The 71,242-nt window shown below is 46.1% G+C and overlaps 3 protein-coding genes and 2 long non-coding RNA genes across 9 annotated transcripts; 2 read left to right on the top strand and 3 right to left on the bottom strand.

Moving 5' to 3' along the window:
• Positions 1–6,500: 6,500 nt before the first annotated feature.
• LOC117837119 (uncharacterized) lies at positions 6,501–8,194 on the bottom strand. The gene is made up of 2 exons (XR_004636237.2): positions 6,769–8,194; positions 6,501–6,689 (listed from the first exon to the last, which is right to left on the bottom strand). It is a non-coding gene; the product is annotated as an uncharacterized lncRNA (long non-coding RNA).
• A 2,202-nt stretch (positions 8,195–10,396) lies between these two features.
• Positions 10,397–13,296, top strand: LOC117840264 (uncharacterized). Its single transcript, XR_011897154.1, has 3 exons — positions 10,397–11,322; positions 11,502–11,673; positions 12,426–13,296. It is a non-coding gene; the product is annotated as an uncharacterized lncRNA (long non-coding RNA).
• Positions 13,297–26,512: 13,216 nt separating this feature from the next.
• LOC117839547 (pentatricopeptide repeat-containing protein At2g22410, mitochondrial) lies at positions 26,513–36,623 on the top strand. 5 transcript variants are annotated; one of them, XM_034719902.2, is made up of 6 exons: positions 26,513–28,685; positions 29,657–29,755; positions 30,588–31,050; positions 32,668–34,809; positions 35,071–35,205; positions 35,958–36,623. In XM_034719902.2, the coding sequence occupies exon 1, from the start codon at positions 26,519–26,521 to the stop codon at positions 28,454–28,456; it is 1,938 nt and encodes a 645-aa protein (XP_034575793.1). In that variant the 5' UTR covers positions 26,513–26,518; the 3' UTR covers positions 28,457–28,685; positions 29,657–29,755; positions 30,588–31,050; positions 32,668–34,809; positions 35,071–35,205; positions 35,958–36,623. The 5 variants fall into 5 exon arrangements, with proteins under 5 accessions (XP_034575793.1, XP_034575792.1, XP_034575795.1 ...); XM_034719901.2 differs by having other exon boundaries at positions 35,071–36,623; XM_034719904.2 differs by having other exon boundaries at positions 34,082–34,809; positions 35,071–36,623.
• Positions 33,878–36,343, bottom strand: LOC117839549 (probable methionine--tRNA ligase). The gene is made up of 9 exons (XM_034719913.2): positions 35,972–36,343; positions 35,640–35,730; positions 35,439–35,545; positions 35,230–35,344; positions 34,979–35,097; positions 34,804–34,869; positions 34,587–34,715; positions 34,349–34,492; positions 33,878–34,269 (listed from the first exon to the last, which is right to left on the bottom strand). Exons 1-9 carry the CDS (start codon positions 36,341–36,343, stop codon positions 34,183–34,185), a joined length of 1,230 nt encoding a protein of 409 aa, XP_034575804.1. The 3' UTR covers positions 33,878–34,182.
• A 9,579-nt stretch (positions 36,624–46,202) lies between the features above and the next one.
• On the bottom strand, positions 46,203–48,094 carry LOC117837167 (cystathionine gamma-synthase 1, chloroplastic). Its single transcript, XM_034716752.2, has 2 exons — positions 47,049–48,094; positions 46,203–46,953 (listed from the first exon to the last, which is right to left on the bottom strand). Exons 1-2 carry the CDS (start codon positions 47,946–47,948, stop codon positions 46,507–46,509), a joined length of 1,347 nt encoding a protein of 448 aa, XP_034572643.1. The 5' UTR covers positions 47,949–48,094; the 3' UTR covers positions 46,203–46,506.
• Positions 48,095–71,242: the final 23,148 nt, after the last annotated feature.

Genomic DNA, 71,242 nt, shown 5'->3' on the forward strand with positions numbered 1-71,242 from the left:
AGGGGCTCGCCGCTGGGAGGGCAAGGGAGGGGAGGGGCGGCTCGGTGGGGAGGGTGGGGGAGGGGCGGTGGCAGGAGGTAGGGGAGGGAGGTGAGGGACGCGCGTGGTGGGAGGTAGGAGATGGGCGGCATGCGGTGGGGAGGGGAGGGACAGGGCTGGGAGTGGATAAGGTGGGGGAAGAGAGTGGACGTGAGCTTGGTAAAAATCATAGATCATAAAATTTTCAGGTCTGGAGGGTTGGTTTCACCACCAGGCTTATTTATAGGCTGGCAGTGAAAGCCACCGGTTCCAATAGGTGTTGCCCCATCAGCTACAGAACCGACAGTAAAAAGACATCACCACCGATTCTTGTAAAACTGGCAGTGAAAGGCTGTTTGGGATAGCTTGATCTGTAGTAGTGAAGGAGGGTGGCACTACGCAACAGACATCCAGGGATAAGGCAGGTGGAGAAGCATGAAGGTGGCAACAGCACGTGGTATTATGGAAAGGGACCATGCTTGTGAAAGGAAAAGAAACGATGCTAACATGACATCAGCTGGATATAAAAGGAGTGAGTAACTGGAAACGTAGGCGCGGCTTTGCCGTGCCGTCCACATATATCAGCTTTCCAAATCAAGGGATTAGTGATGAAGTATGTGAGCTTAACTTTTCAGGGATAAATAAGTGATCTTAACTGATGATGGTACTTCGATATGAGATATGTAGAACATCTATTGTGCAGCAAATTTTTAGCGGCACTAACCAATTTATTGTAGAAGTGTGCTATTGTAACGGGCTAAAGGCTGAGTAATAATAGTTATGCACTACTAGGGATTCTGCTTTCAGTACAGGTTGTACAACCGGTATTACTATGACGGTACTAAAGGAGGGGGGTCTTTAGTACCGGGTCAAATAACCGGTACTAAAGGGATCCCTTTAGTGCCGGTTGGTAACACCAACCAGTACTAACTTGTTTTGCGCCAAAAAACAAAATCAAGGCAATACAACTGACTCGTGTGGTCGGCGTCCTAGCTCGCGAAACCTAGACAACCTTGCGTTCACCCCTCCTACAAGCTCGAGATTCTCCTCCTCCCCCGCTCAAGGCAATACAACTGACTCGTGTGGTCGGCGTCCTAGCTCCCGAAACCTAGACAACCTTGCGTTCACCCTCCTACAAGCTCAAGATTCTATCTCAGCAGGATGCTGGTCAGGCAAGGCTAGGCGCTTAGTGGCTACAGGCCTCAGCTACACGCTTTCCTATCGTATACACTAAGGGAGAGATGGAGCCCTCTCTTTCCACATACATTGAAGTCAATTACATCACATGTCTTATCATACACTTTGATACACCACAAGTTTCATGTTACAGGTCCAGCTCATTAAAATGTTTTCCGCTACATCATTAAACTGGTCGGCCAATTCTGGAAGCTTCTCTGCATTGAAGTCGACGGCAACCCCTGCACCAGCGCGCTCCAAGGGAATCCGTGGGAAGTGTGTCTTCAACATGGCCAAGACGTTCTTGATGCACTCTACTGTGATGTCCTACAGCAGCTCCTTCAGCCGACCAGGCGCGGCCTTGAGGCAATCGAGAATTGGCGTTGGCGCGGATGGGTCGGACTTTGATTGGACCATGTCTATCACATAGCCAGTTGCCTTGCACAGATCTTCCAGCTCCACCTCCAACCCTGCAATCACTGATTGGTCACGCTGAAGACTTTGCAGTGCAGCTTCTAAGCAGCAGGTAGTTTCTTTGCGCAAGCCAGCCTTATAAGCCAACTTGTGCGATGCAGCACACTCATGGTGAACCGCCAAGTCATGCTCTTGCTGGAGATGAGCATTCGAATCCTCGCACTCTTTGAGGTGCCGCTTGAGCCTTTGCTCTCTCACCTCGGCATCTGCTCATTCGAACAAGTATACATCAACACCAAGACTTCAAGGACAGAACCGAGTCAACAGGTCCGCACAACGTACCTTTTAGGTGTGCAGCAACAATATGTTCCTTCAAGGCATGATCCAGGTCTTTCTGCACGGCGTCCTCTTCGGCCTTCTTGAGGCCAGCCTCAAGTCGCTCTGCCTTTAGATGATATTGCTCGGCTTGCTGGATCGCATCTGCCCTCTTATGAGCACGCGCGGCTAGACCCTGCTTACATTCTAACCATCAGAGCTATGCAAAAAAACTGGATTTCAGATATAAGTTCTCCGGGTTGGTTGGCACACTTACAAATAACAACTCGGAAATCTCGGAGGATGACTGCCGCAGCTTGGCAAGATCTTTCTTGTCCTGCGCCGCGTCCCCAGCAAGGTCGGACCCAGAGAGGTTCAAGGTATCAAGATCATCTCCTTCTTGCATGTCCACGCCAGCGTCCCTGGTAGACCTCTCCGGCAGCGGATCCTCCCTAGGTAACTCTTCCAGGTGAGGCTCGGCTCTGGCTCCCTCACCAGACACCTGCTCGGCCATGGAGCCGACCACAGCAGCGTCCGCAGCAACTGCAATATCTTTCACTATGCCTTGCTGCGGTGCTGGGTTTGGTACAGCTTTTTCCCCAGCACGACTACCTTGATCACCCCCGACCTCCGGAGCCAAGACTGTTCAGCGACGTGGCCGCTCGCCCCTTCGGAGTGGAACGTGCAACCAGTTAGCTGCGTAGCAGACTCATCATCTAGCACGGCATTCCTACATTGTCAGTGCAAGCAGTAATTTAAGCAAGATAGGCAGCAAGACAACCACAAGACAGACAGTATCACCAGATCACACTTACATGGTGCTCTTCTTCACCCGAAACTTGGGATGCAAGAGCGGTGGAAGCTCCGACACAACTCCGCTAGACCTGCCGCGGATCTTTGCCTCCATCATCTCCTTGATCCACTTCGCGTCGTCCACGGTCATCTCAAGGAGCTCGGACTTTTTCTTCTTGGCGGCCAGGCTCAGCGTGTCTGACTCCTCGTCCGCTTCGCTGACTGACTTGGCTGTGGAAGCCGCACTCGGGGCAGCCTTCTCTTTCTTACTGGCCATCTTCTTCTTCTTGCTGCTCGGCTTGAGAGATTTGGAGGTTGGAAGCTTCTTCACTACCTACTGTGTCCAGCGTCCCACCGGTTCGGAGTCCTCGGCTTGGCCGATCTCTTCTAGCATGTCCTCGTCCGGCCCGATGGAGGAGTCCGACTCCCAATCAAGGCCGGGAGGCGGCTCGTCGGACTCAGTGGTCGGGTGGACCTTGGGTCACTGCTGCTCGGCCCCTTCAGGAAGTGGCACTGAGCAAAAGAACTCAAATTCACCGTTCTGGTCAATCAACAAGAATAGTCAGAGACAACACAAAAGCATAGTGGGAACGCAAAATCAATGCAGTTAAGATCATACCGGGTCAGCTGGCCTTTTGAGAGAAAATGCTTTGGGGCAGCTCTTGTTCTTGATGATACCACCAAAAAACTCGTTTACCCGATTGGCAACTTCTTCCTTGGTCACCTTTCGCTGGACCTCCCTGGTTGGGTCCAGTGACCCTGCATACTCATACGTCGGATGGACTCTGTTCTTGATCAGCTGTATCAATCTCCGACAAAAATTGATACTTACAGCCCCAGCTGTGAGTCCACACGCCTTCAGGTCGGCAATCTTCTCCAGCAGCTGCTTCACCTGCACCTGCTCCTCCGAGGTCAGCTGGTTCGACCACTCAGGCATGGTAACTGGCATGTATCCAGTACGCAGCGAGCGCTCAAGCTTTTGATTGGTGACCGTAAACCATTCCTTGTGCCACCCCTTGTGGGATTCCTTCAACTGGAGGTCAAAGTACTCCTGCACTCTCTTTAGCTGCAGCAAAAACCCACATGCCCCAATTATTCGTTGCTTCCCGACACGCATTTCAACTGATACAGATACTTCCACAGATCAAAGTGGGGGGATTCCGAGGTACGCCTCGCACAGATGAATAAAAACTGCAACATCAAGAGTGGAGTTGGGATTCAAGTGTACTAGCTCGATCTTGTAGTAGTGCAGCAATCCGTGGAAGAAGTCCTCGCAAGGGATCCCAAATCCGCACTCAAAGAACGATGCGAAGACCACTGTCTCTGTCTTGTCCTCACTAGGGAACTCTTGCTCGGTGGTCGCCTTCCACTCCAGCAGTGCCTTGGGCCCGAGGAGGCCCCGATCGATGAGCGTCTGGATGCGCTCCTCCGTCATCATAGATTTCATCCAGTATGTGGATGGGTCTGGTGCCTACGCTTGGGCCATCTTCTTAGTTTCTACTCCTTGCGATTTGGATCTAATAGCTGCAAGGGTCTTGATTTGCATATGGTGGCACAGTAGCTGCCTTGGGTGGTGGCGAAGGAATGCGCGTGAGCATATTGGAAAATGCGGCAGCGTGGCCTAGGGTTCACGGATGCGGCAGCGATGTGCTTTGTGGACTGTGGCAGCGGCATCGCGAGTGTGGCTAGTGGAAATGAAAATGGATCTGTGCCCCTTGGGCTTTTGAAGGATGTGACGATGCAACCCTAGCGATGGAATCTGCGAGTTTTTCGTTATTGAGGTGCATGCACTGGACGGAATTCGCGGGTTTCCCATTATGTTTTTTCACAACGCGCCTCCATGGCTCCACCAGTCCTCGTACTCGGGACCTGGGCGCCTACTTCTGGTCGGTGTGCCTCCGCGGCTCTGCCAGTCCTCGTCCTCGGGGGCTAGACGCCTATTTCAGGTTGGCGTGCCTCCGCGACTCTGCCGGTCCTCATCCTAGGGGGCTGGGCGCCTATTTTAGGTTAGCGTGCCTCCGTAGCTCCACCAATCCTCACACTCGAGGGCTGGCGCCTACTTTAGGTCAGCGTGCCTCTGTGGCTCCACCAGTCCTCTAGGGCTGGGTGCCTATTTTAGATCGGAGTGCCTCCGTGGCTCCGCCGGTCCTCATACTCGGGGGCTGGGTGCCGACTTCAGGATGGCATGCCTCTGTGGCTCTGCTAGTCCTCTGGGGCTGGGCGCCTATTTCAGGTCCGCGTGCCTCCGTGGCTCCACCAGTCCTCGTACTCGGGGGCTGGGCGCCCACTTCATGTCGGCGTGCCTGCGTGGCTCCGCTAGTCCTTTGGGGATGGGCGCCTATTTCAAGTCGGCGTGCCTTCGTGGCTCCACCAGTCCTCGTACTCTGGGGCTGGACACCTACTTCAAGTCAGCGTGCTTCCATGGCTCCGCGAGTCCTCATACTCAGGGGCTGGGCGCCTACTTCAAGTCGGCGTGCCTCCGTAGCTCCGCCAGTTCTCGAGGGCTAGGCGCTTACTTCTGGTCGGCGTGCCTCCGTGGCTATGCCTATCCTTATGCTCGGGCACTAGGACCTGCTTCCGAGATCAATTTTTTCTTATTATTTGACCATTGGACCGATTATACTAATCGCTTCAATGCTCGGGGGCTACTCCATATGGAGTGAGTCTTGCGACGCCCTCCATGTCCTTCGTTTCATTACTAGATGCCCAACACCCATCAGCTCGGCGCTCGACTTCGCTCTGCGCATATGGCTCTGTGTTCGCTCGGATTTTCTTCTTTTTTGAGCACTACGCAGCCTCTCCATCACTATGACGCCATCGCAGCTTCAACCGACCACTACGATGTCCTCAGGTTCCTGTTCACCTACACATCGCTCGAGGACTTGAGGGTAAGGGTACCCCATGGGTCCCCATCGACCAGGATACTAGCCGGTTCTGACAAGTAGGCCCGCCTGATCAAAACGTGCGAGCCAAGGATATGAAGATACTTGGAGCAAAAATCAAGGAGGCCGGACGATTCAAATCAACCCGGATATTGTGGGATATGTGTTGTAATCCAATTTAGATTGATTTCCATGTAACAACCAAGTAGATTAGATTCAAACCAACATGTAACCCTAGGTCGTCAGCCTATATAAGGCGGCCAAGGATGCCTCCCGAGGGCAACCCAATCTGTAGCACGCACCAGCGCAAAGCAATACAAACCACCAAAATACAGGATATAGGGTATTACTCTTCGGAGGCCCGAACTTATCTAAACCCTCGTGTTCTCGTGATCACCTTCAAGTTCTTGGTTTCATAATCCTCCCTATCTACAAATCAACCACTTGGGTAACCCCTGGTGGAGTGCTGAGCTACTAAATCTGACAGACCCGGTACTAAAAGGTTTCGGAGGTCCCAAATTTAGACCCGGTACTAATATTAGCATTAGTACCGAGTCAAAATGTGACCGGTACTAAGGGAGTAGATGAAATGTCGTCTTTCTAGTAGTGATGAAAGCATAACAAATCAAATACATACAAATACCTTACTATTGTTCTACTGTGCTACTGGATAAAAAAGACCGTAGCGCTTTGTTGGGGAGAACTGGATGCATGCTTCTGCTCAGCACATGGACAACAAAGGATAAAGGAGTTTCAAGAGCAAAGTTCAGTGGTTGTAAATTTGTCATCTGAGAATGGAAATCTGACCACATAGGCATGTTGCCTTCAGCTGAACTGTCATTGGAAATCCAATTGAACGCCAGTTTGTAACATGAATTTGTTTCATAAAAAAGGGAAAACAAGTAACCTTCAGAAACATACAGAGGAAATTAATTGCGTATAGCCACTGCTAGAAGAAACATACAATATAACAAAGTTGTGTACAGCCACCGCTGGAAAAGGTTGTGTACAAGGCCACTGCTAGCAGAAATCGCTACTATTGATTTCTCGATGGTCATCGATAGTGAGTGCTACTTTGGTCATTTACAGCCACTGCTTCCAAAGGAGGACACTGAATAAATCTGATGATAGAATAATAAGATAAAATTGAAATTCAGACTGCTCTAAATACCTATCAATGTATATGTGACGGCTATATATGTGACAGCCATAGCCAATCTCTCTGCGCTCTGAAACTGCGTTCAGGTTTGAAAAGGAACTATCGCTCTGACCATCGAGTGCCTCTTGCTCATTGCAGAACTGTCTGCTATAACTGAGATGAGCTTGTTCTTTCCAGATATCTGGATAAGATACCAAAATATCATTATTCAAACCATGGATACTTCGTCAAACAATAGAAAAGAAGCACTACTCCAGATAGTAATGTTTCAATACAAGTAAATAGCTAGTAAAATGGATATACAGTAAAAGTGAGTTGCAAATAATTTCAGCAAACCTATCTTCAATGGATGAAGAAATATGTTTGTTTAGGATAACACAACTTTAAGCATGAGGTGTTTACAGTTGATTTGAGAGAAATACTAAAAATGACAAACTGGAACTAATATAACTGAAACCTATGCTATGTGGAAAATCTAGTTGTGTGAAACCATAATATGTTTATGTATCATATACACTGTAGGAAATATCATTGTAAACTCATTTTTTTACATATTCCAAGTTACTTCAGAATACTTCCAAATCCACAGATAATATTTTTGTACTTACCATCACAATAGACAGTGCCATAGTCTGTTACCTGTGGAACTTTTATGGTTCTTTCATACGCCACAGGCACAGCTGTGAGCATCTTGCTGCAAGATCCAGCGAGCATTTCATCGAACACCTATAGGGCACCTTAGCTTGCAAAAGCTGTGGCAGGCGATGAGCCGCGGCAGCCACCTCTGAACCTCCCGTGCGCAGCTGCGCTCGTCTTCTGCAGCGGATGGGCCACACCTCGAGCGGCAGTGGATGGGCCGGGAGCATCGCCTTGGGAAGTGGCTCGCGGAAGATGCCGTTGACCTCGCCGGCGCCGACGAATTCCGACGGTGCCACGCGGCTCGCGCCTCCACCGTACTCAGCAAGACGCCACCAGCTGGGCGAGAGGCGTTGCGGAGAGCCAGAGGGCGGTGCGGCAAGTGGAGGAAGAAGGCGCGGGCGGCGATGCAGGTGAAGAGCAGAGGCCACACCGCTCAGACTGCAACGGGAGAGAGGCGGCGGCGAGCTGGCGACCTCGGCGCTAGCGGGGCGAAGGGACAGGCCGCGAAACTTCAGGCGAGTTCGGGAAGATGGTCCAGGAACGGCTCGCGCCAGAGCTATGATTTGCACCGTACATTTAACATCCGACGCCCGAGAAAATGCAAGCTACGTGCCTCAATGAGAGCCTGAGGAGGGCCAGATTCCTGACCAGGATTCGTATTGTAAAGATTGGGCCATAATATTGCCTGGACCAAATTTGATTACTTCTCCACCACCCCACCATTCGCCCGTGGGCTTGGGTTTACTGAAAAACGCCCAAGCGGGCCACTAGACCACTACCAAGAAAAACACTAGTCACTGCCAACTAAAAAATGGCGAGATCTAAAAAAACTAAAATTTTGGAGTATAATTTTGGAGTGGCCCATGCAGCTAGACTGCGCAGCAAATTAGATCCTCAGCACAGTTTTGGAGGCAAAATCATGAATTTGACAAAAAAAACGACAAGTCAAAAGAAATACTAGGAACATGAACTTATAGTGGAATTTTAGAATGATAGATAACCAACATCTCCATGTTTATTTCAGTATACTAGATATTGAACACATTGATGGAGACATGCATGTGGACGAAGCTTATACAACTTACATACTCCATGAACTCTTCAGCAAAAGAAGTATGCATCCATGATGGGACAAAAGAAGAATAAAAAACACAACACATGCATGCTTGCTTGAAAAAAAGGTGATATATTACTACTTGCGACTTATATTACTGGCTGTAGCTAGCACGTAAAAGCGTCCATGCACAACGGAACCGTTCCATCTCTGTCGTTAACCATCTCTGTTCCGTCACGCTCCGACCACCGACTCCAAGTACTTGAGCTTCCAGTTCTTCGACCCCTCCCCCGGCACGCCCCACACGAGCGCCCTGCACGTGCCGAGCGGCGGGGCCACGCGCAGCACGAGCAGGTAGTCCACCCCGCCGCCCGCCGCCGGCCGCGTCGACGCCGACACGACGCGCTCCAGCCTCGGCACCGGCTTGATCCCGTGCCACATGCTGTGCACCATCACCGCGAACCTGCCCACCTTCAGGTAGAACGCGTCGCCCTCCGCCCCCGGCGCGGCGTGGTGCCCGCCGCCGCCGTGGTGCTCCCGCCGATCCTCGACGGCGGCCACAGCCGCCGCGGCGCCGTCCCGCCGCAAGGAGGGCCCGCCGGAGCCGGAGGCGAGCGCCGCGAGGAGGAGCGGGACGAAGAGCAGCGTCCACGACGGCCTCATTGCGCCTTATGCTAGATCACTCGATGGCTAGGTCTAGGCACCAGAGCTATACTCAGCTACACGATGAGTTGAGGCCTCCTGCATGCAAGGGGCCACGTATTTATAGCGAGGCTGCGTGCATGGCGAGCCACGCACGATGCATAGATGGCCGTGCGAGCATGATTTGTGGCGCGTGCGTCCGACGGCGACCTCGTGTCCAAGCGGCAAGTGGGCGCTGAGTCTTCGGGCGTCACGAATCCCGAGGCAAGAGAGGAGGCGGGAAAGGGGGGTCTTCGGCTTGAGGTGCCAGCAACGTGAACCCATCCAAGCTTCTATTGGCAGTTGTCTTGACCGCGCGCGGATGCCGTTGAACCCTACTCCAATATATGTTAACGTGACTATATATACATGTAGCTAGAGGTACGTGTATAGCTAGCATGTAGCGGTTTGTATAATCGTCCGGTGAGCAATTCCGGGCGTCGTAAAAAAGTAAAAAAGGACGTCGGTAGTACTCCCACCGTTTCGTTTTAGCTTTTGTATATACATAAATATGTATCTAGACATAATCCTATATTTAGGTGCATAGTAAAATCTACATATCTAGAAAAGTCAAAACGACCTACATTTTGGAATGGAGGGAGTACTAGACTGATAAGGGGTATTAGGGGTCCTCTGCGTCCAAAGCTAGCAAGGCCATCTCTAATAGTTACGGATAGTCCTAGCTAGTTCTAATCACTACGTAAGAAACCAACAAAAGTGATGCTTTATTCAGTGATGCAAAATAAAACTGCGTCACTAATTTAGTACTAGTGACACGGGTTGTAGAAACGCGTCACTAATGTTATTATTTGGGCGGGTATAATGACATATGAGTGACGGCTCTTGTTGAGACGGGTCACCAATGTTAGATGACAAGTCATCAGTGATGCGTATCGTAACATGGTTTCTCTTTGGTGATGCGAATTTTTTACACGCGTCATTAATACATCCAGTCATGAGTGTGTTCAAATGGTAGAGCTCATTGGTGACGCGATTACATGATCCGTGTCACTATACGTCACTATACGTAGGAAACACATCCCGTTAATGAATTAGAATATGAAAAAAAATTTGTAAAATTTGTTCAAAAAGGTGAGTTGAAAAGGAATTGAACCCACGACCAACTATCGTGAGGCAAATAATTCAGACCACTGCGACAATAAGGTGTTTTGGCCATTGCTAGTCTAAGTTTTATATTGAATTGTTTTTTCTCTTCTGTATACCCAATCCAATTGTTTTTTCTCTTTCAATTTTCAAAAAAAAAAATACCCAATCCAACTGCAGCTTAACCTGCTCGTGCAGGATATCGCCGCAACTCCTTGCGAGAGCTCGATGAAGCCGAATTCACCTCGCCACCGCCGCTGCTCTCCGCGGGCGGCCGGGACGTCAGTTCCCACCACGCCGCCTCCTCCTGCGGTCGGGACGCCGGATCCACCACCCCGCCGCCGCCCTTCACGAGTGATACGCGTATCTTCACTGTCCCCGTCCTTCCCACCGTGGCTACCATGCTCCTCGTCGTGGATCCCTAGCACCTCCTCATGGTGAGCTTCTCCCTCTTCCCCTCTCCTCTTCTATCTTACCTAGGCTTTGGAATTCAGTGTTACGTATCGCAGGTTTAAATCAATGATCTTCTCAGGGGGGAGGGGAGGCTGAAGCTTGAGCTAGGGGTTCTATTCTTTTTTGGATCTGAATTTTACCAGATAGGCAGACTATGGGAAGGCAACCCATGGATTGTGTAATGTAGGAGTGGATAATTATTCTGTAGAAGTAGGTAATTTACCTGCAAGTTATTTTGTTGGTGAACTGGCAATAGACCCCCTAGTTATTTAGGAGTAGCTAGGTTAGCATTCCTATGTAAAACTGTGTTGGTGTCTCAGTGATAACTGATAATTTTTAGTTTTTGCTCTTATGGTCATGATATGAACTTATGAATGCTTATTTAGTTAGGACACTTGCAGTTCTCGTTTTATGCTCTAAAGGAAGTTCTTATTCAGAGCGATCAATACTTCGATCAATTTTGACTTCTGCTTGAGATTTATTTTGATGGGTAAACTACCCCCAATTTCTCCATAGATCAATGATTGATTTATTTCTTTTGTTTGCATGCACAAGCATTGCCTCACCTCCTGGTGGAAAAAGAAGTAAGACAGGCAAGGTGGTAGTATTCAGTCAAGCTCGGTCACATCAAAATTGTAAGCTATCACCAAGATAACACCAATGGATAATGTTATTTCCTTGGCATTCTGTACAGACTCAAGACTTTAGCATTGATTTTGATTATTTTTGTTTCTGTCTGTTGAATGCTGAATCTTCTAATTAAATTTACATGATAGTTTAGATGGTTTGCCTCTGACAATTGGTCTTGCTGCAGCTACTGATTTGGGAGTACTTGCCTACACAGAGGCAGTAACACTTGGAGTGTTTCTTTTCTTCAGGAGTAGCTTTCGTTTTCTTACACATCATGTGTTATCCATCCTGAGACTTAGTTTTTGGGTTCAGCTGGTATTGTGCAGCTAGTGGTAACCAAGCTCTTGTATGCCGAGGTGAGTAATTCTTCCCTTCTCTTCTCTTAAATCTTAATGGGCTTCAGGGTCAACACTGAACATTTTAAGTGCTTATCTTGGTTAGAGACCTTTCTTGTGTGTTGGTAGATCTGAAATTCATGGCCTCTTGGTGTTAGTGTTCTTATCCCCTACACACCAAATGTTTGATGAATTGTGTTAGTGCTTTGCTGGTATATGCAACCCAGTCTATTATCAGTTTGTCTCATTCATGTATATGAACACTTTCGTGGTCCTTGAAATATTATTCTGTGGTGTACATTGACAATAATACTTTATTATTATGAGTTCCTGCATCCAGAGCATTTTAGTTGTGCTCCTGCCTACGCTTTACTCTTGCAAGTACTACCCTTCTAATTAATATTTGTGTACTGCCTGCATGCTAATTTCGGCAAAGGCCTGTTCCTTTATTGTGAAATGTCTGTTTATTTATGTGACATGAAAATTCTTTGCAATTGGTCACTTTTACTCCCCTTGTTTGTGGTCTTCCTTCGGTTTCTTTCACTTCATTGCTTTTACATGTTAGAAGCTGTTGTCCCCTAAAAAATCATTGCTAAAAAGCTGGTCTTCCACGCTTCATGATCTGGTGCTTGGCACTTTGGATTTCTAGTTCATGTTCAATATTGAATCAAACCTGCAGTTTGTTCCGCAGTGTAAAAATAATAATAAGTTTAGTACTGAATCAACCTGCAGAGTAAATAATAATAATAAGACTTATGCTTGTGATTTCTTAGGTATACCTGCTGGTGCTTGGCACTTAGGCACATTGGATTGCTGGTCCCAATCTCGCAGATAAGTGTTCCAAACTCAATCGCCCACACTCATCTGCTTCTACTGCACTATGAAATTGTTGCTGCCCTGTTCTTGGGGTTTTCAGTTAGGGGTGGTTTACCGAAAATAGTAATTGCATATAAAATTGATGTGTACTTTGCCGTGCATCTTTGTGTTGAAAATATGATCATAGAGGTGTTCTCAGTACTGGTTGCTATGGCTCATGACTAGGATTACAAACCTGCCTGTGCTTTACTCTTGCATGTACTACCCTTCTAGTTAATATTTCTGTACTATGTGCTGTCTGGATAGTATATTTTCTAGAGAAAACAAGATAGTTGATTTAGGGGCATTCTTCTGTTGGCTTTTAGTTTACTTGACAAAAACATTACTGAGTTTTCCAGAAGTGCAGATGTTACTATGTTCCAGCTTTTTTCAGTTTGGAAAAGGCAAGCAGCTTTTCCACAAACCTGTGTGGAGTGTAATGAAGGATTTGGCTATAGAAGCTAAAGCTGTTATCAAGATACTATCGTTTCAGATCATTGTGGCTCAGGGCATCACGGGGTCGTTTCCATGGTCTGCACTATCATTTGCTCCAATGTGGCTAGAGTTGATGGGCTTTTACACACACAGGAACTGGAATTCTATTGATCACATTTGCATCTACAAGTTCTTTGGTCGTTCAAGCTTACGAGTCCTCGCCGAAAATAGGAAAATGTATTAGCTAATAGTAGAGGCTTTAGAGAGATGATAGTTTATTTGCACGACTTCAATTGATTAAGCATGTGTATGACATGAGTCTGTGGTGTAATGGACAAATTTTGTGTATTTGTAATATGTATAAAGAATAAAAAATGTGTATTTGGGATGCATCATTGGTGACGTATTTTGGTTTAAATCCCGTCACCAATGGCACTCAATAATGATATGTTTTGGTTTAAATCCTGTCACCAATAACCCTCAATAGTGATGTGTTTTGGTTTAAATCCCATCACTAATGATCCTCAATAGTGGCGTGTTTTAGCAAAACGCGTCATCAATAACAGGTCATTGGTGACGTGTTTACTAAGATCGTGTCACTTGTGAGAGTTATTGGTGACGGGTTTTAATTAAAACGCATCACTAATGATGTGTTATTAGTGACGGGGATTTCTGTGTCACTAATATGGTAGTCATTCGTGAAGATAATTTAGTGACGTGAAAATCTACCATAACTAATGAGGTTTAGAGCCATCACTAATGTATATTATGTTCTTACGTAGTGAATAGTATAGATGTCATCTAAGAGATACTATTAAAGCTAAAAAAAATTCAAGGATAAATCTCCAAGATCTTAAATCTATGTCATCACTAATGTATCTAGATACATAGCTAAATCTATATATATACAAAAGTTAAAACGATCTACATTACGCATGTGTGTAGATGATAGTAAAGGGTCCGTGTGAAGAGTCAGCAACCAGCCAACAATTAGGTTGGCTCTTGCATCCTCATTTTCTAAAAGCGAGATTAGCATGTGAATAAGAGATAAGTTGGTTGTTTTTCTCTTTTCTCTCCTGCACATAATATAGGACACACGAATACATGTAGTCTATGCTAAGAGACACTGAGTTCAAACTGTTGGAGGAGACCTAAGTCTAATCCTCTACGGAAGCTTCCGCCTTTCCCCCTATGATACTGTTTCAATGCTTGCCATAAGCCTATAACTAACAGGCCGGGCCTGCGTATTCCTATTACGATTATGGGCCATTCGTCACCATGTGGCATGTGTGTGTGATTCAGACCAGCTAGGCAGAGTCGACACTATCGTGGCCCGTGGGTGTTCTTCCGCATTGTTGGACGAATTGGCTGACTGGCTGGGCCGGCCACTCATGCACATCAACATGCGTATCTCATATTCTCACGCACCAGTACTACTGTGTACCGCGCGCCGATATCGTCGGACGCGCTACAGAGGACTGCTTCCTTCATGATGGAACGGATTGCGTCAATCATGGCAATTGTTTTTGAAATAATGAAAAGAGTATTCCGGCTTCAACCTTATTGCATATACTAGTAGCTAAACACTACTCACTACACAACCTTAATAGAAAGGTTCATGGCAAACGACCAATTTAAAGACTGTCATTCATTGGAGGTAAAGAAGTGAGTAAACCCGAGAACAGAATAAGATTACCGAACACAAATATGTAAAGCACGTCAACCACCCGTCAATCGGTGATGCGTTTTGATTGTGCACCACTTCCTCAACAATATAATAATTAATCCATTACTTCGATCACCACCATTCCGTAATAAGCATCCTAGACTCTTGACATAATTGCTGATGCCTCGTATATGTTCTCTCGCATGACATGGATCAATAATATGGATATTGATGGGACCCATGCTAGCTCCCACGTTGGACACATATAACAATGCTCAAGGCTTTTCTTCTCACCAGTCTCAAAGTTAAATGATCAATTAAGTTAGACCTTGCGACTAGCCTTGATGCCATACCTCCCTTCCACCCTTTGAGTACCATGCATTTGGGATGCCCTACCGGCTACAAACGAAGTAGCAATGCAACACTCGATGGTTAGGACATTACATGACCGGAGCAGATCGATGTCATCGACAATTTGTTAGGAGGAACTATACTCAAGGCTTCTCTCTTCTTACTAGTCTCAAAGATCAAATTTAAATGGTCGATTAAGTTGGTCCTTGGGAACAGCTTGATGCATTTCCTGTTGGAAAAATGGCCGATGGAGAGGCCCATTTAATAGAATTCCAAAGCAAGAGTGCATGACATTCAATAGTTTTGAGTTGGTGGAAGCCAACTTAAATAGGAGTGCTCTCTCACTTCTTTGAATACGTAACTGAAGGAGAGAATGGGGCTTGTCTTATATACAACGCACGCGCGCATGTGTATTCACGTTCCTTTTTGCGTAACCAACCGCGTGACTTGTGACTTGCGAGCAGTCAAGCCAAGTTGGTATAATCTTTTTGCGGCTTGCATGTTATCTTTTGGCAACGATCATTAGAAGTGATAAACATGTAGTCAATGCCTTAATCCTGAGTTATCAGGGCGATTACTACTGCCATTTAGTAGAAACGATCAGCAGAGGGCTGCAGTCTCCTCTTGGAGATGTCCAGGAAAGCACATGTGTGAGACACCCACGAACTCCTTCCTCTCTTTTGATCTGGTGATTTGTGCTGTGCTACTGAACTGCTGAATCTCACTGGCTCTTCTCCTTGGCGTGCACCAAGGAGGAGGGTGAGCGGTATTTCCAAGCCATTGTCGTTGGGAAGCCTATACGAGGGGCGGCAATAAGGTTTCTAGGCAGCACAACTGCGTGGCCACTCGAATCGATCGACTACGTTTTACGCTGCCACATCTTCGATCTACACTGCATCATGTAACCTTATGGCAAGTCTACACGAGGATGAAGCGCTAGTCTATAAGTCCATAGATTGATCTTTTACAATTGCAGGTTACGTAAGATCCGGAGTGGTTACGTTCCTGTCATAGGTTACATGATATTTTATATGATTACGTCTGCTTTGCATATGCTTTTTTTACACACCGTTTACATGAGTATGTTAATAGTTATACCTATCTGTTTAAAACCAAAATTGGGTTACATAACAATAGCATTGGGTTACGTAATATGCCTCATATTTAAATCTAGTAGAATTAAACGCATATTTTCAACATTTCCACCCTTCAACCCTTTGAGTAGCATGCATTTGGGATGGCCCCACCAGCCGGGCACGAATGAATTTGTTTTAACAAAGGAATAGTTCAATATTCCAGCCTCTAAATCACAGTGCAAAATATCCAACAATTATTACAAAACAACCATGTATGATCTAAAAAGGATTGGATAAAGTAAATAGCTTATACGCATAGCCTATTACTAAACGGCCATCCATTTCTTGCAAAGATCCCCGTAGCTGTGATCTCCAAAGCTCGACAAGACTTTGGCATAATGTCTCTGTCTTCCTCCTCCTAGAGCAATACCCAAAATCTTATCCAATGTGTTACCCTGGAAAGGACCTACAAACAAGATTGTGTGTTTACTTTATGAAAGATAATGTCATTCATGCTAAGCCATATGGCCCGACAAACAACACTTACACCTGTCAATATTAATTTTTTTCCTTCCATCTAATACCTTGTAGCCATGATCCAAACATATGAATGACATTGTTAGGTATTTGTAAGCTAAACGTGGTTTGAATTATTCTCCAAATCAGTCTAGCCATGTGACATTCGAAAAAGAGGTGATGTATAGTTTCATTATTCCTACAGTATCAACATTTCTCATTTCCATGCCAATTTCATCTAACCAAGTTATCTTTGGTTAGAATAGCACCACGATGAAGGAATCAAAGGAAGACTTTTACTTTTAGAGGAAGTTTTAATTTCCAAAGGGGTTGGTTAATTGGTATGATCCTCACATTTAGAATCGCTCTATACATTGACTGAACAGAGAAGATTCCATTTTTTTGCAAGGACCAAATGAACATGTCTAGTTGATCTACAAGCTGGATACCTGCAATCTTTGTTACCAGCTCATTCCAATTCAACAGATTATTTCCCCTTAGAACTCTTCTAAAAGAAATATTAAGAGGAACCGAAGACATGACCTGTTTCATGTGTTATGCTTCCGAATTACTAGATTGTAGGGAGCTAGGTATTGGTTCATGAAATTAGTGTTTCCGAGCCGTTTGTCTTCCCAAAGTCTGATTTATTCCCCATTTTGAATTTTAAAGGTTCCACAACCAAGGAAATCCTCTTTGACTTTCATTAACCTAGATCAGAAATGTGAATCACCTTGTTTTTTCACCACTTGTGTAAGAGTTTTTGAGCCTAGGTATTTCCTTTTTAGAATTTTTTGCCAGATTCCATCTTCATTAATGAGCTTGAAAAGCCATTTACTTAAGAGGCATTTATTTTGGACTTCTAAATCCAAGATTCCTAGATCTCCGTGATCTCCTGGTCTACACAAAATGTTCCATTTTGTCAATATGTACTTTCTTTTGTGCCCATCCCCTTGCAAAAAGAATCTAAGTATGAAGTAATCTATTTTCTTAAGAACTTTGGGTATTTCATAAAATGCGATCATGTACATAGAAAGGTTGCTTAGGACCAAGTTATTGAGAGTTAACCCTCCATGCATAGGATAGCATCTTGCTCTTCCATGTACTCAGTTTCCTTTCTAATCTTTCCCCTATGACTTTCCAATCTTCATTACAAAGTAGAGTACGGTGTAATGGGATACCTAAGTATCGAAAAGGAGTCTCCCTAACATGACATCCAAAAATATCCATTTACTCTCGTTGTGCCTCACTCCATGGTTAGGACTTAGGACATACTTACATGAGACGCCGCCAATAGTAGTTTAATAGGAGAAACATAATTATTATTTTATAATAATACAGATACATCATGGGGTCAATCTGATACGCCAAATTAATTGGAATCCACTCTGTAATAAACGCCACAAAACCCAAACGAGCAATCATCACGACACGATGAACTGACCCAGCTATATATACTAGCTGGCTAGCTAGTCCAGCGCGCACGTGCACCTGATCTCATCGATGATCACTTGGTGGAGTTGAAGCTGAGTAGCTTCCACGTCTTGGACTCGGACCCCGGGATGCCCCACACCGTGGAGACGTACTGCCCGGCGGCGCCGCTGCCGTTGGTGGCCGTGAGCACCATCCAGTAGTTGTTGGCACCGCCTCCCGCCGGCGAGGACCAGCACTGCGACGTGCTCACGTAGCTCATCGGGATCATGTGGGCGATCTTGTACACGTTCACCGCGAACTTGCCCACCTGCTGGATGAAGTAGCTGTTGATGTCCTCCTGGGTCGTGTACCCCGGCGGCGGCGACAGGGCCGCCACCACGGCCACCGTGGCTGCGGCGGCGAGGAGAGCTGCGACTAGCACAGGAGCGGCCGCCGATTGCTTCATGGCTACCTGATCGGTAGATCGGTGGACGGCGAGCTTGCTGTATGTGCGTATAAGCGGCTAGGGCTCGTACGCACGTACAGCTAGCGCTGTGCTAGCGAGCTAGGAGGGAGCTCTGGTGTGTTGTTGCTGGTGAGCTCGTTGTGGTGGTGTGGAATGGCAGAGGATGCCTTGGCTATATAGCCGTGAAGGCGGCAACCAGGTGGGTCTAGGGTCTGCGTCCCTAGCTAGCCGTCTAGGGTTGCCAAAACCAGGAAGCTTCCATTGCATTCTCGTACGTCTTTGGAGCAACACAAGCTGGAGTGGCGTAGACACCAGTGTGAACTGTGAACTGATACCTCCATCCGTTCTACGAGGTGCCCAGCTGGACATGTTCTTCATTAGAGCCCAGGCACGCAAGCACGTCGGTGCACCGTACGTGCATGGGTGGTTGTGATCGAGGACGTGGAGATCGGCGCGGCGAGCTAGTTTACTCTCCAGGTTTACGCGGTTCGCTGGTCCTGCTGCGGGGTAGGGTGTCGCGCGGAATAACGAAGCCCGCCGGGCACGAGCCTTCAAGCGCCGGTCGATCGAGCACTCTTTCGAACCCCAGAGGTCAACCGCTCTAAGTGCTGGACGGCGCATCGGCCGCGACGCCGCGCGCGTAGGAGGAGCGGCGACCGATGCGCGCAGCGCGCGGTGGGGGTGAGCTAGAGCTAGCTAGCTGGCCATGTCGACGCGCGGGACCGATCGATCGAGAGCATCGACTGGTTCAGGTGTGGAAGCGTGAATTTTGTTATGCTCCATCTAATGGACTTGGCAGTTGGCACGTGGTTCACAGAGTACATGGAGAGTGCCCGAGTGGTTTACTCATTTCTTTAGCTTACCCTAAAAATCAAACTTGCACGTACTCGGCCTAGGACGATGTAAAAATAGGCTCGAATTGACCGGCTAGATCCCACGATCTGTTGCGGGTTTTTACTGCTTGGCGGTCAAATTGATATAGGACGCAATGCAATTTGCAGGGTGTCATTTCTGGTAATTTGTGGTACTGTGGCGGCAGCTACTGTGCTTGCTGTATGTGAAGGAGCGACGATGGGTCCACCAAGTGTCAACGATTATTTGATTTACACTCGAGGTAAGGTGCTATAACTTTTGTACGCATGTTGCTGTCTCCAAGGCGTAATAAGAAAAGGCAAAAACACTGTTGATGACCAAAAGTAAACCAGTCGGCAGGTTTGGGTAAAGATCTTAACACTACCAGAGAACATGCCATCATTGTCGGCTCTCAAACCCCATCACCGCCGGTTTCGAATCCGTCGTATAGAAGGCGGCGGTGATGGGAGTGGGCATCACCGCCGGACCTAGAACCGACGGTGATGCCTATTAAAAAAACCGGCCCCGCATCCCGCCGGCCACGCTCGGCCATCCCGACGCCACGCCTCGTCCGCGCTAGCTGCCCTCCCCTGCGACCCACCAGCCGCCCCTTCTTCCCGGCCAGCTGCCACACCTCCTTGCCGAATCTTTGAGGTGCCTCAGGGATCCGACGAGGAGGAGCGATGGCCGGCCGGGAAGAGGAGTGGCCGGCGGGTCGCGAGAAAGGCGCGGTTGGCGTGGATGAGGCATGGTGGTCGGGCACCGCCGGGGAATGTGGCCGGGAGAGGGGCAGTAGAGGGAAGGGGAGAGGAGGAGGAGGAGGAGTAGAGGTGCACCTGGGAGGCCGTGCACCACTGTAGCCCCAGTCTTCGCCGCCGGATCTTGTCGCCCCGCTGCCGGATCTCGTCGCCCCGCCCCATCCCGCTGGCTGCGCTGCCGCTCCTCACCTCAGGCACGAGGTGAGGGGCGAGCGGAGGGGGGAGGAGAGGGGAGGCTAGGGAGGGAGAGGGGCTAGCAGCGGCGGAGGGAGGGAGGGGAGAAAGAGGGGCTAGCGTAGGGGAGAGAGAGGGGCTGGCGAAACGGAAGGAGGGGCTGGGAGTTGGTGCGGGAGAGAGGGAAGGAGAGGGGAGGGAGTTGGTGCGGGAGAGAGGGAAGGAAAGGGGCCGGCGGAAGGGAGGTGCGGGCGGAGGGGGGAGGAGTGCGGATGCGAAGTTCACTGAAAGTTGAAGACAATAAAAATTTCGGGTCCAGGAACCACCCATCACTGAGGTGTGCTTTCTCTCTTAATGGACTTGTATACAAATATTCACCAACACTTATGGAATTCGTTAGTAACAACTCCTACCACTACTGCTGATACTCATCTTTTATGTGTTTATGCAGGAGTTGACGGTCTAGATTTGGTACTTAAGAGCCATCAATAGATGTTAAATTCACTTCGATACAGCCAAGTCCGATAGGATGTTTGATGAGTTGCTAAACAATGGAAAAATCATTGCCTCATGCCATACCACCGCTTGATGAGTTGAAGCGGCGTGCTTATTACAAATGGCAAAACTCTTATTTTCTCATGCAACAAATTATTGTAATCTTTTTCGTGACAAATACAGTCGGCCATCAATGAAGGATGACTAGTGCTTCATGCAATGCAAATTGATGAGAATCTTTTTCGTGCAAATACTTTTATAAACACAATTGAAGTGCAAAATCCTAAAGTGCTATTCGGCTGCATCAAGCCGAAAAGGCTAAACAAACAAAATGTAATTATTGGTGAGTAAAAGCTAAAGGATAAAGTACCACTACAAAAGACCCCTTGAAATACATTGAAAACTTCAACGTTCGGGGGGCAAGATGTAAGCAAGAATGCCGGTTCTGTGAAAACCGGCTTGACCGATTTCAAAACTGGTCCGACCAGTTCATCCAGGAGCCCTGAAGCTAAATCCACTTTGGGGAGAAAAGTGAGGCCGAGCCTTGAAGAACTTTTGGCCAAGTTCAAGGAGAAAGGAGCTGACCAGAAACAACGGAGTTGGGGTCAAATAAAGGTTAGGGACTGAAATCTTCGCCTAAACATCAAAAACAACCATACCCTTTTGAACCTCAAGTTAATTATGTTGCTGCACTATATGCATATTTTGCACCGAATACACCATGGTCTTGCAGGATCATATCCTTACTATTATTCACCTCCAGATTAGTAGTTTACATATGCAGCCTTATGTCATTCAGTATCCTATTACGTATTCAAATTGTGGTTAATTGCAAAAATCGATTGTTGCTAACAGTGATCTAGTCAGTCAGAAGTGCATCGATCGATGATAAAGCAGGTGAGAAGGACAACAAGCAAGATTCAAAATAACTACAATTGAGGTGGTGCCCCTCAGACTTATCTCGCACTCAAAAGAGAAGATTACAATGACTACGAAAGGATTGATGGAAAACATGCAGAGGTGACGCCGACAAGGTTAGCAACTGCTAAGTAGGTATGGAGGCTAAAGCAAGCTATTCCTTGAATTGAAAGCAAGTTTCATGGTCGATAATATTTTATCACCCTTAGAAGCAACATATAGTCGATGCAGTGTTTATTATCGTTCATAGGTAATTTTGGTCAATAAGATTATTTTTTTTTTCATGCACACTTAGCCAAAAGTAGAGGGAATATGTTGACGACCAAAATTGACAAGTCTAGGATAACCGGTCTAACTGATTGCATAAACCGGTTTGGGTCAAGTCTTTCAAATGCAAGTTGAACTTCACTAGCTCTTATTGAGATAATCAAAATGCATATGTAGAATGTCCTACCCGGAGTTCTGATGAGGGAGTTATAACTTTGGGAAGATCTGTTCCTAGAAAAACTGTTTAGACCGGTTTCATAGGATGGTTAGACCGCTTTGATCTGTGTAGTATGAGTTTGGAGTTGTATTTTGACACGAGATTTGCAAGGGAAGTTCGACTTCTAATGGGACAAGACCTCCCTATAAATGTAAAGGGCCACAACCAATTGAGGGTATCGGGTATCCAATGAATAAAAACATGGTCATTGACAGGTTAGGTTGAAGGATGTTACCACCAAGCCGCCGTCATCCCTGCCCCCTGGTCAACGACCTCAGGAGGTGAGGTGCTCTTGCTTTCTCTTATTTGTTTTAGTCAAGTTCTTTTGTATTATGTGCATGGCAGAGAACATGGTGTCTACAATTGTTTGTGAGGTTTCCTTAGTATCATTCCAAATTGCACTTGCTGCAATTTATTTCGAAGTTCTGTCAGTTAGCAATTGCCTTTCCTGCATTCAGGTTTGACCCTCTCGATTGAGTGGAGTTGGACTAATCCAATTTCTTCTTGGGTTAAGCAGATGCCTGGACAATCCCTCGGAATGGATAGGTGGTGCTGCCACTGCCATGTCTTTCATGGTCATCTTAACAGCCATGGACCCAGTGTGGAAGTGTGGCAGGCAGGGGCTAGGAAAAGTTGTTACAGCTGGTTGTCTTGTACTTGTAGCAGAACAAAAAAAAAGGTTTCATTCTTTAATTAATCTTGAACTCCATAATCATTTAAGTTGTTTGTGCTTTTCATTTGCTAATTGCAATGCATAAGCTATAGTACTAATTGAAATCACAGTGTAATTGGTTTGATGCTAATTGCCATGTCTGATGCTTTCTTCTGCACCTGCGAGGATCATGAAGAAACAAGATAAGTAGTTTCATTTACTATGTTAAATAACGAACAAACTGTTTTATTTTACATCGTACTCTTTCAGTCTTTGTCACCAGGTATAAAATCTCGAGGTAGTCAATGCTTATGTCAGTCCTGAGGTCTGAATGCTCTACTAAATTCCTGTTTCCTAACTTTGGTATAAACAGTGCTAGGCTGTGGGGTGATAGGTGATAATCTCATCATGGGCACATGTAATCTTAAATATATGTCATGCTGCTTGCAATTAGAAAGATGATATTCGGCTCCGCAATGTTACTTTGTAGTTATCAGATATTCATATCATATGAAGCTCTACTCTAATGTTCTTTGTGAGCAGACTATGGCTTCTCGCATTGAACTTGTTTGTATGGGTTGGTAGCTCTGTTTGTTTTCCGCATTGACTTTACCATCGGTTCCTCAGCTCAATGCAAAATGTAAACCTTGGACTTGGAGATCCCTGTATATGCTCTTGATGCTCATTCCCTTATAGTTTTCTTAGTGTTTACTCCTTTGCAGTATGGTTGATAGTTCTCAAATGGCGATTGTTATAATGGATGTATGCAGGTTTACAAGTGCCAATTTGGAGTAGATTGTGGGCAGCTATTCAGATCCTGGACAAGGTTAGTTTACTAATATAAAATTGATGCAGTACAGCTTTGCTACTTAGATTCTAACCCAGTATCTATGAGGTTGTCAGAGAAGCAATGAATGAAAGTACAAAACCACGTAATAGCTATAGTTTGCACTAAGCTAATATCACAAGAAAGGCCAGAGCCTCTACCATGCTTATTATTTTAGTATTGTTTACCTTCCAAGAACACTCCCTTAGCCTATTTCTGTTGTAGTTGCCGCTACAATTTTTTTCTTGTCCGTTCTTGTAGTTTTCTCTGAAATTGGCCCCTGCATTTGATTCCCCTCTTTCTTTGATTTGTAGGGTCCATATTTGTGCTGGTTCACATGAGTGTTAATGTGCAATTTCAGGTCAGAGATTTAGAACCGTGATGTGAAAGATGATTCACGGCCATCAGAACTTTGTATACACCCTGACTATCTATGGTCCTTTTCTGTCTTGGTTAGTTTATTTGTTGGAGTGACCAATTTTTGGACAGGTGCAAGAGGAGGCAGCAATGTGTTGAAATCTGGAATGCAATGGACACTGAGCTGGATTCAGATGTTACTTTGCTGTTTCAGTTTTTTTCATTAATTTCTCTTCAATGGTTCTTGGGGTAACTGAAGAATACTGCTAAAATAGCATAGGTGCTTCTTTAGTTTTTTGTTGCTTTAAGTGATTTTTGAACTTGTGAAATATTTTTTTTCTAGAATACGTAGGAGAGCTGCATATCGTTATATTAGGAAGACGAAGGTTACAACGCAGGTCAGCCGAGCATACGCACGCGGTTATAAGCGCACTTGACACTTATACGGCTACCTATTACAACCAAGAATGGAGCCTAGACAACTAGACCGGACCTTCCGGACCACGATCACGGCAGCCCATCCGGGGCGACGTTGCCGCCGCACCTCCACCTCCGCACGCTCACCGACAGACATCCTCGTTGCCCTATGCCCCGCGTGCAGCACTTCTTCCGCATCGGCGCCACCTCCGCGCTGGTGTCACTTCCGCGCCACCGTCCTCCACTGGCGCCGCGGCTGGGCCGCCGCGCCTCCTCCGCCGCCGGGCCGGCGCGTCCGCATCCTAGCTCCTCCACCCCGCATCGCGTGGCCTCTTTGCTAGGCTGCCTCGTTTCCGCCGCGCCGGCCTCATCGCACGGCCTCCTCGCTTGACGCCCCGGCCACCGCTCGCCCCACGCTGGGCCACCAATGGTCGTTGGGCTAGCGAGGATCTCCTCAACGCGCTCCCCGGCGACGTGCTCCCCCTTGTTCTCTATTGCCTCCCCGTCCGCTGGAGCCGCCACTGGGCGTGCCTCCCGGGGCGCTGGTTCCCACACCCGGCGACCCCCTCGCCCTCGGCCGCTCCCATGCCGCGCTCGCAACCCACGCGGCTCATGCTGCTGGTTGTCGCTTGCGACACCGACCCGTGGGACGTGGCGGCGATGCTTCGCCTCGCCGCGCCTTGCCTCACAGGAGCGGCGGGCTGCTGGCGGTGGTGCTCACGCTCGCTCCCGCCGTTGCCTGCACCCTCCACATCTCCAGCAGCCACGTCAACCCAGCCATCACCTTCGGCGCTATCCTCGGCGGCTGCATCTGTCTCATCGTAGCCGTCATCGCCGGATCTAGCCGTCATAGCACCGGATCCACTTCCGGAGCCGCCGCCGTCGCCCATGGCTGGCGGATCCACCATGGCCGCCTGTTTCACCGCCCGGGACAGGCGTCCGCAGCCGAATCCGGGCTGGAAGACCCCGCCGCCGGTGTCCTAGGGGCCGGTGGGGCTTCCGACGGACCCCTCCGGCAACGGCGAGAGAAGGGAAGGGGAGGAAGGGGGTGGCGGCAGCGGCAGCGGCAGTCAGGTCGCCTAAGTCGCTCGGGCGGGGGCGGGCGGTCGCTGCCCGAGTCGCCCGGGCGGGACGACGCAGGGGAACGGAAATTGAACTTGTGAAATGTATACAACTACTATCTCCTTGCTTCATGTTTTATTATACTGTTTCAGTTTTCAAAGTGTAAGATGTATTCACTGAATAAGAAAGATTTTTCTTTATATCTAGGAGTCGAGGACTGACATTCAATTTGCCTAGGGGGATGTAATGGGCGACCTCCACCGCACGCTGGAGCTGATGCTCCCTGGATGAAGGGAGTGGAGAGCTGGAGGACGCGTACAGGACGCTGAAGCCGCACGCTGGAGCTGGAGGATGCATACAGGACTTTGACAAGACATGGCTGTTGTTTTGAAGGCATTGAGATTGCAGAGGGGTTGTAAGGTTGTTGCCAGTGCCATCCAAGCGCAAGGGACCAACAGCTTACATCAAAAAGTTTTACAACGCGAGGCCGAGGCCTGCGCCAAAACCATCACCCACACATTAGCTAGCTATATGCAGTCTAAAACAACGTAGCCTAGACCGTCATCTTCAAGCTAATGGTCGCTAAACAAACCACCCATCATTTTTTTTGCGCCTGCTAGAACCAAGAGCTCATCTTCTGGTTTGATCTTCAGTAAGAGCTGTTGTAGTGTCGTTGCGTCTGCTCGGAATAACCTTGCGTTCATCTCCTAGAATTTTTGTGTCAACGTGTACCTCGTAGTAGGGTGATACGAATTTGTTTATGTACCAACATGATGAATTTCTATATTTATTTTGTCCGTCTATATTTATTTTGCCCGTAACAGGACGGACCTAGTAATAAAAAAGAAAGCTTTTCACAGAATCACAGAAAAAGGGCTAAGTTGGGCCAGCGTGATGAATTGGCCCGAACCACCCACGTACCACTCACACACGAATGCAACACAATTTGATGTACTTTGGCCTTCTTACCGAGATCTTTTTGGTCCCTTCTACCTAACAAAATTTTGGGCTGAAAAAGGCTGAAAATTCGTTTCGATTGGCCCAAATTGACCAATTTTGATAGGCCGAGCGTCTGCTTGGTCCCCTTCATCGAACGATGCCTCCGCCTCCGCCTTCCCGCCTGCTGGCCCTTCTCACCGCCGGCAACCCGCCGCCGTTCCGCCTTCTCCTGCAGCTCCACGGGCACCTCCTCGTCTCTGGCCTCCTCTCCTCCTCATCCCCCTTCGCTCCCCGCCTCGTCTCCGCCTTCGCACTCACGGAACTCGCCTCCCCTCGCCCGCTCCTCCACGCGCTCGCCCTCCTCGCATCCCTCCCCTCCCCGCCTGACTCCGCGTCCCCCTACAACGCCGCCCTTCGCGCGCTCTCCCTGTGCCAGCACCCGCATCTCCTCGACCTCCACTGCCTCCCGCTCTACCGCGCCCTCCTCAACTCCGGCTCCGCGCGGCCCGATCACCTCACCTTCCCCTTCCTCCTCAAGGCCTGCGCGCGCGTGCGGGAGCGCTTTTACAGCGGCAGCGCGGTGCTCGCGCACGTTATCAGGCTCGGCTTCAACTCGGACGTCTTCGTGCTGAACGCCGCTATGCATTACTGGTCTGTTTGTGGGTCCATGGCGGACGCCCGCAGATTGTTCGATGAAAGTCCCGTGAGGGACGTGGTCTCGTGGAACACGCTTATTGGCGGGTATGTGCGAAGGGGTCTCCCTGGAGAGGCGCTGGAGGTGTTTTGGAGGATGGTGGAGGAAGGAACAGTGAGGCCGGATGAGGTTACGATGATTGGGGCTGTATCAGGGTCTGCGCAGCTAGGTGATTTGGAACTTGGGAAGAGGCTGCATGAGTTTGTGGAGTGTAATGGGGTGAGGTGCACTGTGAGGCTGATGAATGCGGTGATGTATATGTATGTCAATTGTGGCAGTTTAGAGCTGGCGAAGTTGGTGTTTGAAAGGATCGATACCAAAACTGCAGTTTCTTGGACAACAATGATTGTTGGGCATGCAAGGCTTGGGACAATGGAGGATGCACGGAAGCTGTTTGATGAGATGCCCGAAAGGGATGCATTCCCGTGGAATGCTCTGATGGCTGGATATGTACAGAGTAAGCAGGGCAAGGAGGCTATCGCATTGTTTCATGAGATGCAGGAAGAAAAGGTGACCCCAAATGAGATCACAATGGTCAATCTCCTATCTGCTTGCTCTCAGCTTGGAGCATTAGAAATGGGGATGTGGGTTCACCATTACATTGAAAGACATCGGCTTTCTCTTAGTGTTGCTCTTGGCACTTCTCTAGTTGACATGTATGCTAAGTGTGGCAACATAAAGAAAGCTATATGTATATTCAAAGAGGTTCCGGAGAAAAATGCTCTCACTTGGACAGCAATGATATGTGGCCTGGCAAATCATGGGCATGCAGATGAGGCTATAGAGCACTTCCGGAGAATGATAGAGCTTGGATTACAGCCAGATGATATTACATTCATTGGGGTTCTCTCTGCGTGTTGTCATGCCGGTTTGGTTGAAGAAGGTCGGGAATTTTTCTCCCTAATGGACTCAAAATATCACCTCAAGAGAAAAATGAAACATTATTCATGCATGATAGATTTGTTAGGCAGAGCAGGGCATTTAGATGAAGCAGAAAAGCTAGTAAACACCATGCCTATGGATCCTGATGCTGTAGTTTGGGGTGCTCTCTTCTTTGCTTGTAGGATGCATGGTAATATCACTCTTGGCGAAAAGGCAGCAATGAAATTGGTAGAACTTGATCCAAGTGATAGTGGAATCTATGTGCTACTAGCTAATATGTATGCGGAGGCAAACATGAGGAAGAAGGCTGACAAAGTGAGGGCTATGATGAGACATTTGGGAGTGGAGAAGGTTCCTGGATGTAGTTGCATTGAGCTGAATGGTGTAGTTCATGAATTTGTCGTGAAGGATAAGTCACATGTGGACACTAATGCAATTTATGACTGCTTACATGAGATCACGCTACAAATAAGGCATACTGTAAACATGATTGACATTTCAGCTACTGGCATCATGTAGCATTTTTTAGCCTAGAAACTGCTGGCCTTGTTCTGAGAGATGGTATGCCAGCTGTTTTGCACAACTCAATCATCTGATGAATTGTACCAGCTGGCTAGGCAATGTGCCCAGAGACGTGGATTTTCTTATGCTGATCGATATTTGAGTCACCTCAAGAGCATTTTTCATATTAATGAAGATAGTGATGTCCATGACAGATGCTTTAAAAGGGAGTACAATTTATTCGAAGGTATTCTTTTTCAACTTATAACCTTTGAAAATTGTCAAACCCTGAACTGTTACTTATCTTTCTGCTTTTTTACTTACATACCGTTCCTGTAAATTCTCATCATGAACTAACTGGCCAGGGTGATTGCCGGGGGAATAGTCCGGCAGTCCACTACGAGGTAGACCAAGGTGGTAGATTGTGTGGAGGGGATCGCCGCACCTAGAGCTAGATGTAGAACACAAGGACACAAGGGACTTTACCAGGTTCGGGCCACCAGATTGGTGTAATACCCTACGTCCTGTGCTCAGGATTGTATTCTCAGCGTGTAGCATATCGAATATGGCTTGACTTTTTGAGGGGGGTCCCTGCCGTCCTTATATAGTCCGGGGGGTAGGGTTACAGATCTGATTCGATCTAATCCTAGTCAGTTACAAGGAAATCTACTGCCTTTCGGTACAAGTTATCTCTTTACATATTTAAACATGCCTATCTATAACTATATCTCTTGATGCCGATCCTCCATCTTGATCCGTACGCCTATCCCGAGTCTTCCCTGTATGGGCCGTAGTACCCCCCTTGGAGGGCGGCTAGGCCCATCCGAGTGGTATCCAGGGGTTACATCCCCCACAGTGATATCTTCTACAATCCCATTCATTATCATCTTTGCAGAACTGTGATAAAAGAGAGTAGCAAATTGCAAGATTTGTGCCTGACTGCCTGTATATTCATAAGGTCTTGAACTCTGCCAGCTTTCCTGAAATTTTTTCCTGCTCTTCCTCAGCTTATATTTCGGCTAATTTGCTTATTATAGGTGCTAGATGTTGGCGGAATCGTTCAACATACACCACATATTCTGCAAAGTGACAAAGTGCTTATTTGCTAGCTAAAAAAATCAGACATGCACATATTATTTCATATTTTTCACATTGTCAAGTGATACTTTAGGGAACTCTGTTTTCTGAAAACAACTCAAGATCCTTCATTCCTTGCAGATTAAGGATGTTAGTATGTAATTGCCACACATGGATACACAGGCCATAGTCTCAAAAGCAGTTCCATTGTTATCTCTTAACTAAAGCAGTTGCCTGCTGGTAAATATCTTAACTTAATGTATATATTACATGCAAAGATGTTTCGATAATCTGCAACATGTAAAGCTGAATTTTGTAATCCTTACCTTATAACTGCGATTCGTGATTCTTTTCTTATTATTGAATCCCATGTTAATGTGATGCCAGGTTGGTTCTGTCTATTGTCTTGATGGGAAACTTGCACGAAATGCTTCTCAAAAATTTAAGCTTTTGACTGTTTAAATCTTCAGCCAGCATCCATTTCTTTTCCTAAAAACTCATGTTTCCTCAAGTTTTGATAATAGCCTAGCCTTTCTACCAATAGGCGAACTAGCAAGTACAGACCTTTGTGCAATGCAAATGCTGAAGTTTTATAATTTTCTTTTAGAAACACATGCAAAGCGCCCCTAGCACTGGGAAGTTTTGAAATTAAGATGCTTCTACTAAACCCAACATTTTGCAAGAATCAAGGATAACTTATAGCATATTATAATTAGTTTGGTGAAGGTTGATCAACTATTAGTAAAATGATTGATCCGAAGTACAGTAGCGAGGGGATAACTGATGTTAGATATGAACTTCTGCTGTAGGCAAAACATAATTTTCCAAGTGCATGTGAAAATTACTTTCTAACACCAACCCATAAACTTCACATGTCCCAAGTGCAATAGGAAAAGACTACTGGGGCCTAGGATTGGTTTCAGTGACATTACTCTATATTTGAATTGGAATGGAAAGACACAAAACATATGCAAATGACATTGCGTTTCTTACTTTGCTGTTCTTTTCATCTGACATAGCAGACAAACTCTCACATTTGTCTTTATCATATGTTTTCACCCTCCTGAATCAGGGGAAGGGAAAGTTAACTCACCTTGTGTTGATAAAGAAGGCTCAAATGAAAAAGGTAAACAGAGATGGTGGGGAGGACTCATATGATACCAGTGATGAGAGTGAGACTTTCAGGTCTCAAGTCGCAAAACTGCAGTCTCAGGGAGATGAGGGGGAATCATCCAAAGCTTGTGAGAATATATGGCTAGTAAGATGCAGTAATGCTGTGCCAATACATGAACACGCTGAGTATCTCAGCAACAAGGTGGATCAACAACTACCCTAAATCTTCAGTGGTGATATCTTAGCTTGGAAGTGAAGAAGATCTAACAAAAGACTCTGGTAACACTGAACAAGATCAGGACGAAGGCAAAGGGCAGCTATTGCATAACAAAATGAAGCAACAAGCAGAAACTAGAGAGGAAAGGAGAGGAAGTGAAAGGGTCCTGAAGGAAATCTCACTCACTACCGAAGACAAAAATGCGGTACTAATCTTTCATCTCAGAATGCCTATTCTGTTCTCTCTCAAGATGAAATTGTGAAAATTTCTAGTGATATGGGTGCTGTCATAGGTGATAGTGATTTTGCAAAAGTTGACTTACTCAAGGATCTAGAAATAGCTTGACATACTTTGATAGTTAAAGAAAATAACAAGCAAATATATTTGCTTGTCAAAGTATGGAGATGCTGATAAGCAGCATAATTGCATTAAACTTTTGCATCTAGAAATAGCTCATCATACTTTGATAGTCCTAGTGAATGGAGATGCTGGTATCTGCAAAACTTTTGCTGATCAGTTCAACTGTCAAATTGGACAATTCCCTATTCGATACCTAGGAATGCCAGTCAGCCCCAGACTTCATGTCTGTGACTGGACACCCCTGGAGGAGAGAAATAGGAAAAAGTTAGATGTTTGGAAGGGAGGGAGGGGGGGGGGGGTACTATATCGATTGCTGGTAGGACCGCACTTATTAACTCTAGTTTATCCAGTACCTTCATCTATCACATATCACTATACCTTTTGCCCAAAACAACTACTGCCTCCCTCGGCAAGCGAAGAACCTTCTTTTGGCAAGGGGGTAGCCAGAAGAGAAAATACCATTTGGTGAAGTGGGAGATAATTTTCAAATCAAAAAAGAAAGAAGGCCTTGGCATTAAAGACATCAGGACAATGAATTCAGTTTGCTGTGCAAGTGGTGGTGGAGGCTGGAAAATGAAACAGGCATTTGGCAGGAAATAGTTAAATCCAAATACCTCAACAATGATTTGGTAAGCACTGTTAAGCATAAATTTGATGATTCTCCCATCTGGGGGGACCTACTAAAAGTGAGACATATAGGGAGAGTGGTGACGACTAAGAATGGCGAGAATACTGTCTTCTGGGAGGATTTCTGGTTACTCAACAAGCCTCTTTGTTGTAAGTACCCTGTGCTATATGAATTATGTGGGAATAAAAAGATTAGTGTTGCAGCTTTCGTTGAAAAGAATGGAACTCTGAACTTCAGGATATGGTTACCATTCTTCCTTTATGATCAGTGGGTGGGAATCCAACAATCAGCTATGAGTAGGACCCTTGTCGATGAACAAGATGTCATATCCTGGAAATGGGGTGGGGGGTAATTTCACTGTCAAATCGGTACATGACTATCTGACCAGAAATGATAGTGGGGGATAGTTTTACTAGAATCTGGAAAAGTAAAATTCCATACAAAATAAAGATTTTTCTCTGGTTACTAGAAAATAACTCTATCCTGATAAAAGACAACATGGTCAGGAGGAAGTGGGTGGGTGACCCAACATGTTTTTTTGTGAACAGACTGAAACAGCCTCACATCTTTTTTTTCAATGCCCAGTAGCTAAGGTTGTATGGGGTGTGGTGGGAATGTGCTTTGGGGCTACTGATGTGCCAACCAATATGAGATAATGCTGGACCTGGATTGCAAAATGGCTTCCAAATGGTGGTGAAATATACACCTTTGGGGTGGCGATGATCTGCTGGGCAGTCTGGAAAACAAGAAATAGAGCTTGTTTTGAGAAAAAGCTCACCAAACATCCAGTTGAAATTATTTGCTATGCATGCTCATTCATGAATTACTAGGCAGGCCTTTAGAGCAATGAGCTCCAGAGCAAGCTGCTTGAAGGCGTGAAGGTGATGATGAATGTGGCCTGCTGCATCTTGCCGAATCAACCGGGATCACTGATGACGGCTCTGCCCATGGTGGAATCTGAACATTACCAGGAGGAGGATTGAAGGGAAAAAAAGGCCCAACTTCGCATGCAGACCCTGCATGGCTTCTAGGCTTGAATCAGGTTTAGGAGTTTCCCCTAGGTTGGTGTCCTTCCAGTTTGTTTTTCTTTTCTTGTACGCAAACTTACAGTATTTCCGTTATGGGCAATGGAAATGGGGGAGATCCTCGCATCGAGAAAAACAAAATATTTTCACCACTTTTTTTCATTTTTAATATAACACAAAATGCATTTGTTGTTTACCAGTACATGAATAGTTAACACGGAACAAACAAGCTTATCTTTGACACAATTGGAGAGTGCCAAGTTGCCAAACTACATCACAAGAGTCTGCATAGAAAAAGTCTGCTGTTCTTGATTCCTCTCCAATATAGGTTCTCTCTGCATAGAAAATGGAATCAGCACCTCGCCTGCCGGTATGGCTTGGCATGGACTTGGCCACCTATGCGTCACGGATACGGATACATATACCAATACGGATACAGGGATATGCCATTTTTCAAAAAAAAACCGATACGTGGATATGTTTTACTATTTTTGAAAAACAATTAATATAATTCTTGTAATAGCAGAGACAATAAATAAGCTTGTGATTATATCGTTTTGCACAAGAGCACAAGCACGCAGCATTAGAGAAGAGCACTAGCTACCAAGCAAGAGCATAGAGCAGGCAGAACAAAGGTAGGGTGTAGAGAGCGGAAGGGATAGGAAGTTGTACTAGGCAGCTGGGTGATGGGCAAGCGACAGGAATGGACTAGAGCGTGATGCTGAGTTAGGAGGCTGCAAGAGGGGAGACCAAGAAGAGCTAGGAGGCGCTGATCTGTCAGAGAAAATGATGAGCGAGCGTCTCGACGTATCTCTGATGTATCCGTGATGTATCGGTATCGGATACGGGATACGCCCGCTCCCTGACGTATCGTGGTAACACAGTTGGCCACGGTCCCAACATTCTTGTTGTTTAGAGAATTAAATTATCTTCAGCAGCGTTTAAGGTGTTGTCCCAGACAAGGCGCGTCAAGGATTATGAAGGACCCATTTGGGCTGTTTCCTTCCAGGCAGTTCAGATACGTGCAGTCGGCACCATGAAAGTATAGATTAGTTTCGTTTTTTACAATGACTTACTATTCCAGTCAAATACCCAAGTTTCTACTTGAAGCCCAAATTATGTACATTTCCTGAATGCATCATTATCAACATGTACAATGTTTACTCCTACATTCTAAATTTCTAATTCATCCCTCCAACTTACATTGCTCTAACTTGGTACAGGCACTCAGCAAAAATGCAAGAATATATATATTTTTAGCAGGGTGGTGATGGAATATGAGGTTGAAGCACATAGGATAGTAGCTAGATAGTTTTGTGTCTTCCTATTGTGCAGCAACTTCAGCCCTCAATCTTCTTTCAGTTTGACTGCCTGCAAATTTTTCCTTGAAGCCCTTCACTGTGTTGTCATCCTGCACAGAGTGTATGATGTCAATGAAATGAAGGTAGTGGCACAAACAAAGAGCATCCAAAACTGTGCAAGAGTATTACCAATCCTTTGAATAAAGGTGCAGGTTTCCCTATCCTGTGGCCTGATGGTATGAGATCCCATGGCCTTTTTGCTTTGTCTCTATCTCCTTTTTCATCACAAAATGACAGATGCTCTTCTGGACATAGATTGAGCTGTTGGAGGACCTAAATAAGATATTAATGATGCTTTAGATTCAAATGGAGAATATATTCCCTAATGCAATTAGTTGCATCATTGCACGTCAAATCAGGGACAAACCTCTTTTGAGAAGGACGGCATGAAAGGTTCCAGCAAACAGGCCAGGAGGTACACAAGGCCAACGGAAGTCTTCATCACAGTTGCGCAACCAGGTGGATCTTGTTTGTAAAGCTTCCAAAACTGACTCTCCTGCATATCCAGGAAGAAATTAAGTGAACTCTGTGGTGGTTTAATCAATGGATAAAGAAACTCTGGATAACAAGGAATCAAGGCTTACTTGCAGGTATGCATTTCCCTCACTGCAAATGGCCATTGCAATCTTCAGTCCTTGTTTTAGTTTGACCTGTTAATGGTAACAGTTGATATTACATGAATGCCTCAAGTTGATAGCAGCGGTTCAATTTCAGATTATCGACTAAAACAACTCGATTGGTTCAAAATAAATTTATTACCTTGTCCATTGCTTCTATATACTGGTCAACCAATTTGCCAACTGTTTCTGAAATTGCCTGTGTCCGTGGATGTGACTTTGCATTTGTTGCAGGAGGTATGATGGAGCCATATCCAGCTCCTGCGACAGCAATTCAGCAGTCATAAGTTAGATGATCATACAGGAGAGGCACAATAAATGCAGACCACTGATGCATGGCATGATGAATCCGAAAGCATATTCAAACCAGTAAGATGTTTCTTGTCTACTAACCCTCTGGTTTTGCAATGAAGCTTAGCACTCGATTAATGAAGTTGCCCAACTTGTTTACCAACTCGTTGTTGAGCTTGGCTTGCAAATCTGTCCAAGTGAATTGTGTATCTGATGCCTGAAAGTTAGAGAAAGTAATTTAACAGAGATACCTTAGTTATGTTTACCTGCATAAAGACTTCAAGGTCTATTTGAGTAATCTGCAATCTAACCTCAGGACGGTTGGTAAGCAAGTAATATCGCCAAACTTCAGGAGGAATGTTTGTGTCTTTTGCATCATTGCCAAAGACTCCAATGCCCTTAGCTTTGGAAAACTTTCCTGTATGTGCAATATAACTTAGGAAATTTAGCTTGTAAGTTTTAGGCGGAACTATTCTAGAACAATGGAGAAACAGTCAAACAAGTGGATATACCAGATTCGTAGGTCAGATATTCAGTCACACTAATTGCCTTCAGTAAAGTCCAATTTTCGCCAGTTCCAAGTAGCGTGGCGGGGAACATGACCTGAATCATTATTGTATAAAGTAAGATTTTGTGAAAAGAAAAAACGGAAATGCTCAGACACGGGCGTCCGGGTCCGAGCAAAAAATCGGACGACTCGCTGGCTCGTGAAAGACGCGTGTCCATCGTTTCTAGCACCTTGTCCCGTTAAAAAAAAGTCAACTAATATATCTTCTATGCCACACCCACACGTTCCTCTCTCTCACACGCGCGCGTCGCTCTCTCCCCAGCGAATCCAACAAACCAGCAGCAACCAGCAGACTGGCGGGCCGGAGCAGTGCGAGTCGTGGCCGGGCAAGCGGCGGCGGGAGTAGGTCCAGTGTGGTCGGGCAAGCTGCAGCCGCGGCGCCTCCCCTGTCCGCCTTCCCTCGGTGTGCGGCGGCACCTCCCCGCGACGTGGCAGCCCGCGACGCGCCTCCTCTCGGTATGCGGCGGCGCCTCCCCCCGACGTGCGGCGGCCCTCTCTGGACCGCGTCCAGCCACAGGCTAGCGGTGCGGCCTCGGGCAGCTCCAGCCCTAGCGGTGTCGGTGACTGGCGCGAGAGCATGGGCGGCGGCCGTCCGGCGAGGGAGCGGTGGTGGAGATGGAGGTGGAGGTGCGGCGAGAGGCAGAGCATTCTGAAGATTTTTTAATCTGAAGATAAGTGATGGCCATGTTGCAATAGATACCTCATGATGTTGCAGCAGAGATTTTTGAATGTTGCAAGTGCTATAGATGTGTGCGGGTGTTGCAGATGAATGCATTTTGTGATGTTGCACGGTTGATTTTCTGAGATGTATCGATGTTGCAATAGTTGGATTTTGATGTTTCATTTGTTGATTTTTCATGTTGCAATATTTGTTCCCGTAGGTCAAGCTCAACTCAATATATGATGATTTGTTTGGAAATGTTGCAAACATGTGTTTGATGTTGTGGTAGGAATTTTCCCTCACAAATATTATGTTTACATTGAACTATTTTTTCGCATCTTTTTCATGTTGCAACCATAGATATTCGATGTTGCAGCTGTTTTGTTTTGATGTTGCAACGGAGCATCTGATAATTAGTGATATTTTATTATGGTGCTACTGTAGCCATCAGATTTAAAAGAGATGGTGATGCATGTGTTTGATGGAAGTTGCTCCCGCCGGACGTCCGAGCGCTAGCAAGTCCGAAGAAAAAATTAAAGTCACAAATAAATAAGTTGATATGCTCTTGGACTTGCACACCGGTCCAGTTTTCATTGACTTGGAGAAGACGTATGACAAAATACCAAGGAATGTTATGTGGTGGGCTTTGGACAAAAATATAAAGTCCCAACAAAGTACGTTGGGCTTATTAAGGACATGTACAACAATGTTGTAACTAGAGTTCGAACAAGTGATGGCGACACAGATGACTTTTTGATTAGAATAGGACTGCATCAAGGGTCTGCGTTGAACCCTTATCTATTTGCCTTGGTGATGGATGAGGTAACAAGGGATATTCAAGGGGATATTCTTGGTGTATGTTCTTCACGGATTATGTAGTGCTAGTTGATGAAAGTCGAGCAGGACTAAATAGGAAACTGAAGTTGTGGTGGGAGACCCAGGAGTCAAAAGGTTTTAGACTCAGCAGAATTAAAACTGAATATATGAGATGTAATTTGACACTACTACACATGAGGAGGGAGATGTCAGTTTGGAAGGTCAAGTAGTGCTTAGGAAGGATAGATTTCGATATTTAGGATCAATGCTATAATGGGATGGGGATATTGATGAGGATGTTAGTCATAGAATCAAAGCGGAGTGGATGAAGTGGCGTCAAGCATCATAAATTTTATATGACAAGAGGGTACCACTGAAGCTAAAAGGCAAGTTTTATAGGACGGTGATTAGACCTGCAATGTTGTATGGTGCAGAATGTTGGCCTACAAAAAGACGACATGTCTAGTAGATAAGTGTTGCGGAAATACGTATGTTGCGTTGGATTTGTGGTCATATGAGAAGGGATCAAGTCCGAAACGAGGATATAAGTGGTATTTTATTTAAGCAGAAGGCTTTTAGATGCTGAAACCAGGTATCCACCTGTTGAGAAATTGTGTCTATGCCTGTATTTTTTATGCACAAAATTACGCCATTATGTGTTGACCTCCGAGTGCATGGTGGTATGTAAAGCCAATGTGGTGAAGTATATGCTGTTGGCTCCCATTATGAAAGGAAGGATGGGCAAATGAATTTTAGCAGTAACAGAATTCAACTTATGATACAAATCAACTAAAGCTATTAAAGCGCAGGCTGTGGCTAATTTTATCATACAACATCGGGATGAGTTGGTAGATTTGATTGAACTAGTTCCTTGGGTTTTATTCTTTGATGGATCTTTATGTGACAAAGGATGTGGATTTGGCTTATATATTGTATGGACAAGTGGATTTTATTAGCTAAAGATGCACAAAGATGTGAAGATGTTCGTTGCTACTTGCCTAGAATGCTAGAGAACAGGGAATATTTCATCAAGAAATTCTATGCTTTTGAACTACAACTTGCAGATAGATCTATTTGATGTTTGGGGTATAGATTTCACAGGACCAATTTTCAATTCACATGGATATGAACATATCTTGGTCATGGTTGATTATGTGTCTAAATGGGTAGAAGCTATCCCATGCTGGAAGGCATCAACAAAAAAATCAATTCATATGATCAGTACAATAATATTCCCTAGGTATGGAGTGCCCAAGATTTTAATCAGCGATGGAGGATCGCATTTCATAGTAAAAGACTTTGACAAATGTTTATTGAAATTGGGGATTGAACACACAATGTCTACAGCTTATCATCCTCAAACGAATGGCCAAGCGAAAACTTCAAATAAACAGCTCAAGGATATCTTGAAGAAGACAATGATCAAAGGAGGGAAGGAGTGGTCAAAGAAACTAGATGGAGTATTATGGGCATACAAGACAGCTCATAAAACACCTATAGGTGTAGCCCCATATCAATTTGTCTATGGAAAAACATGTCACATTCCCATTGAACTGGAACATAAAGCTTACTAGGAGATAAAAGAGACGAACCTTGATGTTGATGCTGCAAGAATAAAAAGAAGGATTCAAATAAGTGAATTGGAAGAATTGAGGCTTAAGGCTGATCACAGTGCAAGCATCTACAAAGGAGAGAATTAAGAGATGGTTTGATGAATGGCTTCACAAGAAGTAATTCAAGGAGGGAGACAAAGTACTATTGTTCAACTCCAGGTTTAAACTCTTCGATAAAGGAAAATTGTTGAGCAAATGGGATGGACCATACGTGGTTCAAATAAGTGAATTGGAAGAATTGAGGCTTAAGGCTGATCACAGTGCAAGCATCTACAAATGAGAGAATTAAGAGATGGTTTGATAAACGGCTACACAAGAAGGAATTCAAGGAGGAAGACAAAGTACTATTGTTCAACTCTATGTTTAAACTCTTCAATAAAGGAAAAATTGATGAGCAAATGGGATGGACCATACGTGGTTAATTCTGTGTCACCTACCGAAGCGGTAATCATCATGGATGTCAAAGGAGATCAACATGTTGTGAATGGGCAGTGACTAAAGGTATTCTTGGAACCTGATGTTGTGCCCATTAATTATGTTGACGTCTATATCATGGAGGAACAACAAGTTCGTCGAGCATGATGACATTAAAACAGGTACCTTGTACATACTTTTATTTTGTTTCTGTTATTTTTCTTTCAAATTTTGTGTGGAACTCAATAAATTAGACACATTTAGGCAGAAGGGACAAAAACCCACTGGGCTGATCGGCCTAGTAGCCCCCAGGCCGATCAGCCTGGGAGGTTTTCACCTCCGATTTGGTTCCCCCTTCCCAATTTTTGTTAGTGACGATATATGGAAGAGCTTTTTGTGGGAAAGGGCGAAGAAATTTTTGGATCCTTGGCCATGCCTTCAAGAGTATATATAGGAGGCCAATTGGAGGAGCAATTTCGCATCTACACAAGCAATTCAGAACTGCCAAACCTAGGAAAAAGTTCAATGGTGGCGGCCAAGAGCTCGGGAGACAAGAGGGGAGCGTTGGAGGCCAAAGGAAAGGCCAGGCCGATCGGCTTGAGCTCCCTAGGCTGATCGGCCTACCCTCCTCTGAAGGCCGCTAGTGACCCCCTTCAACTAGAAGCTAAGAGATGCGATTGGATGCCCAATACTCCAAGGAGAACTTCTCATAATGCTTGCATCTGCATTGGAGGCAAGGCGCCATCAGGAAAGCTAGTGGATCGCAAGCTAATAATCATCTCGAACAAAGGTGAAGCGCCCAAGAAGAAGAAGGAGGCTGTCGTCACTCCCACAAGGTGTTTAGCAAGGCTTCTTGGGATCAAGTGCAAGAGCTACGTGGAGAAGATGTCCGAGTACACGCTGGCTGACTATGGAGGCAATAGCTATTGGGAGGACGATAGGATCCCTGGGTCGTGGGGTGCTGCAGGCCGAGGTGATGACAACCAGTACTATGGCTGGGTAGAAGAAGGCAAGGATGATAAGGAAGAGAAGCCAAACGGCCACCGTCAAGACAAGGGCAAGGAAGAAGATCCAAAAGATGATAGTCCGGAACCTGAGGAGCATCCCCTTGCATGTTGCCCTAGTTGTAGGAAAAACATCCAGTACTTCTTCGACGCCGTCGACAACATCATGCAAACCATGTAGGAATTGGACCACAAGATGGAAGAGAATGAATATCGCTAGGAGGACGACTTCAAGTTCTTGCAGAGGAACGTGAGGAAGCTCTTTGGGATGTGCAGCAACATAAGGAAGAACAGAGCCCATGGAGAAGGAAGCAGCAACCACCCCGTGTGTAACCAATGTGGGCAGCATCACTATTGCATATATGAGCGTCTTCTCCCTTTGTACTTTATGTGGTTACGACGAGGACGTCGTAGATTTTAAGCGCGATGGGGGGAAGGGGGAGGATTGCCACTCGTGTGGAGTTTTTAGAGCCCGTTTGGTCGATTCAGGTCATGTGAGAGTCTAAATTAGAGTTTTTCTTTCAATCAAAAGTAGATAAAGTAGTAGTCTTCTTAAGCTTCTGGGAAGATTTAGACATAAATAGCTACTTTAGCGTTTTTGTGAGAAGAAGCATCAATAAAATTCGAGGATCGTGCGAGTGTTTTTAGTGTCTACCTTTGCTTGTCTTTTATTTGATAATGAGCCTTGTCTTGAACCTTAAATCTTTGTTGTGGAGTTTCGTAATTGATTTGTCTAGTTTTGATTATGCTCTATGAGTAAGGCTTGAATTGGATGTGATTTAAATTTTTATTGCTTATTTAAAACCTCTACAAAAATAAGGTTGATCAAGTTTTCTACCAGGTTGAGAGTATTGCTTATCCTATCTAGTGCCTAAAAAATAATTAATTGTGTCCTTGTTATCATCTCTGATTGCTAACCTCGTCAATATTCAGTAATGAGAGTTCTTCGATGGAACAATCATATGCTCTACTGAGTTCCTAAACCCGAACAAAAAATTTCTCAATTTTATTACCTATCCCTTGAACACAACCCAATATACGAAGATCTATTCTGTTTCTGGTTGAGGTTTATGTAAAAATATGGAAGATACAAGATATGGAAGCCTCATCAGAAAGAACAGCCAGAAAGTAGGGCAGAGGAGGCCAGGCCGATCAGCTTGGCACCCTATAGGCCAATCGGCATGGGGTTCTCTGGTCTCGGTTCGCACACGAAAAATTCCTGGAAGATCTTTGGAATGTTCTAAAACTAATTTTGATGGGGTGCTGTTCAGAGGAGGTTCGGAGAAGAGATGAAAAATAAGAGGAAGAAGGAAAGAAAGAAAGAAAAGAAGAAAAGAAAGAAAGCAAAAAGAAATAGAAGGAGAATGAAGAAACAAAAAGTGGAGGAATTTTTACACCAATATGAAGATCAAGAAAAGTGCAAAGAAGGATTACCTTGTTCACGGAATGGATTTTCATTTCCAACTATATGCAATCCGATGATGTGGACATCATTTGTGCCTCAGAGTCATTATTTTATTTGCCTTTGCATATGTCCACCATTCTATATCTTCTCATCCTTGAAAACTAGATATTCTCTCTATCATTGATTCGGAACTTAAGGAGTTTTCTTAATTTTATAATATAAGTGTGGATTCTTGCTAAACCTTGTCCAAGCACTACCATATAATGAGTGACTTTTTGAGAGATAATAGCTTGCAAAATGAATAGGATAGCCACTCTTAAGTGAGGGACATGTAAGCACCTGGAAGAGAATTTTGGTATCAATTCTTGTTGCAGGGAGAAAGTTTTACGACAAAAGAAAAACCCTCCAAACAAAGCTAGAAAGTAAGTGTTGTTGATTCATGAAGTTACTTGGTTCTAAATAAAAGTTGTGGGGTAAAATTTTGCTTAGATAAATCTTTGAACACCCATACTTTGATTTTCTTTGCTGCTCCTCTTATCTTTGTTTGAAGGGCTATGTGCTTGAGTCGCTTGCTTAGGTTTCATTCAAGATCTTTGTTCAACCTTTGGAGAAGGTTGTGGTTGCCTGACTTGCTTGAGGACGAGCAAGAGCTAAGCATGGGGGATTGTTGATGCTCGTAATTGACACCTTTTTAGTGTCATTTATGTGGTATTATTGGACTAATTCTTATACTAACCAGACACTTGGCACTTGAAATAACCCGATTATTGCATACGTATTGTATTTTGGAGCATATTGTGTTTTGACAGGAAATATGAGATAAGGAGTGGGTTTTCATAAGGAGCTTAATGAATACTTGGACGAGGGTCATGGAGGGAAACCTATACGTGAAAGGGGAGGACCAGATGGGCCAGAAAGGGCCTAGGCCGATCGGCCTAGCCAATTCGAGGGCCCGGTCTTATCCTCGTTTCTTCGGCATGAAGTCTACGATGCATCTAGGGTTTTTCCACTGACCAATTGTCCAAAGCTGCCTCCCACGAAGGACTATAAATACTCATTGAAGACCACAAGCTGGAAGAGAGGGAGAGAAGGAGGAAACACCACGGAAACACTATCCACCACCGCCACAAGATCGGGAAACGGAGCGCGAAGCAGAGTACCAGAGGAGGGGAAAACACCCCAAGCCGATCGACTTGGAGGTGCCTAGGCTGATCGGCCTGGGGCTTTCCTGCCCCGTTCGTTGTCTCCTTCAGTCCAGTTTATCTACAGGGCGTCCTTACCCCCTTTTGCATCAACATGTGTAAGATCATGGGGTAAAGTCTATGTTTGTCCTTGGGGTTGTATAGAGATTTTGATTTGTAATCGCTGAACCTATCGTTGAAGATCTATTTGTTATTATTCATATCTTAATCTTACTCTTTCATGTAATGGCTAGCCTGTGCTACTTTGAGTTGCTTTATTGCTTACCTAGAACGATCATCATGTCGTGTTCCTATTGTCCAATAGTTGATTATCCTTGTGTAGTGACGATATGCAAGAAGGGAAGTGTCAGGCATGGTCCAGATCCACTCACAATAACACTTAGATCTAGTTCTTTCAATCATGGCGATTGCATCTGCAAGTGATCCTAGATCTCTAGGACAAGCGTTCCATCTATCTTGTTCACAACCTTTTACTCTCTATCTGCTTTGATCTAGACTGCTTAGTTCTTTTTTTAGCATAACCTTATCCAATGCAAAGAGCTTTCGGTTACATAGATTAGTGCTTAGTTAAGTATGCAGATCCCTTGTTCCGTGGATTGATAAACCTCGGGGGATACTCTAAGGAAAAAGTTACAACTGATTCGTGCGCTTGCGGTTCACAACTTGGCATGCTAACTGTCATCAACACCACGTCCTATAACATTTTGGTATCTAGGATGGCGATCAAGGTCGCCAACGTGTTGAAGCATCCCTGTGATCCTTTGGTCACCGCAAGCACATGCATCGGCATGTGCCTGGGCACATACAAGGACTAGAAGATCAAGGATGACGACAGGGGAGTAGGCATCGCCGACACCTACCTTGACTTACTTGCATCTTTTGCGGAAGTCGACAAACTGCATGGTCACACCTGGTATTTCTACATGGTGTTCGTTGCTTTCAGGCGCATGAAGAAACTCCGAATCCACAAGACTGACCATAAGTTAGCTGAACATCCTAGGCAGATCTACTAATCGATTGTATTTAATTAAATTATTATATATGTGCTTATTTGTAACAAGCTGGTTTCAATTTATGTAAATAATTAACTTGTTCGTATTCTATTTGCTTTTTTAATTTTTATTACACAAACGTGCCGGTGCAATTTAGCACCAGCATATATATTTATATATTCTAGCCATCTTAGAATTAAACTGATTAGAATAGTTATTTGATTAGAATAGTTATTTAATGTAGCGGTGGAAATTTTGACCGATTTGACTACGAGCGTTAGTGAGTGAACAGATAGAAATAACTCATCAGCTTCTCTCGAAGCGTGTGCAAGGTTGAAGGATTTAATCTTAGAATGAAATTTGTTAAATTTAATAAAATCTGGTCGAATTGTTTCCAATTTTGAAAAAAATATTTAGAATTCTTATTAATGCTTCAATGGAAATGGCACCCGTAAGTTAGCCTATTGTTCAATGGTTTTAGAAAGATAATAATAGGTTAGAAAGCCGAACACACTAGTTTTTATTATTTTGTTATTCTATGAACTGGTGGGCGGCATTTGTCAGTGAAGGAAATTTGGGTAAAAGAAGTGCGCCAAAGCTAGGAATCTATCCCCCACAATCTCTTGCTGAGGAAAGGGTTGAACTACAACAATCCACCCATATAACTTCATCTTACGCTTAATTTCCCATGAGGGATTTATACACAAGTAACTCCAATAGTAAACATGTTTCTTGTGATTTTTGATCTAATGAGAAAATTAAATGAACCAAGCCTAACTAATTAAACATAACACTTACTTGTGGCCATAAGAACTCAAGCTGAAGAAGATGATTTTGAGCTTATCGATGGTATTTTACTGCATCGTCGTTCTCCCATGAATATATATGAACACACATCTACACACATGACTATTTTTGGCATGAGGTTCTTATGCGCCGTGACTCGAAGTTGGGTGCAGGCTAAACTCTTGTTTACATTTTGCTGTATCATCCCATGACACCAACAATTGTTTGATAGAAAAGCCAACTCACTAAGTGACGCGTTACATATATTTGTGAGTTCGCCCTTATCAACTCTGCAATAGCTAAGGATGAGTTGAGACTCGCCAACGACTATGTTCTCCAGATTCCAATAGGGTGAAATAATGGCGTACTATGCGGGCATTGAGTTGGAAGCTCAGGTATATATGTGTGTAAGAAAGAAGGCAGAGGGTTACTGATAGAAATATGTGTCAGAGGTTTTTAGTTTCTCCTTGGTAGAATATCCTAGCAACGATTATAAATAGAGCTTATGGTATTAATATTTGTTTAATGATGCGACCAAGCAAGCTTGTGACCCGCCACAAATATTTACGAGCTTAAGTTGCCCTGCCAACGTTGTAACAAGTAAAACATTAACTAGAAAATAGTTCAAACTGCCTTCAACGCAGATCCACAATGCTCTATATAGCATACAACACACTATTTTGTATGTACGTGTCTAGGCAGCCTTTTGATCTGACTTGAAGTAGTAATTAATTACCATTGCAAGTAGTGTATCTCAATAACGTAAACGCACAAATTAGCAGCAAGTTAGGTAGGTTCATGCATCTACTTTGTGTTTTCTAGTGACAGGTCATTTCAGCATGAGTTCCTTAAGCTCCAAGAGGCGAGTATAATTAAGCACTACCCAAATTAAGATAGTGTTAGTGATCAATCAAGTGAGGTAGCAGTAGGAATATTGTAATAACGTGAAAGGAGTGGTTATACAGAAACACAAGAGGGACCCTCCTCAACGACTAAACATGACAACAGCGGGTTTTGTTGAAGATAGGAACGAAAAGGTTGAGAATGAATCGAAATCAGATCCTAAGGAAGGAAGTGAGCCTAGCTCAACTGGTTAGGGTGGGAGGTGTGGTCGTGCACTCTGACCACCTAGTTTCGAGTCCCCTCTAGCTCGAATTTGGGTGCCTATTTCTTCTTCTTAATAAAATCAGATCCTATTTCTGGATTGGCTAGGATAAGCAAGCTTGTTGTTTTATTTTGAATTGATGGTGGTCCTTCTCGACCTATACACATAGAAAAAACTGCGGTTGTGTGCTTTGGTTAACACTAAGCATAGAAAACTTCTCCATTATGGGTTTGGCTTGGAAAGCCAGCAGAATAAAGAAAACAACAGAACCGATAGGATCTTACAGGGTTTGTTTTCTTTTCGACCATGTATTATACCTCACCTTTTCGCATTTCTGCATTACTGGTTTCAGAGTGAGGTTTTGTGGAAACTAAACTGTAGCTGAAGTCTCGCATTCCTTTGGCAAGATCCCACTCCCGAAGTCTCAGCACTACTACCTATCTACTCCAAGATAAAAGGGCTATACCATTAAAGCTTGAAAGTTTTTCATGATAGCTGAATCTGCCATGTGCACAAAAACTGTAGTGTTCTCACATACAATTCGTAATGGGCAACTATTCAACAACTAGTGTCGCTTTAAAGCTAGCAGACTCCATGTACATAGAAGTTCTAGCTGGCTAAAACCTACAAAATTGTACCGAGTTACATCATTTGTCAGGGATAATCTATAACTTTTCCTTTCTAAAAGTGAATGAAAGAATATCCTAGGAACTACCTTTAAAGTTAGTGAAGATTCGACATCTACAGTTAGCAGTTTGTAACTAGCTAGTAGTTCTGTCTAAAATGTACAACATTGTACATCAAGCGTCAGCCTTAAATCTTTTCTAGGGCTTGGAGAATGTCGTCCCTCAGATCCTCAAACTTCTCAATCCCGAAACTGAATCTCACCAGGTTATCCTTGATCCCGTTCTTGGCCTTCTCATCATCACTCTTGCCCCAGAATGACATGACAGCAGGTTGCTGCACCAGGCTCTCACAACCGCCAAGTGATGTTGCGATCAATGGGATTTCCAGAGCATCGACGAACCTCATGGTGCCGCACAGGTCCGATTTCACCTCGAAGCTGACAACACCGCCATAACCCGTCATCTGACTCTTGGCAACTTGGTGCCATGGGTTGCTCTCAAGCCCAGGGTAGTGCACCCGCTCGATCTTCGGGTGAAGCTCCAGGAGTCGTGCCATGTCCAACGCCGTGCGGTTATGTGCCTCAACGCGGAGTGCCATTGTCTTAAGTCCGCGTATGATCATGTAAGCCGCGTTCTGCATAATTTCAGGTATAAATCAGCACAGCCCTTTCGAGAAAAATATCAAGGGAATTATTCAGTAATGCTCATAATGTTGAGATGCATACATACCGGACTGATGGCGCCGCCAAGGTCGTGATGCCAAGCGCGTATTTTCGAGATGAGGGTCTTCGAGCCGCTGATGCATCCAGCGATCACATCGTGGTGGCCTGCCATGTACTTTGTGGCGGAGTGCAGGACGACGTCGGCACCGAGGGTGAGCGGCTTCTGGTTGATGGGAGATGCAAGCGTGCTGTCGATGCACACCAGGGTGCCCTTCCGGTGGCACAACTCTGCAACCAGCCTGATGTCCACGCACTTGAGCAGCGGGTTTGTCGGGGAGTCCGCGTAGAAGAGAGTCACATCGTCCTGCTCAAGAACTGCCTTTAGCGACTCCATGTCGTCGAGGTCGATGAAGGTGGACCTGATGCCCATCTTGGAAAGCCTGTCACGGATGAAGGCGCGAGCCTCGCTGTAGCAGTCGGTGGTCGTCACGACGTGGCCGCCCGGCGGCACGAGTGCGAGCAGCGTCGCGACGATGGCGTTCATGCCGGACGACGTGACCAGGGTTGCCTCGGCTCTCTCCAGCGCGCTGATCTTGTCCTCAAGGACCTTCACCGTCGGGTTGCTGTACCGGCCGTACTCGTGGCTGTGGCGCCGGCCTTCCTTGAAGGCGATCAGGTCCTCCGAGCTCTTGAACCAGTGCGTTGTGCCGCTCACGATCGGCGTCGCTATCGAGTCCGTGGCAGCCTCGTCCGCGCCCTTCCCGAGCTTCTCCCCCGCATGGACTGCGAGAGTCTCGTCGGAGGCGCGTCTTGGCTTCGGAGGCTCAGCATCCCCGAACAACTCTTGGAGCAACGCAGCTGGGTGCGCTGCGGTGACGCGCTTGTGCCTTGGAGAGTGGATTGGTTGGAGGAGGCGGCGCTGCTGCCTCGGGAGTGAGATCTTGCCAAGGGAGGTGGACGGAGCCATAAGCTTGGAGGGATGATCAAGCAGAACTGGAAGGCGAATTAGTCCAAGTGATTCAGCTCAGTTACGAGGAAGGAGTTGATTGCTTGCTTGTGGCCGCAATGACTTAAGCTTCTTGTTGAGGGTGCTTTGGCCTTCCTCTCTTCCCTGGGACACATATATAGGCGCAAATCTACGCGCGTTTATACGCGCTTGTGTTTACACACGCGTGTGCGCGTACAGGACATTTCTGCATGAGGTTATTGTGCGCCAAGATGGAGTTTAATAATCAAACTAATTTAACCTAGCGAGATAAGGGAATCAAGATAAGATTGCACTACAAGAGCACATAGTCAAAAGCGAGTATATAAGCTGGAGTAAATAGAATAACAGGGCAGCTCGGGCACGTTAGTCTAGGATATGTGGTCCACATTTCAGAGATAATGTCATGCCATGACGCACGTCACAGGATTCCGCCGGTTCTTACAGATGTATTAGGCTGGCCTTGCATGTTGTTTATTGGGACTTCAGTCTGTGTCTTTTCCTAATGGCATCTTAGCATTGGTTGACTGCGGCTGAATCGCTTGATTACAATACAAGAAATTTTTTGATCTATGACGAACTAAAATACATCATAAACACGTTTGTTCGTCATACACCATAATTTATGACGCTGGTGCGACGAACACCATTCATCATTAATCGAGCATCATAAACTGCGATCAGTGACCAACCCTCAACCCTATGCTCCATTGGGTGCATGATCATGCAGGTGCGGCTGCTGTAGTCTTGGCTGATATGGGCACATGTGTTAATAACATGCAAGAAGCCATGGAAGAACTAGCACTGCCTAATAATATTCACTACGACAGAAAATATTTTCACTGGTGGTCAAAATCGGTTTTTGTTGACGGATCTAGCACCTGCCAGCTTTTCAATGTCAGCATCCACCAGCACAGGGACAATTGGCTTCTTGCTTAGATTGTTCACCGGCTTTGTTTCATGAGAAATTCTTGAGTGATCTCAATTCAGATTACCCTCTAAAGATTTAGCGGCAACTCTTTTGATAATTTCTTCCACCTTTGGAACAATGGAACGGCTCATTGGGAACATGAAAAGAGATTGTGGGAGGGAGAAGAGGCCAAGAAATGCACTAAGTTACCTCAAAGTGCCGAAAAAGAGAAATAAAAAAATGGCAAATAAGTCTATGAAGAAGGTCCGATTCGCTGATAATCTTCAAAGCCCTCTGAAAATCAAGCATCGGCCACTGGTAGATCTTAATTCAGGTTTATTGAAGCGCCTACTTATTCCGATCTTCAAACTTTGGACTTAGTTTTTGGATCTTGGTTCATGTTGCATTGCTGGAGAATCGACCTTCAGTACTGGTTCTTAACCCCCCTCTAGTAACAGTTTCTCAACCTGTACCACTATGTCAGTACTAATTTGCCACTCCCTCCAGCAATAGTAGCCATGTTGATTGGATAAAACTTTATTTTTAAATCCGACAATAATATATTAGCATTATGCACGACCAAATTAATTATATTTTTTGACCTCTAATTACATATACATGGCACTTGGCAAGAATTGAACGAATTTACTCTATTTTACCATATTTACATAGCTCATATTTGCAAGGACAAACTTATGAACCAATTTATTCTATTTTTCCAAAATTTATTTAGCTCATATTTGCCAGAACAAAACTATGAACAAATTTATGCTATTTTTCCTCTACCGTCATTGTTGGGGGAAAATCTTAACGACCCCTTAAAGCTCATTAAAACAACGATCATGAAGGCCTAGGCCCACCTAAGGTAATGAAGATTGCCGTCGGCCCAACATGGGAGGGGAGAGCCCCGCTCCGCCTCGCCCGACCCATTGCCTCGGGGTCGGACGCTCCCGACCCCCCGCCGCAAGACTCCGCCTCGCCCGACCCAGGGGCCTAGGGTCGGGAGCACCCGACCCCCCGCCGCAAGACTCCGTCTCGCCCGACCTAGGGCGCAGGGGGTCGGACTCATCCGGGCCCGCAAGACAAATATCCGCCTCGGGCGCAGACTGGAAGATCAGGGCGCGGATCTCGTGGGTCTCCCTGTGGACCTCGCCATAAATGCGCCACGGCTCTGGTGCGCAGAAAGGCGCCCGCGCCCCCGACGCGACCCGCCACAAGTACCCATGCGCGACCAGGCGGTGCCGGCTACAGTGGCCATGGCTCCCTCCGATTCGCTACAGGTCACTCATGGCCTGCGCTACCCGGCACAGGAGGAAGTCCCGCCCGTTCTCACGCCCCGCGCATCTGGCGATACGACGCCGGCTCCAATGGCGGGAGTCACCGCCCCTTGCATGAGTGCTTCATGGCCGATGTGCACTCCGAGGGATCCAACGACGACGACGCCGAAGGGAAGCAGCGCGCTCCCCCACCGCGCACCGCAGCTACGACTAAGGCCCTTGCCAGGGTCCCGGTGCAGCCACGACAGCCGGAGGCGCGCGGTGCCCCATCAGGAGGACGAGCACCGCCGCAACGAGGGCAGGGCACGTTATCGGGCCCGGGACGTCCAGCGGCGCATCTGTGAGGACGAGGATCATCCCCAAATCTTCGCACGCGCTAGCTAGAATGTCACTGCCGCGGCAGCCCTACTCCGACGACTCACCGATCTGGCAATGCCCAAGGAGCGACGGGCCCACCAGGAGGTACGCGACTTGCTTGAGTGTGCAGCAGTCCAGCAGGCAGAAAGCTCCACATCCTGGCACCGCACACCCGACGCCAGCAGGGTCACACCCTCTGCGCCTATCGAGAGGCGTGGAGGATATGTCCATCAACCTTCCTCCCACAGGGGAAACCGGGCCTCGCCCATTCGACGGACTCCACCACGCGCGGGCGACGGGGCTTCATCCGTCCATGGTCGTGCCGGCCCCATCCGCGACACCCGTGACGCCTTGGACGCGCGGAGGTGCTCCCGTGCGGACAGGGAGGATAGAGCCGACCGCGGCTGCCGCGTACACCGTGGTGGTCGCCACGACGGCGGAAAAAATCGGAGCCCGAGCCCCGACCCAGCGGAGCCCAGGGCCTTCTCCGCACGCATCCTGAATGTGCCGTTCCTAGCGCGCTTCAGACAGGCCACCAATATGGCCAAATACTCTGGGGAGACGAACCCCGGGCCTTGGCTCAGCAACTATCGGCTTGCGTGTCAGGCCGGCGGAGCGGATGACGACCTGTTCATCATTCGCAACCTCCCACTTTTCTTGGCCGACTTGGCGCGAGCCTGGCTGGAACACGTTCCGTCAGGTCGGATCCATAACTGGAACGACCTGAAAGAAATCTTTGTAGGGAACTTTCGGGGCACATACATGCACCCCGATAACTCCTGGGACCTCCGGAGCTACCACCAGGGGTCGGGTGAGACTCTGCAGGAGTACATCTAGCGCTTCTCCAGGAAGCGCACCGAGCTCTCTAGCGTCATCGACGCCGACGTCATCGGGGCCTTCCTGGCGTGGACCTCCTGTAGGTCTCTGGTCCACAAACTGGGACGTGTAGGCCCACAAAACACCAAGGAGCTCCTCGACACCGCCGCCGACTTTGCCTCGGGCGAGGAGGCCGTCGGGGCGATATTCAATCGCTCCAAAGGCAAAACAAAGAGGAAGTAGGATGCCGACGAAGGCACCTCCAATCGTCAGAAGAAGAAAAAGGCCGCGGCAGAACCCCAAAGGCTGCGGAAGGGCTCAAGCACGACAACGGACGAAGACGATGATGATGATAATGAAGATAATGATGAAGAAAGCTCTTTTGCTCTATAAAGAGCGCGCGGCAGACGAAATACGAACCGACCGCATCTATTGCTATGTCAGGTACATCCCGTCACCTCCGCCTTTCTCCGGAAACTGTATGCACGATCTCTTTTTTACCGCAGGGAACACCGCGCCTCCATACCCCACGAGCTCAGTGTTTTCTACCACTTTGACTCTCGGAGATCATACGCACAACTTTCTCTGCAGCTGACCAGGGCCCGCTTCAGGTAAAAAAGGGGTACAGAGCTGAAAACGCTCTTACGGCCCATTACGGTCTAGGGGTTTGAAGGCTGGCCCTCCAGAGGGTTCAACAGCCGCCCCAGGACATCTTCTGAGCAAGGGGTGAGAAGGGACGGGTCCGCTAGCGGCCACCACCCAGGCGAGCGAAAGACAAGGGCGTCCCGACCTCACGTTCGAGTCCGGACTGGCGTCTAAGTTCATGGTTTTTCCCCGAAGAAAGGCAACAAGCCCCTGAATCCGATCGAACAGACTCGGGAACTATATGGACTGGCCAGCTGGAATCTGGAGTACGCCACCAGCTTGGCCCGAGCCGGACCCCCCCTCCGAACGGGGACCAGGACTCCACTCGAACTGACCCGTTCGCAGCTCAACAAGCACCACGGTTCGTCCAATGAGGATAGCGTGGCACGACTCACCCCCTCCGTCCCAGCGAACGAACGCTTGAGCGGTAACGTACAAAAGTCGACCTAGCCTCCCGACCGGTCCCCTGCAACGCGCGAGGGCTCGGCGGCTAGCCTCGCAACCAATGACCACGTGGATGGTCACGCCTTGAGGCTCTCAGACAGAAAAGAACAACAAGGAATCCTCCCGCGCCGAGTCACCCACAAGACACTTCACCTGATCAACCTCCTCGGCCAAGCCGCACAAACAACACTTCCCATCCCTAATTAACTGCAGCTTGCACGATGAGCAGGGATCCCCTACGAACGGCGATAGCAGCCTCTGGAGGAGCGTCCCCGCTCCATCACATGCTCGGGGGCTACTGTTGGGGGGAAATATTAACGACCCCTTAAAGCCCATTAAAACAATGATCATGAAGGCCTAGGCCCACCTGAGGTAATAAAGATTGCCGTCGACCCAACATGGGAGGGGAGAGGCCCGCTCCGCCTCACCCGACCCAGTGCCCCAGGGTCGGACACTCCCGACCCCTCGCCGCAAGACTCCGCCTCGCCCGACCCAGGGGCCTAGGGTCGGGAGCACCCGACCCCCCGCCGCAAGACTCCGTCTCGCCCAACCTAGGGCGTAGGTGGTCAGACTCATCCGGGCCCGCAAGACAAATATCCGCCTCGAGCGCATACTGGAAGATCAGGGCGCGGATCTCGTGGGTCTCCCTGTCAACCTCGCCATAAATGCGCCGCGGCTCTGGCGCACAGAAAGGTGCCCGCGCCCCCGATGCGACCCGCCACAAGTACCCATGCACGACCGGGCGGTGCAGGCTACAGTGGCCGCGGCTCCCTCCGATTCGCTACAGGGCACTCATGGCCTGTGCCGCCCGGCACAGGAGGAAGTCCCGCCCGTTCTTGCGCCCCGCGCATCCGGCGACAGGGACGCGACGTCCACGTCCCACGAGCCATCAGCAGGATGGCAGGATCAGCCGCCTTCCCCGACGGACACAGGTGCCACGACGGAACACCATCATCACGCCTGGCGGCAACAGCCACCAAGGAAACTGTCGACAGGACTCGACGGCAGCCGCCCTCTTCCGGCGGACGCGCTGGCAGGAGCCGAAAGCCGGAGAGGATGCTGGCTGTCTAGGAACTTGGTCCCTCCCCTTATGTTGTTTTTTGCTTAACTTAGATTATCTCTTTTACTTCTCCTCATACCCAGTCTCACTTGTAACCCCGGTGGCCTCCTTGCGCTATAAAAGGAGAACCGGGGACCCTGAGACAGGGGACTCTCTCTAAGCCAATAGAACACGCTCACACTCTCCTTAGAGCCTCAGTGCACACCCAGAAGACTTGGGATCAGCTCCCTCTCTCGCCCTCCTGTAACCCCTTCTACAAACCCCGCGTGGGTAACACGAGCAGCTCCCGATACTAGACGTAGGGCTCTTCCTTGCCCGAACTAGTCTAAACCCCGTGTCTCTCACGCCACCATCCGAAGCCTTATGTACATAAAAGAAATTTACTAGTCTTAGTCTTGATCCGCTAATCTTGACAACGACAGTCATATTGATCAAGTTCTTTGGTCCTTGTAAATATGGTATGATTTGTCATACTATGGATCTCCTTTGGATCTTGTCTTGGTTCATTTTGCTAGCCCTACTCAACGTCAGTGTATGGTTGATATGTCAACAATCCCCTTCGTGAACAACACCTTCATAAATCCAGAGGCATGATGAGGCTCGAAACTATAAAAGGATAATGTGTTGGCGCTCGTTATTGTCACTTTTTTAGTGCTATTTAAGTGATGTTTCTGGACTAAATCTTATACTAACCCGCCACTTGGAATTTGAAATAACCCCATATTCGCATATGTTTTATATTTTGGATCATATTGCAAATCATAGAAAATACGATAAAAATGAAGGGTTTTTGTACAAGATTGGATTTGGGCCCGGACTTTGGATATTGGAAGACAAAATCAGGAATATTGGACTACAGGCCCGCAGGAGCAGCTGAACTTGCACGGGCCATATCTTCCTCATCCGAACTTCAATTGGAACGAATTTATAGATATAATTGCATGCCTTAAAAAGATCTACAATTTTTGTATAAAGCACTCGGTCATTGGAGGTCCACAGGGCAGGCCGATCGGCCTATGGTCCAGGCCGATCTACAAATTAAAGTAGGCGGCGACAAACCATGTGATGTCGTCCGTAATTAACTTGACTTCTGAAAAATCAAGAAGAGTTCCTGCCAGGAAGCACGAGGAAGATAAAATAAGGAGCAGGAGGAGCAGTTGGGGCGGGCCTTTTGCCTCTTATTTATTCTTATGCTAGCTGCATCAGAGCAGGACCAGTGAAGGGGGCTTGCCCGAAATCCAACTGAACAGAGACACTGTCTGTTAGTTTCTACGTCAAAATATTATTGAAGTGCCTCCTGACTTCTGTATTGTTGATTGCATCTATTATCTTATTGAAAGAAAGGTAACAAAAAGAAACATCCACCGTTCACTCAAAAGATCTTAATGTTACCACGCGTTAATTGTATGGTAAAGAGAATGATATACTACATCACTGATTACTGTGGGCTGGATCGTAATGGTTAGATCTTCCAATACTGTTATTTACTATGTTAAAGGAAACAATATATTGTTTTTTTTCTCTCCGATCTGATGCATCAAAAGTTGGCATCTCTCCGCTGCAACAAAAGATATTTACAGGAAGGTAGCAAGTGGAAATACAATAAGAGGGCTGACCTACAGGACCATGCATGCTGCCCCTGGCTTCTTATTTGTTCTTACATCAAATCAGAGTTGCAGGTGCTAGTTATTAAACGCAAATAACTTTGCTTAATTACGACTGGGATGCTTTTTTTTTTGAAACAGAACTTCATTCAAGAGCTAAAAGCAGTGTACATGGGTGAGGGTCAGGTGACCCAATTGTACAGAAAGAAGTGCTGAGAGAACAGCACAAGGAGGATCATGTCTTGGGTTTGTACAAACAGGATTGAGCTGTGTATAAGAAGATGAAGTCCTAGACAAGGATCGAAGACCGACAAAGAACAGGGGCGATTTTCTCAGTTGGATACTTGGATAGGTGAGAGAGAAGGGTAGCGGAGAGAGAAGAAACCGGCATGGCGCAACAGTGTTGAGGAAAAGGTCGACTTAGGCACATACGACTGGGATGCTCGATTATCTAGATAAGCATGTGAACTGAAGAGATTGACTGCCAGCAACTCACTGTCATATTGTCAAGGCTCAGAGAGAAATAACGCAGCACACTGTCCGATTGTTGTCCAGATGTACACACGTGTTTCACATGGAACAAACCAACCACTTAAGATGTACGAACCTAGTTAGCTATAGCCGGATTGTAACTGATGTGTTAAATTGTGGGTTACCATCAGTGTTTCTAGAATAAACTGATTGCCATGTCCAACTTCCATTAATTACCAACATGTTACATCTTCATTTCGTGTTTCAAGGGTTTTCACATGTGTTTTTGACACACGGGGAATCCAACCATCCTAGAAGTTACAATAAAAATTAACTGTGTTTTAGCTCATACATGTGTTGACACTCAAATTTGATTTGGCCAAACTTTTTTTGTAACCATCGGAAGCAAAGTTTATCACCAGATCAGCTGGCGTTAAGGAGTAATATCAAGCCGAGGCTAAGTTCTTCTCTAACACTAAGTGAAACATTTTAAAAAGTGAGGGACAAAGAACGTCAAAGCTGACGGTGGCCAATCCTGTCATCAGCGATGCAAATATATATATGTGTGTGTGTTATTAATGTCGTGTAAAAGCAGCTCACTTATAAACACTAGTAAAAAAATGCTTTTTAGGGGTGGTTGAAAAGGGGGTTTCCAAGGGCGGGTGCATTACCCGTTCCAGTTTTTCGTAGCTAAAAATAGCTGTTTGCAGTAGCGACTAACTGTTCGTCCCTGGAAACACATTTACAAGAGTGGGCCACCCCATCACCTACCCTAGAAAGACATTTCCAGGCTCAGGGCGTCACCCGCTCATATGCAGGGCGGCTCAGGGTGTAACCCACCCCTAGAAATCGAATTAAAAAATAAAAAGCTGCTCACTGCTGCCACGCTCCTGTGCACTTTGCCGGCTGCTGTGTCACGCTCCCATGCGCTGCTGGCTGCCGAGCGGCGCCCTGCCACTGCTCTTGCTAGCGCTGTCGCACCCTTCCGTTGTTGCTAGCCCACGCTGCCGCTACCGTGCACCGCCGGGAGGCCTATCCCAGTGCTCGGTGGGCCCCTGTAGGCAAAGTTCCCGCGCGGCCACCACCGCACACCAAGAGGCTGGGCCGCCCATCGCCTCCCACTGAGGAGGCTGGCTCCCACGCCGCCGGCCCTGCGGGCTGCTCCACTAGAGGCTGGGAAGGCCAAACCCCCGCGCGACGCTAGAGGCCGGGGCCTCGCGCCCCGCTAGAGGCCGCGCCCGTGCCTTCAGCCCTGCTGGCCACTCAGATGGAGGGTCGAGCCCCTGCGCGCCACTGTCCTTGCCGCGGCACATACATAGGCCGGGCAAGCCGGGGCCTCGCATGCCACCAGCCCTGGGAGGCCGCCTCGCTCCCACATGGGGAGAGAGAGGAGCGGACGATGGAATGGAGTGGGAGGAGATAAGGTTGACCGGTTTAGAGAGAAGGGTGTGAGCCAATAGAAATGCTCAGTTTGGAAGTTGTGGATTGACGATGTGGCTAGATGTGTTTATAACATTTGTGGAATTTATTTTCACGGTACCATTTCTAATCACCTGCTCCTGGAAACGATCCTATCTTCAGGGGCGGGTGATGGGATGACCTGCCCCTAAAAATGATGATTTCTAGGGTGGGTGTAACGACCTCGGCTAAAATCCTTCATGTTAATCTTGATCCGAGTCCCTGATCCCCTGTCTCAGCTTTACCAAGTCTAAGTGCTCAACCTCCAGTTCGGTCCTGACCCCTATGATCCGACCCCTCGCCGTTTTCCCCCAGTTCCGACCCCGCCGACCCCAACTCGCCCGCCGGATCTTTCTAAGTCCTCCCCCAACGCCTCCCTTCAATCTGAGCAGTGGACCACCGAGACTGACCGGTGGACCCACGAAATCTTTCTCCCAGATCTCCCGCGACAGGCGCACTCGAGTTGCATGCCCGCTCCAAAGTTCCCTTGCCGCGTGGCTCAACTTCTCCGACGCCCGCCGCTCCACCTCGTCGCTGGCCACGATCGGATGGATTCTCGCGCCCCCTTCCCCAATCGCAGCGGAAGCTCCTCTGCTACCTTTTCTGCAGCACCTCGCCGCCCGCGCCCATCATCACCTCGCCAGATCCCGGCTGCAGAGCCTGATGCCGCCCGTCTTTTCCGTCGCCCCTCCACAATCGCGCCGCCCCGGTCCGCGCTACGCGATGATTCCTCCTCCGCCAACCCAGACCGCGGTAGCGACAGCTCCTTTTCCCGCCCTGTCAGAGCTCTGCCCCCGACAATCTGTTGCTCCGCGCTCGCCCGCGCGACCGCAGCCGCCTGTCTTCTCACCTGTGCGCCCTCATTTCTAGCGCCGTTTCCCGGGTCACTTCCATTAGATCCACCGCACGACGACGCCCGCCTCCGCCAAATCTCAACCACCGGCAAAACCGCGCCTGCGCCGCCCTGTCATCGGTGCCCAATGATCGCCGGTGTCATCCCCGAAGCCCTACTCCACCGCCCTCGTCGTTCAATCGCCGCCCCGGCATCGCACTCCATCGTTTCTTCCCCGGTCCTTGCGCCGCTCCAAGCTTCTCTCTTCCATGCAGCTATAAAAGGGAATGTCGGAGCCCTACCGGAGTTTCCCCTTCGCCATCGCTGCCCTCCCGCTTTGCTTCCTGTTCGTGCTCACAGCGCCACCGCCTAAGTTCTAAAGAACTCTCCTCTCCGCTCCACGCCGCTCTCTCAATCCGCCCAGCCTCTTGCTCCCCGTGCTGCACAGAGCTTGCTTGTGGTTCACAAGAAGCACCGCCGCCATCGGAGTACCACCGGGCATCATCGCCGCTGCCCAAGCCTTAGTCTTTTCCGCCCAAGCCTGTTCTTTCCCGACCCCAAGCTTCATCTGCAAGATGAAGGTAAGCTGCCGACCCTTTGTTCGTCTCGCCCGACCCCTCCTATCTGCCCGACCCCGGTTCCGTCTTGCCCGACCCTGTCTGATCCGCCGACCTTTCTCCGCCTCGCCCGAGGGCTCGGCTGTATCTTTTTCCTTGAACCGAGGGCGTATGTGTAAAACATGGGGACTTTTCAGCGTTAAGTCTGAGGACCCCTAGCACATCTATTCTTCTAGATTAAGGGTCTGATCATAAGTTCCTTCCCATCCGACCCTTATATCTTGATCTCCACCAACTCAAGCGAACCTCCCCACCCTCCCGTAACTTGCCGCAAGTTTCTGGGCTCAAACTTGCAAGTGTTGCTGTTGAAATAATCGTCTAAATGCTAACCAATGCATTGCATTCGTGTAGAGCTGCGTCTCGCCGACGACTTCTACGAGCTGCACCCGGCGCCAGAAGACGAAGGTGTAGTCGAGCTCCCGCCTCCAGAAGCCGACGCCGCCCAAGCAGAAGAGCAGCTTCCCTCCTCCTTGTTCGAAGGCAAGCCCCGGATGCATGAATCCCCCTGTGTGTTACCAAACTTGCGCATGCCTTCCTTATCATGCTTGTGCATTTACGTATAGGAGTTGTTTGGAACCCTAGATGCATGACTTAGATCCCTTGATCTGATCACTAGCTGTTGGACTGAGTAGATGCTTTGCTTAAATAGGAAACGGTAAAATCCGAGTGATTTCCTGTCACTCGCAAGTTGTAGGAGTTGGTTGTTCCTCTTCTATTACAACTATAAGGACGATGGACGGGGCAAGGTGTTGGGTAACTCTTTGGTGGTCGGTTGATCGCCCCGTCTGTCTATAAAACTTGTTAAGGCCCGACAGTGGTGGTGTTCGTGATCAAGTGTTTGAAAGTACTAATCTCATACCTAGTATGGAATGGGGAAGCCTAGTACCTGATTGAACTAGGGCGTGGCTTATACCCCTGCTGTCCCTGGAACGAGGTTCCCATGGTGCATCATGTGGGTGCAAGTGCGGTCACAGTACGGTAGAGGCCGGGACTGTGGAGCATTGCATGCTAAGGGAAGTTTGGACCTGACACGTGCCTGGGAATTGATGGGGACGGCCGACACAGGAAGCGACCCTTGTGGTGCGCGGATGTCGTGAGATTAGGTTCGCCATGCATGGTTAAGAAACCCGAATCGATTCGTCTGCCTCTCATAGTTTGAGACTGCTTGATCGCTATGTCACCCTGAGTAATTAAAGGAATCTGATGATGACATGGTCTTGATAATGTATATACCTTTGGTTGGTTCTATGTTTGCTTAGAATAGGTTGCAAACTTAGACCGGATAATGATCTTAGAACCTGAGCTAAAACTTGAAAGTAGGGATACACCTAGCGCTTTTGGCAAACAAACCCCTCAGCCAAAAAGCCTTGCATGTCTAGAAGTGGTGGAGTAGCGTACTCCCTGTCGGTTAAGTCTTGTTGAGCTTAGTAGCTCAGCCTTGTTGTGGCTCTTCTTTTTCAAGTGAAGTTGCTGCCCCTGAGCCCTCCTCTGTTGGCACTTGGCCACCCCAACTCCCTCCGGGTTGGACGGTTGAGTGGGATCCCTCCTCGGACGGCGAGGAGAGGGATCACTGACGTCCCGGTCGGCCTCACCAGGGATGTCCGACCCCGACGAAGTAGCTTCTGCTTATTGCTTTACCTTCTGTTGTTTTCCTATAAACCTTGTAAAACTCTAATGTTGTTTTCGGAATTGATCTAAATGGTTAAGTTGGATAACCGGTGGACTTGTTGTATTCTCTGGAACCGCTCACCTTTGGGTGAGTTTGCTATTCGGTCCTGTTCAAGTGGTTAAATCGGATGAAATCCGACGACACTTCGTGTTTACTTGGTTAAGGCATGAGTGTCGCATATTAGGCGGCTTAGTCATGTTTAATCAAGCAAATCCGAAGTGGATCCGCCACAGTGGGTCACCCCATCGTCCACCCCTGAAAATAGGTGCCATGGGGCGGCTCCTTTTGTAGGAAAGGGTGAGCTTCCTAAAAAAAAGTTGAGGCGCACCTACAAAATCTTTTTTCAGTAGTGAACGGAATATAAGTGACGGGAAATACTCAAAGCCCATCATCTTTTCCATGTCAAGATAAGTCCTACACCTAGTAATTGGTGACAAAACTTTTGTCGTTTGTCACCTTTAACTAGATTTTAGGTCAAGGTTGTTGGTTTCACCCATAACTTGTAAGTCATAGTTGCCGACTGAGAATGTTACCGCCACTTATTTTTTACATCCTAGATAACCCAAATAAATAAAAATCAATATCTTAAGGTCATCCTGAACTTGCTAGATAACCCTTATTTAGTCTCTATTATAGAAGATACACAAGTCAATGTTCAAGTTTAATAAACATGGAAAAGTGCAAGATATGCTGGGACAAAAGAATTAGCCAATCACCAATTAATCCACAAGATACGTTTCCTATTGTCTTGAGGACCCGAGTTCAATGTACTAAGAGTTCATTCGGATTTGTGTTTTTCTCCACTTCTTTGTCATTGTTTAACACGCACTTTTTCACTTCCCGGATGGTGCAGCAGATCTAAACATATCTGTGAGCTGGACGATATCGATCTAATTCTTGATGATATATTTATTCCAACTAAACCAATGACGAATATGCAGAGGCAAGTTAAACTTTGAATTCAAATCCAAAGTTCTTGCAATTGTTCGTGTTTGTCCGATCTTTAAAAGTCCAAGCATAATCTTTTTAGTAGTTCTTATTAATGTTTGTGTGCATAACTTCCACATAAATTTTACAAAAGTTTTACAGGTTTGGTGGTAAGAATTCCCTAACGTTTTTTCCACACTATTTGTGTATATTCAATCCTTGCAAATCTAACTAGAGTTTTGAGTAGATCTAGTTGATGATTATGTGTAGAACTTCAACAATTTTTACAATTTTTTTACAGGTTAATTAGGAATCTCCGTGGATTTTTACGGAATTTTCACAAGATTAATCTGAGGCCATAAAGCCATGAGTTATATGGAATTTCGTAACTTCTCACTTCTCGTAATTTCATCAAATCTCCACACATGTCCGACCCAACCTCGTCCACTCCCCCTGAAGTCACTACTACCAGCAGTTCGTTCTCTCTCCCTCATTGCTTTCTCTCTCTCAACTCTCCAACTACTCCCAATTCCAAGCGCCACACCTTGCTGGAGAAGATCACCGACGAGATCCTCCATGCTGCCCTCGACCTTCCTCATGCAAGGACTAATCTACAAGCATTAAGCTGTCATTCCCATTCCGTATATCTCCAGTCAAGCATGCTTAGCTTCTCCTCAGTCTCACTGCCGCTTTAGTCCAACCTATGGGTTCTCAAATTGAATATCCCCAGTATCCCATGCGATGTCCACATGCCTGTTTTCCCTCTGTTCGAAATAAGTGAGGGGAGTTGGAAATATACCATCGAGACAGATTGATTGTGGAAAATACCATTGCTATTCATGTTGTCTTCCATGCATCTTTTGTGATGGTTTTTGCTGTGTATGTGATATTGTTTTGTCAAGTATGCATGTTACCTAAATGATGGGAGATCAATATATTGTAATATAAACTATACTTTTGGATGTACTTAAAAGAAAATCCAGGAATGTAAAATTTTCATACAAAAATATCATTATAGCTTGAAATGCACAAATAACTATCAAACTTTAGGAATTTTATAAAGCAATATCATTATAGCATGACCAGACAGGACACTAGCTTGCATGGCTGCTTCCCCATGGTATAGCAGAGGTGAGGCCCCCTCTTGTGTCTCAATCCCTCCACCCCAATCACTGTTTATCAGAAGATGCCAAGGTTGCAACAATTGGATGTTGAATTTATTTGATTTTTTAGATGAATGTTCGGTTGTCGTATACTCCCTCCGTTTAGAGATTTTAGGACACATTAGCAGGAGTAGCAAAAGATGCATGTACCGCTGAGTTAATGGTAGTCGCAGATAAGAAGGAACTTATTTTCAGTACTATAGAAAGAATTAGGTGGCAATCATCCAAATGTGCCTACAACAGTTTATATTTAAGGACAAATTTTGAACGCTTGGATGCCTTGTATTACATGATGGAGGAAGTACATATGTTTGATTTTGTGAGACCAAAGATGATTATTATGTGCTACATGTTTGAATCATGAGACCAATTTGAGAATTGTATGTATGTTTGATGAGAGATATATGATTTATGTTAGAGTTAATGCCGTAATCAGTTTGATTTATAAGTTGTTGTTGCTCTGGTCGCGGTGCTACAAATGCGGTAACCGTCTTCTTTTTTCCTTTTTAATAGTCATATGCCCATTGTAATAATAATATGTGAGGAATAATAATTCGTAAATATTCCTGACTGTTGTTTATCATCCTTTCGTCAGGCAGCTACGGTAAGACTATCTAGATCCCATCCTACGTTTGATAGGAACTCCTTGCATTGGACGGAGTGAGTATATGGCACTGGTAGCGCAGCCAGGTCCGTCATCAACGACAACAACAGTCCTAAGCAAGTTAGGGTAGATTAGAGTTGAAACCCAACAAGAGCCACAGATCAGGGTTCGAGTACATGAATACTGTTTTTCAAGCACTCCTCTCCAGAACTAAATCTTTGGGTATATTCCGTTCCTTTAAATCTCCTTTTATTGCCTCTTCCCATGTCTATTTTGGTCTTCCGTTTCCTCTCTTCGGATTACTGTCACGTCTTAGGGTTCCACTACGCACCGGTGCCTCCGGAGGCCTTCGTTGGACATGTCCAAACCATCTCACCCGGTGTTGGATAAACTTTTCTTCAATTGGTGTACCCCTAACCTATCACGTATATCCTCATTCCGGACTCGATCCCTTCTCGTATAACTACAAATCCAACACAACATACGCATTTCCGCAACGCTTATCTGCAGGACATGTCGTCTTTTTGTAGGCCAACATTCTGCACCATACAACATTGCAGGTCTAATCGTCGTCCTATAAAACTTGCCTTTTAGCTTCATTAGTACCCTCTTGTCATATAAAATTCCTAATGCTTGGCGCTACTTCATCCATCCCGCTTTGATTCTATAACTAACATCCTCATCAATATCCCTATCTCGTTGTAGCATTGATCCCAACTATCGAAATGTATCCTTCCTGGGCACTACTTGGCTTTTCAAACTGACATCTCTCTCCTCATTTGTCGTAGTGCAAAAGTCTATGTGTCCCTTAAATATTTCAGATTCTTTCAAACGGCTCCATATATAGTTTATTATCTTTTATTTATACTATCTCCGTCCAACAAGGTGCGTACCATCACCTTGACACACAGAGGAAGTTCACATGTGATTTGAGGATTCAATGCTAAGGCGCGGCAAACAAAAGACCAAACACATTGAAGAAGTCTCAATAAACAACATGAAAAGTGCCATATGGATCATCGCGAGAATGCGGGCCTGGCCATCTTTTATATGCTTTGACATTATTCCCATACTCACCCGTCGATCCAATCTAGATCCCCTTGTGTCATGCCCAGGTTAAATGAATCCAGCGGCAATTAGCCCCGGCCCACCCCTTTTATTTTTTCTTAATCACACTTACACTTGCACATGCACTTGATTAATTGCTAATCAGTTGTATTTGCTGCATATACTCGCTTTTGAGTAATCTTTTATGGGGCACAATATACTAGCCTATACACTAAGTAGAAAAATGACCTTCCATCCTCAAAAAAATCTCGATCATTTTTAGACCCGGGACTAAAGAGGCTTTAGTCCCAGGTCTAAATTTTATGGTCCGTGGAGACCCCTTTGGTCCCGGTACCAACCGGGACTAAAGAGTCTCCCACACGTGAATTCAAAAGGATAGCATCCCCTACTCAGTCGGATGTGCTGTGTAGGTGAGATGCGAATCCCACGCACTGCGCATATGCATATTTCGCGTAAAAATCACGTGACTTGTGGCTTGCGACGTGCGCATGGGGGAGCCTCCTGGGAATTTAGAATATTTTTGGCGTAAAAACCCTTTAGTCCTGGTTGGTATTACCAGGGTAAAAGACCCGTGACTAAAGATGGGAACCTTTAGCCCCGAATAAGTAGTCTCGGTTGGATTTTCAAGACCTATACGTCTCTCCAACCGGAACTAATACTTAGTTTTCTACCGGTGAGAAGCCAAATAATGTACATTATGTGGAACCGAGGGAGTACTCATGAACCACCACCATATGCTGTAGATTTTCAATAGAACTAGACCAGGATTGCAACTAATAGAATATGTTTTTCCTATTTGAAGAAACCAAAATTGATGTTACTAAAATGTAATATATAGCCATATATTTCAGGTATATTTCTAATTTTTGGGATGTAAATAGGCTCGCGTGCGACCCGTGCGACGGTACAGGGCCTCTAGGGCCTCCATTTTCCAAAGCCAATCAAACCTACTAAGTGTAAAATTGCAAATACACGATGCATTCTTTTTCCTTGGTTTGTATTTTTCTTGGGAGTTCGAAGAGGCATTTTGTCATGTAAGAGTAATGCATTATATCGTTGAATATTTTTTACCGGATTATTTTCTTTCTTTAAAGTTGTGAATTTCAGAAATGCCATTACTGGAAAACTAATCCGATTTGCTCCAAAGTTTCTTGGATAAAACCTCAAACTGCAACCTGATGGCCCTAGTTCAATTTGCATATATACCGAGTTAACAATACGTGTAGGCGTATAGCTGTCCTATGACTACCTTTGAGAACTTCAGAGCATGACTTGAACTGTTCACAGTCATAGAATATATACACAATTCTTAGCACTTCAAATAAAACTACCAATTAACAGACGTTTACGAGCTGGCACACGGAGGACAAAAAAGGCAGGTTCAAGAATCTTGCTCGCTTAATAGACCAATATTGTTAATCCTCCACTTTGTTTTAACCCACCACTTGTGTTGTTAATCCACCAAGGAGCAGCGGCTCCATGCGTGCTTCAAAGTTCATACAACATGGTTTGTAAAATCAGGCAGTGGGTTCAGTAGTTGCTCCATTGCACATCAGCAGAAAATAAAAAATGATCCTACACCGTATCGAGCACCGTGGAGCCACGCGTTGAAGGCTACGACCAACGCAGATTCTTACCCCATTGCAACGTTGATGAGCCAACCTGATTTAACAAATGAATTTGCTAAAAATGGTATGTCAGTTCTCTCCCAAACCTCATCAATACTGGATTTAAATCCCCCTGGCGTCATTTGTGGTTTGGTTTGTTGACACTAGCTACTGTAGCAACGTCACATGGCTTTTGTCCAGTTGTTGCGCCCAGAGTGCATACCAAAATTCCATATAGAGGAGGATCATGGGGTAATGAACTCTGGTTGCAAAAGGACAAAGCCTCAAACTACAACTGGTACAAATTTACCTCACGCCCCATATGGATTCACATACATATATACTAATTGAATCAACAGTATGTGCACGTACAACTGTGCATAGCATAGTTATAGGACCGGTGAGCATCTCGGTTTCACTGGTTCATTGGTTAAACCGTTTGAAACTGGTTGAACCGCTAGTTCAATAGTTTTGTACCGTTGAATTGGACTGGCTGTATATATTCAGAAAACCGGTGTAATATATACTGTTATATAGTTGACAACAATATACAGTTAGCATAAAAATAAGCTCATAACAACTCGTACCACTGCATAGATCGATGTTGAGGTTAATAAAGAAATCAGCCGTGTCATGTAGTCATGAGTAACAAAAATTGCAGGCGCACACTTGCTATCACATGTCAACTTCTTACATGGCATTGATTTGCGATAAAGACCAAAACAATGCAGATGCATGGACATTGCTAAACCGATTTGAATTGGCGTGTTGAATTTGTTATGTTACCCCTTCAATGTTCTAACTTAGGTCAGCCCATGGATGCCTTGTGGCGTGGCTGCACACTTCATTCTTATTTTTTTATCATGGTTTCTAGTAGTACTAGATGTGTTTGTTGGTAGTAAGAAACCGATTACCATGTTCAAATTTATTACAAAATACTACAGTTGTACTGCATAAGAAATACTATCCAATTAATTAATTTGCACCAAGGCATTTCAGTGGTAAGTTTCCCGCATCCATTGTTTGCTTCGAAAGAGTAAAATCACGTGGAAATGGATCTACATCTGTTTACATATATGATGGGAAGTTTATCTTGTGGAAATTGACAGTTGTTGCAAGCGTTGTTTCCATTTCATGTAAGCAGTATTAATTAGAAAATGTTTGCATGTACTGTGAACACATTGCTGCAACAGGCAACAATAAATTGCACCAATGTTGATGCAGCAGAATTAATATGGTGCAACACTCCCTTCTGTTCAAAATTTTAGGTCATTTAGATTTTAGTTTATCAAATTTCATTAATTTGATTCATTAATATATGAAAAGTCACATAGATTGACTACACATGGTTAATGTTACTTAATTCATTATGGAAAAATACTTTTACAATATGTTACTCTCTAAATAAAAATATTATACTTAAAACTAGCAAGTCAAAGTGTCACATTACATACTACGTCCATTCCTTGAAGATTTACGTTTGGAAAGTATTTCCGAACCCATGCTTGCAATAAATCCAAACATCACTTGCAACAAAATTTTCAGGTTCGATAGTTAGCCTATTTATATCTTGTACACATCCCATTTGTCATGAGAAAAGAGGATAATGACATGTCAAATAAACACTAGCTGAGTCCAACATGGGATTTTCTTTTCCTTAACATAGCTTCTTATGTTCACATTTGATTATGTCTTGCACACAAATATGTATGTTATCATCTAATTCCCAAGCTTTATTACATCTGATTAATTTTTAATCCAAATGCAGACCAGTTTTGGTTACTCCCCCCATCCCAAATATAAGGTGTGGTCTGACTTGACACAGCCTTCAAAACGTATTTGACTCTTAATTCCACTTATAATATATAGATTGTTTTAGCAATTACCATAGGAATAATGTACTTTTTAAATGTCAAGACAATGATATTGTGTTTGCAAAACAAAATTTACATCACGTGAATGATTGCTGGTAAAAGATTCTACAGTTTGAATCTTTAAATATGTGCACGTCTTATATTTTGGGATGGATGGAGTATTATTGGAACTAGATTATCCCTAAAGAACCAAAACAACAATATTTATGGCTCAGTTTAAACATTTGAGTCGGTTTCCTATACATTGCTATTATATAGGCATACAATAAGTTGGAATGGAGAGAATGTTATTTATGATTTTAAGGTACAATATATGTAGACACAATAATAGAGAACATATACACTACTAGAGAAGTGAGCATTTGTCCATGACGTTAGTACCGGAGGGTTTTTGGTTCGGTACTAACACGCGGAATTAGTACCGGGCCTAAATTTTTGGTCCTCGGAGGCCTTTTAATATCGGGTCACAACACCACTCGGTACTAAAAAGTAGCTTTTAGTACCGGTGGTGTTATTGCTCGGTACTAAAGCCATGGAGACTTTTAGTACTGGGCAATAACACCACCCGGTACTAACACCATGGAGACTTTTAGTACTGGGCAATAACACCACGAGCCCGCTAGCCACCGCTACTCCGTGCCCCAAAGGCCGCCGCCGCCGCTCCTCACCTTAGGCATGAGGTTAGGGGCAAGCGGAGGGGGAAGGAGAGGAGAGGCTAGGGAGGGAGGGAGTGAGGGAGAGGGTCATTGGTGTCAGAGGGAGGAAGGTAGGGAGAGGGTCGTCGACAGCGGAGGGAGGGGGCCGTTGGCGGCAGAGGGAGGGAGGGAAGGGGGCTGGCGTAGGGGGAGGGAGGGGGTCAACGGCGGAGGGAGTGATGGGGCTAGCGGGATAAGGAGAGAGGAGAAGAAGGGGTTGCGGGTAGGTGAGAGAGGAGGAGGATGGAGAGGATAAGATAGGAAGGGGCTGATGGACTCCACTCACCCTATCAACTCCAGTTAACAATTATTTGGGTCCGGGTGCCCCTCTTTCACCGCCGATTCCTAATATCATCCGGCGGTGATAGTTATCACCGCCAGCTCGTAATTGGACCCGGCGGTGATGAGTTATTATCATCGCCGGTTCATATTTTCACCGCCGGGTCATGTAAAAATCCAGCAGTGATGAGTTATCACCGCCGGTTTGACAAAATTCGGCAGTGATATAGGCGGCAGTGATGATGGATTTTGTAGTAATGGTAGTAATTCAATACTAGGGTTTTTCCTGTGATTTGCCAATTACTACTCCTAATTATAAATAAGCTATTGTGTTGGGTTGCCTTCAATTAACATGTTTAAACTTTGACCACGATTAGCCTTCTAAATATTTCAATCAAGCTTTTGAAAGTGGTATGGCTAAACATTACTGGAGAAATGACCTTCCATCCCCCACATATATACTGACCAAATTTACAATCGGTACTAATGCTAGCACTAGTATTGGCTCTAAATTTGGTCACCCCTGGAGACCCTTTATTAGTACCAATTGGTAACACCAACCGGTACTAATGCCTATACATCCCCATTGGTATTACCAATCGGTACCGATGCTTATGCATTATTACTGGTTGGTGTAGTAAATCACGCTTCATTGTGTGGTAAAGGAAAGCGAGACCGTCCAATAGGATGCTCAGATAGGTGGGTGGAAAAAAGCTCAAATGACACTAACTCTTGTGTAGGTAGCGACAGCCGATCGACTACTAAATGCTAGGCTAAGTGCTCTCCCCTAATGCTAATGCAAATTTTGACCATGATTCAAAAGTAAAGCATCTCTTATCTAAGTCAGAACTACTATGCAGGTGAGATGGTAAGGAAACTACCACTACTATAGATCTCCTCATCACCACCAGCCTATCAGCATTGATTTTGGGTGAACCGGCGGTGATAGGGTATCGCCGCCAGTTCTAGAGGAAATGAAGCTGTGAGATGTTAGAACCGGCGGTGAAAAAGACCATCACAGCTGGTTCCAACCACCAACTGGTGGTGATGATTTTCATCACCAGTTTGTTTTACAATCCGTTGGTGAAGGGGTTTGGCCGGACCCGAAATCATGATTCAATCGAGTTGAATTGATTTGGACTCCGTCGGCCCCCTCCCCCTCTGTCACTTATCTACCGAAACCCTCCCTCTCTCTCACTCACCTGCTGCCACCTTTGTTGATGGTCCTTATCACGAAATCCGACCATCAACTACTGCATCAAAATAGTGAAATAACAAACACCAAACTAGAGATAGTGATTTGATACTAACGATTTCCACAAGCTTTGGTGAATCACTGTTTGCAGGAGATTATCTGTGCATAAGGGGATAAAGTGTGCTCAAATAAACTAGAAACACCACTCCAAGGCTATCCTAAGAGAGCAAAAGGATCAAGGGGCCACAAGACATACTAGATCAACCCATTTTGAAGGGGGACCATAAGGCCCAACACCAGGATCCACCTAGAGACCCACTAGAGGAAGACGGTTGTGAAAGGCAGCAACTAGGGGTCAGCTGAACCTGTACAGTCTCCCCTCAGGCCTAGCTTCCACGTGGCACTCCCTTGTTCATCCCCTAAGGCGGTTGGCAAACATTCCCTGAATATGCTACCCAGGAACTGCCCTCTAGCAGCTATTTAAGGATGAGGAGAGACCATCTCACAACACACTACCACACACAACCACACACTCCGCACCATATGACACCACACCAAGTTCCACCAAGGCACACAAGAGAAGAGAGGGACTCCACACTAGAGCTACTTTAGTAGCATAGGATAGGGAGTGAGTGAGGATGTAGTCCGGAGGAGTGCCGGGTTTGTCGGTGACCTTCCTCAGCTTGTACCTCGTTAAATACAATCCACTTGAGTAAGTATCCAAGTTCTTGTATGGTGGTGAGTTACTTGGTAAGGCTAAGGTCTAGTTATTATTCATTTACGGGTTCATTGTTCATTCTTGTAGCGAATGCTCTAGTAGAGGACTCCTTATAAAGACGGATAATCCTGATCGACACTAGAGTAGTAATCGATAGCATAGACGTGGTGTCTAGGCTAGAGGTTACCTTTGTTTGCTCCGTGCTCCACGGTTTGGAATAAGGTAGGCGGCAGGTGGTGACAGCCCTGTCCATCCTTTGAAGTCCCCCTCGTTCGGGTACAGAGTAGAGCTAAAGGTCGGAGGCACTTGGCAGACCAGGTGTGAACCGGTGCCCCGAAGTAAATATTTAGTAACAATAAAAGTAAGAACATGTTGTTAGGATAGTATGCACCTTTGGGTATTTTTAGACGCTAACCATTTCAAGTTGAGATTCAAAAGAATGAAGGCCATGCCCAAAAGCATGAGAGCTACAACAACTGTACACTTGGGTATTCTTTGGTGATGGAACGCACCCTAACGGAGACTCCGAAATTGCACGCTTGACTCTTGGTGTCTCAATAAACAAAAGTCCAAGTGTGGGGGAAGTTGGTGAGCGTCTAGCTACAAGTTCCACTCATACCAAAGATGGTGCTAGTTCTACCTTGCTCAAAAAAGGAGATGAAAAAAAAGAGAGAAAAGAAAATGAAAAAAAGTGGGGTAAAAAAAGAGATAAGAAAGGGGAAAGGATAAGAAAAAAAAGAAAAAAAGAGATGAAAAGAAAAAAACAATGAAAAAATGGGAGAAGAAGAGAGTAAGAGAGAGCCGGCGAGCTCCACATGGATCAAAGGCCGCATTAAGAGCGTGCCTTCAAGCAATGGCATTGCACCTTGATAGACATCATCTTGCCACTTAGCTCCACCTACCCTTGCTCTCACACGTGCATGCAAGCAGCTTTGGCTTAGTCTTCATCCGGTCCTAGCTCTGCATAGCTTCGCTCTAGCAGCCCC

The sequence above is a fragment of the Setaria viridis genome, chromosome 9 (genome assembly GCF_005286985.2).
Source record: "Setaria viridis chromosome 9, Setaria_viridis_v4.0, whole genome shotgun sequence".
Lineage (NCBI taxonomy): Eukaryota > Viridiplantae > Streptophyta > Magnoliopsida > Poales > Poaceae > Setaria > Setaria viridis.

Coding starts and splice junctions, on each gene's coding strand:
- LOC117839549 (XM_034719913.2), bottom strand. CDS start 36,343: ATGCTCTGCCTCTCGCCGCACCTCCACCTCCATCTCCACCACCGCTCC. Junction 35,546..35,639: donor ATATCTGACCTACGAATCTG/GTATATCCACTT, acceptor TTGCACATACAG/GAAAGTTTTCCAAAGCTAAG. Junction 35,345..35,438: donor TGCTTACCAACCGTCCTGAG/GTTAGATTGCAG, acceptor TCTAACTTTCAG/GCATCAGATACACAATTCAC.
- LOC117837167 (XM_034716752.2), bottom strand. CDS start 47,948: ATGGCTCCGTCCACCTCCCTTGGCAAGATCTCACTCCCGAGGCAGCAG. Junction 46,954..47,048: donor TTGGCGGCGCCATCAGTCCG/GTATGTATGCAT, acceptor GAAATTATGCAG/AACGCGGCTTACATGATCAT.
- LOC117839547 (XM_034719901.2), top strand. CDS start 26,519: ATGCCTCCGCCTCCGCCTTCCCGCCTGCTGGCCCTTCTCACCGCCGGC.